At 37.1% G+C, this 72,089-nt stretch overlaps 2 protein-coding genes across 2 annotated transcripts; both read right to left on the reverse strand.

Moving 5' to 3' along the window:
- Nucleotides 1-20,732: 20,732 nt before the first annotated feature.
- Nucleotides 20,733-21,728, reverse strand: LOC149843094 (uncharacterized). Its single transcript, XM_090000830.1, has one exon. It carries the CDS (start codon nucleotides 21,726-21,728, stop codon nucleotides 20,733-20,735), a length of 996 nt encoding a protein of 331 aa, XP_089856956.1.
- Nucleotides 21,729-50,655: 28,927 nt separating this feature from the next.
- Nucleotides 50,656-51,898, reverse strand: LOC149843095 (uncharacterized). Its single transcript, XM_090000831.1, has 2 exons — nucleotides 51,824-51,898; nucleotides 50,656-51,393 (listed from the first exon to the last, which is right to left on the reverse strand). The coding sequence occupies exons 1-2, from the start codon at nucleotides 51,896-51,898 to the stop codon at nucleotides 50,656-50,658; spliced, it is 813 nt and encodes a 270-aa protein (XP_089856957.1).
- Nucleotides 51,899-72,089: the final 20,191 nt, after the last annotated feature.

The raw sequence follows: 72,089 nt of genomic DNA on the forward strand, positions 1-72,089 counted from the left end.
ACCATAAAGTACTTTTTGAAGGCGAAGCACCTTTCCTTTAAGAGTCTCCATTCCAGGAGGAGCATCCATATACACTTCTTCAGTTAGATCTCCGTTTAGAAAGACATTCTTAATATCCATTTGATAGATGTTTCATTTGTTGATTGAGACAATCGTTATAAGACATCAGACAGTAACCATCCGAGCTACTGGAGCAAAGGTCTCCTCATAATCAATCCCATATTCTTGATTATACCCCTTTGCAACCAGTCGAGCCTTATATCTTTCGAGGGATCCAACACTCTTAGTCTTAACCTTAAATACTCATCTACACCCTATTATTTTCTTACTTCTAGGAAGGTCTTGAAATTCCCATGTCTTAGCTCTTCTCAGAGCTCCGAGTTCATTATCCATGGCGGCTATCCATTCAAGACATTTTCGTGCTTCCTCGAAGTTTCTAGGTTCTATGTAAGAATAAATGGCGCTTAGACAGGCTCTATGTTTAGGTGAGAAGGATTCATATGAGATGAACCTAAAAGGAGTGTTTCTATGTCTTTCGGTCCTACGAAAGTTCTCCTCACTTTGAGGAGCAGTCCTACTAGCATCATCATATCTTTCAAGGGCACTTCTGAAGGTGTTTCTATCTCTATGAGTATAGGTGATGGGATCCCTAGGAGGTTCCTCATCGACATGTTGAGGAAATAGAGAGGACACAAGACTGGTTTCTCTGACTTCATTATCACTTGAGTTATTCTGATTTGACTCATCATCACTAGTATCATCACTTTCAGTTAACAGATCAAATAAAAAAGAATAATCTACGTTTTCGTCATTAGATTCAAGGTTTTTGAAACCACTAAGATTTTCCAAAAAACTTACATTTTTGGAAACATATAATTTGTCATTTTTAACATCATAATATCGAAAACCCTTTTGGATTTCAGAATAACCAAGAAAAGCACAAGTAATGGCCTTTGGGGAAAGTTTATCGTTTTTATCAGTAAGAACAAAACATTTACATCAAAAAACCCTTAACCTGCTATAATCAGGTTCTTTCTCATACAATTTTTCAAATGGAGAAATCTTGTTCAATTTTTTTGATGGAAGTCTATTTATGAGATAGACGGATGCGAGGGTTGCCTCAACCCAAAGTTTTTTTGGAATATTTTGCAAAATGAGCAAGACTCTAGTTGTTTCAATGATATGCCTATGCTTTTGTTCAACTAACCCATTTTGTTGTGGGGTTTTAGGACAGGATTTTTGATGGAGGATACCATAGCTTTCAAGATAACTCTTGAATTCATTTGAAAGGTATTCGCCACCAGAGTCAGATCTAAGAATTTTTAAACTTCCATTGAATTGGTTAACAACCATCATAAGAAAAGTTTTAAAAGTGGAAAACACTTCATGTTTATGTTTAAGAAAATATATCCAACAAAATCTAGTGTAATCGTCCACAAAAATCACATATTATGAGAATCCTTCTTTAGATATCACAGGAGTCAGACCCCATACATCAGAATGAACAATTTCAAAGGGTTTTGTTGTAAACATGGATCTTTGTGAGAAATGTATACTTTTCATTTTCCCAAGAATGCATTCATTACATACAAAATCCTTTTTACAATGATGTTTAATAAAAGGCAAATAAGAGATTTTAACAATGTTGGGATGTCCCAGTCTCTTATGCCATACATGAATATCTTTGTTTTGATGAACATTACAAAATTGATTTTGAGGAACTTAAAGAAAATCAACATAGTAGAGGTCTCCTCTCCTAGATCCTTCCTCAATCAATCTCTCAGACCAACGATCCTGTATCCAACATTTGTTAGAAGAAAATTTTATATCGCAACCATGGTCCGAGAGTTGAGAAATCGAAAGTAAATTTAAATTTAGTTTTGGTATAAGACGAATTTTTGGAATAAAGAAATCTTGTTTTTCAAAATTACCTATTCCATTAATTTCAAGAGGTGTTCCATCCGCCGTTGAGACAAAAGATGATAGAGAATTTTTAGAAAACTCGGAAAGAGAACAAGCACTCGGGGTCATGTGAAAGGATGCATCAGAATCTAGAAGCCAAGATGTCTTACTGGGTGGTGAGGAAGTAGACATAGCGGCTCCGAAAATCCCTCATTTGAGAAGGGATTGTAAAGCTTCTACAATTTGTTGAAGGGAAAGAGACCCATTTGACGATGAAGGTCGTTCCTCCGGTTGAGATGTCATAGCCGTTGCAAGCAATTTCTTCCATTTTGGTCAAATAGGTTTAATGTGCCCCATCTCTTTACAAAAATGACATGTAAGCTTGCTATAGTCCCTCTTTGCTCTTTGACCACTTGAGCTTTGATTCTTGAAGTGAGGGGGCTTGTAGGTCCTTAAATTGCTCCCCGGTCTTGAGACGACATTAACACCTTCATTTTCATCATTGTTGGAAGGTGTAACAAGAACACTTGGGTTGCTCTTGCTTATACCCATCCGAGTCTCTTCCCCACTAAGTTTAGTAATTGCATCTTCAAGAGAGGGGGAAGTGAAAGCGGATAAAAGAGAAGATCAGATTTGTTCAAATTCGGGCCTAAGCCCATTCAAAAAGTTGAAAAATCTATCTTCTTCCAATTGTTTATGGCGGAGCTCTATGACTTCACCACTCCACTTAGGTTCGAGCATAGCAAGCTCGTCCCAAATAGAAGAGAGCTTTGCAAAATACTCTCTTATAGTCATCTCCCCTTGTTGAAGCGTTAGCGCCCTTTTTTTGAGATAGTACTTATGAGACAAATCCTTAGAGGTGTACATCTTCTCAAGATATTCTCATGGTTGAGAAGCCTTTTTGAACTTGATGATATTTGCATTAATTCTCGTTTCTACGGACGAAAACATCCAAGAGAGGATTTTAAAATTCCCCATTTCCCATTCTTCATGCTTTTTCGTATATTCTTCAAGAGCCTTGGTCCTTTCATCACCTTCAAGAATTTTTCTCTCATTTTTCTAGCGAGGTTATCTTGGGTTCCGGTTCGGGAATCGATCCTTGGATTTAGGTTAATCACATATATTTTTCAGTTATTTCAGTTATGTAATCAGTTTCTTAGTATATTTTAACTTTTGTTGATTAATCTCATATATTTTCCAGTTATATAATCATTTTTTAGTTACTTTTATATGTTAATCTCATATATTTTAACTTTTGTAAGTTAATCTCATATATTTTTCAGTTATTTCATTTATGTAATTAGTTTCTTAGTATATTTTTACTTTTATTGGTTAATCTCATATATTTTCCAGTTATGTAATCAGTTTTTTAGTTACTTTTATATGTTAATCTCATATTTTTTAGAATAATCTCATATATTTTAACTTTTGTTGGTTAATCTCATATATTTTCCAGTTATGTAAATGGTTTCTTAGTATATTTTTTCTTTTATTGGTTAATCTCATATATTTTCCAGTTATGTAATCATTTTTTAGTTACTTTTATATGTTAATCTCATATTTTTTAAAATAATCTCATATATTTTAACTTTTGTAGATTAATCTCATATATTTTTCAGTTATTTCAGTTATGTAATAAGTTTCTTAATATATTTTAACTTTTTTTTGTTAATCTCATATATTTTCCAATTATATAATCAATTTTTAGTTACTTTTATATGTTAATCTCATATTTTTAGTACTTATTTGAGATTTTCTATTTCTTATTGGTTGTTATTTCATCAATAAAGCATTTCTTTATTTATTTGTATTTTTGGATATTTTTTTATAATTTTTTAAAAGTTTTTAATTTTTTTTTTGCAGCTTACGCTTTACGCCTCGAGGCTTACGCCTTGCCTCGTTTTTTGGTGGAGTGCCTCGCTATGCCTCAACGCTTTTCACAACACTGAGTGAAACTCATACACAAGTGAATTTAAATATGATGATTTTTGCCTGACTGGTTTAAAGGTATCAGGGCTTTCGTGCTTGATGGTTCAGAGGTACCAGAGCACTCTGGTTGGGTTTGCACAATTAAATGGTAAAGTTTTGGTTAACATACCTATTTAAGGTATGGATGGTTGTGGATCTACTACAGCAGTGGTATGATTCAAATTTTGGAGGAACCCCCGTGTCTTTTAGCTACTGAGTTCAGACCAGGGAAAACCCTGACAAAGCGGGTAATACAAATTAATAAGATAGAAATCCACTCAAATTCGAGCTTACCTTGGAATGGGTAATTGGTACACAACTTCGGGGACATGTGCTTTTTGCTTCGAGCGGCAATGACTTGTTGGTCCCCAGTCATCGGAGTTAAGGGACCCATATCAAATTTGCTTTTATATGTATCTGGTTCAGCTTCCACAAAAAACAAGGAGAGAGAGAGAGAGAGAGGAATGCACAATGGCTGGGGCGACACTCAATTGCTCGACCTCCAAAACCCTAAACATTATAAAGTAAAACATATACAATGATATTACAAGTATGCCATTAATGAGGGTATATGAGCATGTGTTTCATTTTAACATGCGTATGGATCTGGATCTAGATCCATACGCAAACTGTATTTTAAAACCCTCCCTCAAGTTGTACGTGATTTTGGAGCATGTACAACTTGCTCTTCAATAGCCAAAATTGACGTCTTGGTAAACAGGTCTGCCACTTGATCTTCTGTTCGAACATAACGTAGTTCTATCTCCTTCATCTCGACTTTCTACCGTATAAAATGTTGATAAATCTCAATGTGCTTCGTTCTGCAATGCTGGATAGGATTACATGCAATGTTTATTGCGCTTTGATTGTCACATAAAAGAAATGATCGAATAATTGTCTCCCCAAGATCACTCAATAAGTGTCTAATCCATGTGGCTTCTGCCGTGCCTGCAACCATCGATCTGTATTCAGCCTCTGTACTCGATCGTGCCACTGCCTTTTGTTTTCTGCTGCTCTAGGACACTAAATTGTGCCCAATATATACACAATATCCAGAGATAGATCGTCTCTCATCTGGATCCCCTACCCAATCTGCGTCTGTATAAGTGATGAGTTCATGTCCTCTATGCAGATTATCGTTCTTGCGATAAACAAGTCTGTCTCCTATAGTTCCTTTTAAATAGCATAGAATGCGCTTCACAGCTTCCATATGACCCGCCGCTGGAGCATGCATAAACTGGGATACTTGATTGACAACATAAACTATATCAGGTCTGGTAAAGGTCAAGTACTGTAACATCCCCACGAGACTTCTATACGTTGTAGGGTTGGCACAAAGATGACCATCTTCAGAGCTCAACCTTTGATGTAATACACTAGGAGTGTTGATTGGTTTGCAATTCGTTATCCCGGCTCTTTTCAGAAGGTCAAGAGTGTATTTTTGTTGCATGAGTGTCAATGTGTCTTGTTGTCTGTCAACTTCCACACCAAGAAAGTACCGCAACTCCCCTAAATCTTTCATCTTGAAAGTTTTCATTAAAAACCGTTTCACGTCTTGCACATGATTATCTGAGCTCCCAGTGATCACAATGTCATCAACATATATAAGAAGAAGTATAACAATGTCTGCCTTTTGGTAAATAAAGAGTGAGTGATCCAGAGAGCATCTTCTAAAACCATAACTCTGAATTTGCATAGAGAAACTTTCAAACCAGGAATGGGATGCCTGTTTCAACCCATACCGAGATTTCCTTAGTTTGCACACCCAGGCAGTAGGATCCTTCTCGGCATAACTAGGTGGTTGCTCCATATACACTTCTTCCTTTAAAGTTCCATGCAAAAATGCATTTTTAACATCCATCTGGCTAAGGCTCCAACCTTGATCGACTGCTAGGGATATGATGATACGAATAGTACCCATTTTGACTACCGGACTAAAAGTTTCATCATAGTCTTCACCATATTGTTGTGTGAATCCTCGAGCAACAAGTCGCGCCTTATATCTGTCAATACTTCATTCAGGCTTATACTTTATTTTATAAACCCATTTTGAGCCAACTACATTCTTTCCTTCTGGCCGAGGGACTATTTCCCAAGCCTGACATTCATGAAGAGCTTCCATTTCTTCATTCATAGCTTTAGTCCAATGACGGGATTGAAGGGCTTGATTAAAACAAGTGGGTTCATCTTGTTTTGTGAGCTGAGACATAAACAACTGGAAATTAAGGGAGAAGGTCTCATAACTCACCCATCGTTGAATATGATGCTTAATGCGTGACAACCTTTGAGCCGAATCATTGGCGATGCTTTCCACATTCCTCGGCTCTGTATTTTTGTCTCGTCTAGTGTACATCTGTCCAGAGAAACGTTCTACTAGGGGTGGCTCAACTGGAGATAATTCAACATGCATCTGTGAGTCATTCAACTCCCTACTCAAGCCGAAGGAAGGACAATTTATTTGACATGTTTCTCCTGTATTAGCAAAAAGATCTGCGCTCATCCATGGATCATATACTTCTAATTCTCGAGGTGGCAACGCTGCAGAGTCATTGGCCTGCAAATTTTGTTCGTCAAAAACATTTTTGGAGGTCCTAATACGTTTTGTAGTAGGGTCATAGCATCGATAACCTTTGTATTCATCTGCATACCCAACAAATCTGCACTTGATAGCCTTGTCCTGAAACTTATTTCGATATGTACATAACATACACAACCAAAAACACACAGCTTATCGTAAGAGGAATGTTGCCCAAATAAAGTATAATAGGGAGATTTCCGATCCAAAAGTGCCATAGGAAGACGATTTATGATATGAACAGATGTGTGAAAAACTTTTGTCCAGAGACTAACGGGCACATTGCTATCATATAACATGCTCATCGCGCTCTCGAAAATATGCCTGTGTTTCCTCTCCGCAACCCCATTTTGTTGAAGAGTATAAGGGCAAAAAACCTGTCGACTTATTCTTTTATCCCGAAGAAAGGCAATAAACTCGTTCGATGAATACTCTCCTCCACCATCACATTGTAAATGCACAATATCACAAGCAAACTTTGTTTTGACCATCAAATGGAATTCCTGAAATATTTGAAAAACTTCATGCTTGTGTTTTAAGAAATATATCCAAGTATAACGGGAATAGGAATCAATAAAGACAACATAGTAACGACTGCCATAAAGAGAAGGAATAGGTGCGGGTCCCCAAACATTGGAACAAATAATCTCAAATGGCTTTGAAGCTCTTTTATTTATAATATGAAAAGGAAGAACATGGCTTTTGCAGAGTTCGCATGAAGAACATTTATTATTATTATAAAAAAATGAACATAAACTAGACTCTGGAAGGAGACCATCAGATACAAGATTTTCAACGAAACCTCGACTACAATGACCCAAACGACTATGCCAAATATCTGGCTTATATATAAATAGTAATTTATAGTCCAAAATATTTCTATAAATGCAAATTATACCCTGATTGGCTTGAATAAACAAATGAATATGTAATAAATAAATAAATAAAATTCAAAAGCTAAAAACACATTTCTAATTTGGAGATAAAAAATATTTATTAATAATCCTTAAAAATTACGGGTTTTACACTTCGATGGGCCGCAGGCCCAGCTGAATCCATTCAGCTGACTCGACCTGTCATACTATTGGTGCCCAGCCGAGTGGCTCGGTTGGGCAGCAAAAGAAGAAAAAATTTATTTAATACTGGGTGCTGTTTTGAATTTGAAATTTTGCTTTGAAATCGTATGAAGATTTCCAGGTTTTGTTAAAAGCATGTGTTTTGATTCTGATATATGTTATGATTAGAATTTTTCTCACATGCCTTGACTTTATATCTATGTCACAGGGATTTGGCTAGCAGGGTGCCGCACCCGCGTCGACGCGACTCGATGCGGGTGCGGCACCGGGTGCGGTCAACCCGACCCTGGGTGCGTTGACCGCACCCAGGGTCATTTTTGTCCATTTTTTTGGATTTTTTTTTTTAAATTTTTTTGCCCTATGAAATGGGCTGCGGAATTTAAAAAAAATTCTTTTGGGGGGGGGGGGCGCTGCCCCCCTATAACCCCCCGCCAGGGGTGCCCCCCCTTGACCCCCGCCCGCTGACCGTGCAGCGGGACCCGCGCCGGGAGGAGCCCCCAAACCCCCCTTCCTGCAAGGGCAAAAATAATGAATCAGGCTCCACAACTCATCACTTTCATTTTTGGGGACTACCATATAAGATAAAAAATGGTAAAAAGTAAGTTGGGCATAAATGTCATGGACCTTAACAGCTACCATACATTCATACGTATACACTATACATGATATATATATATATATATATATATATATATATATATATATATATATATATATATATATATATATATATATATATATATATATATATATATGCCCCTGCCTCACCCCTGCACCCGTTTTTTTTGGAAGTGCTGAATCCCCACACCTGCACCTGCACCCGCACCTGCACCCGCACCCGCGCCCGCACCCGCACCCGCACCCATGTGACATAGCTTTATATGATATACTTGAGTAATACATTGTTTCAAGGCTGTTGCAAGTACACATGCATACATAAAATGAGTGTGCTCATTTATAGAGTATAATGTCCAGAATTGTTAATTGTTTATGATAATAACACTGGCCCTATGTGTTCTAAGCATGAAGTTTCTACTCAATAGACTTGATTATGCCATGCTTAATTCAAGGTGTAATTGCAAAGTTGTGTCAACCGCATGTGCATGCATGTAATGAATATGGTTTGCATATGAAAAATTGCATGCACGACCACATGTTTAATAAGAATGATCCATGAATGAGATAGTACACATGCCCTACTTAACAAAACTCACTTGCTCCTATTCTAAATGAGTTTGATTATCATATGCATATAGAAAATTATGTGTCTACAATTTGTGCTTACGTGAAAGTGTGTTTTCATGCTTGCTTGATAAATGAAAATATGTGAATGACATGAATCCGTAAACACATGCATATGAATATTGTAGTTCCTGCATATGGTTAGATTTGCATATATGAATATGCATTTGGAAAGCATGTGATTTATTTCATGTATGACATATTGTTATATTTTTTGCATATGGTGCATCGGTGATCAAAATGAATCATCATAGGCCTGGAGAGCCTTAAGCTTTGGTTTTGCTCCTTTACATATTTTAAATGCATCGCAAAAATCACATTAATATTGTTGCGCTGTATTACACTGTTCTATGATTTTCCATAGATGGTGGTCTCATGATGGTTTTCACAATGGAATATGCGAGTTTGTGCTTTTGTTTGCATGCTGAATTGCAAATTATAGAATTGGTTATTAATAAGCAAGTAAAGATAAAAGAATAGTGTAATATACGTTCTGAGATCTCCCATCGTTAGAATGAGAATCTTGAAGTTTCAATTTTGGGGGACCATGAGGATACAAAAATTCAGTGTGCATTATTGATTACCCCTGAACCCGATATTGAGGTTCTTTCTCATGTCCATGGTTTTAGGGAGAGTCCACCATTTTACCTGGGGGTGGTGTGTAGATACAGTTGTTGTTTTGGTATACCAAGAAAGTGACACTATTGGATGCGGAGGTCCTTAGTGTCTCGACATTAAATGTGAAGGTCTAATGTTTCGAAGGTGATTCGGTCGAGAACTAAGTTTAGAACCCAGTAATAAAATACAACTTGTATGTTAAGTTACCCTGGGAACCCTACTTGACCTCGAAAAATTTTACCCGTTTAGTGTATCCGCGGGCAACGATAATAAAAAGAAAAACTTTAATTGTGTGCATTCTAATAGGGGCATGTATTTAATAAGAGAACTTGATCCAAGATAAGAAAGTATTCATGCATGTGCACAAACATCGTGCATTTTCTTGTTATGCAGTAGATCATGCGTATTTACTTGCTTTTCTACTTGCCCTGTATGATTGAATGCATGATTTTATATCCTATTGTGTGCTGAATATTCTAATTGCTTATCTGAACCATGTTCTTATTGCAATAGTATTCCTCTAAATTATTGCATGAATTCTTATTTGTATTCTTTATGCTTATTTGTTTTGTTAGAGGGATTCGTACGCAGAATTTTTGACACCCCTACTTTTGTGTTTTTTCGCAGCCTCAGAGAATCAGTGAAGTGACTTACTTCTAGGAGAACTACGAGTGCTACACGTTTGCTAGACAACTTTACAGATGAACATCGCTCTACTTTTCTTTCCGTTTCTTTACATTAAATTGTTCAAGCACTCTGATTTTTCTTATGTAATTGTCTCGAGACTATTTCTTACCTAATTAATAAAATTTGACTTGCTATGGTGTGGATGATAAATGTAAGATCCCTGGTGGTTTGTTTGGTTATCCAATTGTGAGTGCAACTGTAAAGACCGCAAGTCTTTGGGAAGATTTTCGTAATTGATTTAAAAAAAAAAAATCATACTTTTTAAGGGGTATTAGTTGGGGTCGTTACAATATGGAACAATTGTAAAGTAAGAAAAAACAATTACTATCAAAATAGACCATAATTTAAGCATTAAAGACATTTTACGTGCATAAGAGAACAAACATCATTCTTTTATCAATATATCAAAATTAAGGGAACAAGTAAATATGCATGATCTAATGCATAAAAGGAATATGCATGATTTCAGTGCAATGCATGAATAAATTATTATCTTTTATCAAAGTTTTCTTTTCATATGTATCGCTATTAAATGCATACAATTTAAATTTATCTTTTTAATTACCATTGCCCGCAGATACTCCAAACGAGTAAAATCCCTGAGGTCAAATTAGGTTCTCAGGGTAACTTAGCACACAATTTGTATTTTATTACTAAGTTTCAAACTTAGCCCTCAACCCAAACAACCTTCAGAATATTAAACATCCAAATCTAATATTGGGGATACCTGAAACATCCAAATCCACAAGTAACACTTTCTTGGTATACCAAAACAATAATTGTGTCTACACACAACTCCCAGGCAAAGTGACAGATTCTCCATAAAACCGTGGCCACGAGAGGAACCTCAATATCGGGTTTACAGGCAACAACAACGCATACGGAGTTTTAGTATCCTCACGGCTCCCAAAAACCACAATGTCCAAGATTCCCATACTATAGAAGGGACATCAAAAAAATGTAGATTACACTGTTCTTTAATTTTTTTTATTTTGTTATTAATTCATCTTTTTTAATTTGCAATTCAACATGCCAAATTAATAACACAAACTTGAAAATCAACATTCGAAGCTCTTCACGGAACTACAACCCGTGGCAACATAAAACAGTGCAATTAAAACAATAATATCACATTTGATTTTTGCAAAGACCAATAGACACTCAAGGCTCGCACAACCCATGATGATTCATTTTGATCATCTATGCATTCATATGCAAAAATCATGAATAACATGCTACTATGCATTCCTTTTAAATACTTTTCAATGCACATTCATTTATTCCAATTTAAAGATGTGCATGAAACAATAAGATTCATATGCATGTGCATGAGTTCACACATTCATGTTAAATGCATGCTTTCATTCAATATACATATTCATGTCAAATGCACGCTTTCATTCATGAATCATCTCAATTAAGACATATGAACACTCATGCAATTATATATATGCAAAAACATATCAATTTTATGTATGCACATGCACATGAAAACAACTATGCAATTAATACTATGAACATGCATAACATGACAAGTCCAACCATGAAAAATATCATTCTTTTGCATGCATAAGTCAAAGCTTTTACAATAACAAATCTGGAAATTTTTGCATACCAAACTGAGTTCTATTTGAGCTCAATAAGCACAATCGATATGTATGGACTGAAAAATTTGATCATATATAATTCAGAGTCTCATTTAGACATAACTTGAAAATGTAATGAACCTGAATGCATGAACAACATAGGAAAATAAGGCATGACAGGCCAGCTGAATCTGATTCAGCTGAGCTGCCAGTCAACCTAGCAGGAAACAAAAAGGAAGGGAAACCTTAACGATACAGAAAACTGACGTCATTTTTATTTCTTGATTTCATTCAGATCTCCTTCAAAGGACAGCTATACATGGTTTCATAATTCCATAAACATGCATATGCACCCTTACCATTAAGATATGTATTTACAAACAGGTTGTTTACATGTATACACGCATATACTTAGTTTCATATTCAAATATCACATGATGACAACACAGACAACTCGCCATGGGACATACCTCAAGCATACCATCTTAGCAAAAAATAAAACCTCTATTTTCAAGACTTAACATGTACTAAATCTGGGCCTTTAAACTTGCACAAAAGTATTTTTTTTTTATAAAACAGTCTAGCACCCAGCCGACCCAGTCGACTGGGCCTGGCAGCCACTGCACAGGTCTAGATCGGACCTGTGGGCATCTTTTCAGGGCTTGGCAGCCAACCGAGTGCCAGCCGAGCCCAGCATTAACAAGAATTTAAACCCCCATTTTTCATCTTTTTTTTTTGAATCTTACCTGCCCAGGGCCGAGTGGCTGGCTTGGCAGGGATCTGCGAAGCCTGCTCCAGCCAAATGGCTGCTGTCCTGGCAGGTTTGTCAGGCTCGCGCCAGCCAGGCCAAGTGGTTGGGTCGGGCAGGACGCAGGTCAGCCCCTGCCGAACCACTCAAACCCAGAAAATTCTTAAAAAAAAATTGTCACATATGCCTATATGTATATAGGTTTTAAAGCTTTAATTATTTATGTGTATGCTCATATAAACTTAATCATGCATGCACTAACAGATTTGCCATACAATGAAAAGCATACTTATATGGATTCTTGCATTCAAAATTTCGTATAAATCCATAAGAGCAAATTCGACATGTAACATGTAACGATATATGCAGTTCCTACATGAGAAAGGACCAAAGCAAAATTTCTGTTTTTAACATGTAAATAGACTTGCAGAGTAATTATTTTGGAGCACTGACACATTAGATCACGACTCCTCCAATATATATATATATATATATATATATATATATATATATATATATATATATATATATATATATATATATATATATATATATATATATATATATATATATATATATATATATATATCCAAAAGAAATTTTGAAAATGATGCAAATACATTAATTTTAACCATGGATCTTAGAGTAAATTTTTAGATTTACTTTCTTCTCATGGTTTTCACTAAAACATTGCATGGAATAAAAATCCATGCTCTTTTTCTCACTCATAACAAAAGAGAAACCCGTACCTTACATTTAGATCGAAAATAAATATGGATTTAATGATGGAAACGACGGATGATTGAAGAAGGTAGCCTTCTTTTCCCTCTTTCTCTTTTTTCCTCTCATTTTCTCTCTTCCTCTTTTTTTTTTCTCTTTCTCTTTTTCTCTCTTTTCTTTTTTTAGGCTATTTATAGATAAAAAGAGGGTGACACCCCTTCTTATCCAGCAAACCCTTCTAGAGAGGGCTGGAGCTAAACTCTAATTGGAACTCTCTCACTTTCCAAAATTTTAAAACTCTTTAGGTTGACTTTCCAATTTTTTAATTCATTTGGACTCTAAGTCTCTCAAACCTTCTTGGATGCTTCTAGGTGTGTTTAAGGGCTCTACTAAGACTCATAAGCACTCTAAAAAAAATCTCGGAATTAATTAAAATTAATAATTATTTATTTATTATTTATTAATAAATAAATACCTAGAGCTTCCAAAAATTATATTATTGTACCAGAACACTTTTAAAGTGATTTTATATGGGTTTAAGGGCTCTACTTAGAGTCCTAAACATTTTTCAAATTAATTTTCCAGAATTAAATTAATTAATTAATATTAAATATTAAATAATAAATAATAAATAATAAATAATAAATAATAAATAATAAATAATAAATAAATTTTCAAAAGCTTCGAAAATTTTTTAAATTAACTTGGGAGGCTTCTTAACATTAATTAACTCCAATTTAAAGGTTTCTAATGAATTTAAAGTTGAAAAAATCGTTGGCATGGATTTAGATCCGGATCTGGATCCAGATCCAGATCCAAGATCCAAATTCATCTCAAAAATCTAAATGGGTCTTGAGCTGGATCCAATCCAGATTAATATGGGTCTTGGATAGAGTCCAAATCTATATTAAGTTGGATCAAATCCATCTGATCCGGTCCAATCCAAATCTGGATTCAAACTGACAAACTGCTCAATTTTTGAAAAATGCAATTTTCGGGCCAATCATAGACCGAATCAAGGAAAATAAAATATCGTTACGCTCAAAATTTTGAGACACATCCAACGATATATAACTCAAATTTTGCTTTTGAAATTCGCCTTAAAATAACCTAAATTTTGCTCGAATTTCATTTGAATTTAAAAGTAAAAACATTAAACTTTTTCTCACATTTTAAGTGGCTCATTTAAGACTTGACAATGAGACCTTGGCCAAGCCCAGACTCCAAAGCACCGACCTAAAATCAAGAACCTACTGATTTTTCTTCTATACTTAGCCAATTTTTCGAAAATCTCAAATTTAACTAAGTATAAAAATACGCGATATTACAATTATTTCCACGATAACAAAGTGCATCTCCAAGTGTGCCCTTTAAATATCGAAAGATCCTTTTAATTGCTTCAATATGACTAGTACGTGGTCGTGCATGAATTGTGAAACCTTATTCACTGCATAAACGATATCTGGCCAAATAAAGGTAAGATATTGAAGCATGTCTACGATGCTCCTGTACCTTGTGGGATCATAAAAATTTTCGCCTTCATCTCATCCTAGTTTCTATTGCAATACACTTGGAGTCAATGATGGTTTGCAATCTTTCATTCCAGCCTTGATAAGGAAGTCAACAATATACTTGAGTTAATTTCAAGGAATCTCCTTTTTTGTTTACTCCAATACCCAAGAAATACTTGAGATCTCCCAAGTCTTTTATTTTAAATTTCTGACTCAACACTTTCTTGACCTTATGAATATGCTACTTAGAATCTCCTTCAACTATGATGTCATCAACATAAATGAGCAAAATAGTTATTAAGTTTTGGCCTTTGTAAATAAAGAGAGAGTGATCTATAGATGGGATATGCAAAAACCATGCTTTTGAATTTTCAGGGAGAAGCTTTCAAACCATGGTCTAGATGCTTGTTTTAATCCATATATATGGCCCTGTTCAACTTACTTATATAATTAATTGGATCTTTTTCACCATACCCTTGAGGTTGTTCCATGTATACTTCTTCTTTTAGATCACCATGTAGAAACACATTTTTGATGTCTAGCTAACTTAAGAACCAACCATGATCCATAACCAAAGAGAAAATAATTCTAATAGTTCCAGTTTTTACCACAAGACTAAAAGTTTCTTCATAATCCATCCCTTGTTCTTGAGTGAATCCTTTTGCAACCAACCTTTTTTTATACCTTTAAATGTTGCCATCTAGTTTATATTTTATCTTGAAAACCCACTTAGAACCAACCATATTCTTCCCTGCAGGTCTTCTCACAATATCCCACATTGCCTCAATCCATTTATTAGATTTTGCAGCTTGACTATATGATTTTGATTTATCATTTTTCATGACAGCAGTTATGAATACTTGATGTTCAATACTAAAATTTTCATAACTTACCCAACGATTATTGAGATGTCGCACTCTTCCAGATCTTCTAACTGTTGAACACTTTGAATGTCTGATGCATCAATGTTCTCTTGTTCCAGATTGTTTCTTGTTGCTCTCCGATCCCTGCTTTCATATACGATACCTTTAAATCTTCTGTCCATCATATCTGAGCTGCTAGTTGGCTGATCTGTCATATTCTGCTCTTTTGTTTGGTCTTTTGAGTCATCAAGCTTATCTTCACCTTCATTATTTTCTGATGTCATCTCCATAGGAAATAAACTGTCATCTAACCAATTTTGATATGACTAATTGGATTGCAATCTAACACCGCCTTGAATGTTGTCTCCTTTTTTACTGGAATTTTTTTCATAAAAAATAACATTTCTTGAAATGCGAATGCACTTATTTTCAATATCATCGCATCGGTACCCCTTGTAATCATCAGCATACCCAACAAACTTGCAAATATACGCTTTCTTGTCAAACTTGGTTCTCAAAGATGCATCAATATAAACATAACAAATACATCCATACACCTTTAGAAAGCCATAGTCAGGATGCTATCCAAACAATTTCTAATATGGTGATTTATGGTGAAGAATTTTTATTGGTAGCATATTAATTATATGGACAGCTGTATGGAATGCTACAATCCATAAATATAAAGGGACACATCCCTCATGCATCATAGCGAGGGCACTTTGTGGTTCCTCTCAATAAGGCCATTTTGCTTTGGGGTTTTGGGAACAAGATACTCTTCGTTTAATTCCATTTTCCTTAAGGTATTCAATAAAATCATTTGAAGAGTACTCACCTCTAACATCACACTGGAAATTAAACATGAACAATGAAAATTGATTGTGAACAAAAGCATGAAAGTTCTTAAATATTTGGAGAACTTCATGCTTATATTTCATAAAGTATATTCAGGTATATCAGGAATAATTATCAATGAAGGTAACATAATAACGACTTCCAGAAGAAGAAACATTGGGAGCTGGTTGTCATACATCAGAATAAACAATATCAAATAATTTAGTTCTTTTATTAGAAAAAGTAAACGAAAGTATAAGACTCTTTGAAACTTGACAACTAGGACATATTTTATTCGACTCGTAACTCAAACTGGACAAAAGAACTAAACCATCAGAAACAAGTTTATGAACAAAAGCCTTATTACAATGTGCTAGGCGACTGTGCCAGACTCTTGGCTGTTTGAATTCTGACTCATTGACAAAACAAAAAGATAAAAAACTGCTAGATTTTTCTGCAGGTTTGCTAGAAACTTGAAGTAGAGGATTCTCCTTGAAGAGATACATATTCCCTCATCTCTCTCCTTTAGCAAATGTCCTCTTCATGTAAAGATCCTTCACATAAACAAGAGTAAAAAAGATGCAAGAATTTGTATTATCAACAAGTTTAAAAACAATCACAAGATTCTTTTTGATATTAGGAACTAAAAACACATTTGATAAACAAAGATTAGAATATGACATAGGAATGACAACTTTTCCTGTGCGAGTGATGGGGTGGCCAGTTCTCTCTCTAATAATGACTCTATCCCTACCAAAATAAAGATTCAAAACTTTAAATTTATATTCATCCTTGGTTATATGATTGGCTGCCCTGGAATCAACGTACCACAATCCCTGCTAATTCTGCTTTAAGTTTAGCCTTGCTATGACAGTCAAAAGAAGTTGTTTATCCACTGGTAACTGTACTTTAATCCTCTAGATGAACTTGATGTATTCTTTGGTTAAGAGTTTGCCTCTCTGGAATATCTTGGGTCATCTTTATACCAACAATTAGCTTTAATATGACCCAACTTCTTGCAGATTTCCTCCTTGTCCTCCTCCTTATCCTCTTCCAAATTGAGTATTTGACATAAGCACCTGATGATTATCTGCAGGACATGATGAACTTTCAGTTGTACTTGTCAAGCTCATTTCAAATTGAAGAAGCTTTGGTCACAAGGCTTTGAATGTAGGGAGAATACCAAAACAAAATAAAGTAATATAAAATACACGATATTCAGGTCCTAATCCATTTAGGGCCTACTTCACCTTGTCCTTATCAGGCAGGGACCTCATTGTATGAATTCGTCCACCAACGTTCGGTTGATGTAGAAGAAGGAGAAGATTGTGAGAGAGAGGGGCAGCTGCAACAGATGGTACGATCCCTCATGCTGGGATCATGCCCTATATGTCATATATATTGTGAACTGGATTGGGTCTGGATATTACACAATATTACATTCCAGACCCGATATAAAGAATACAAAGGAGTTAGGATTAATATATAGATTTCGGGTCCAGATCCAAACCCGTAAACAAACAAAATAAATAAACATGGGTAAAACAACCCAGTCTCAATACCCTCCCTCAAGTTGTGCATGGTCGTGCACCATGGACAACTTGCTCTTCAAGAACCAAAATCCTATGCTGGTAAGACCTTTAGTGAACAAATCCGCCACCTGATCAGCCGTCCGAATATAGGTTGGTTCAACTTCTTTGTCTTCTACCTTTTGCTGAATAAAGTGTTGATCAATCTCTATATGTTTTGTACGACTGTGATGAATGAGGTTGAAAGTAATCTGGATGGCACTCTATTATCACATAAAAGAGTAGTGGGTAGAATAGTTTCTCCTATTTCTATCAAAAGATGCCTCAGCCATGTAACCTCTATTGTAGCTGCTGCCATAGACCGATACTCGGTCTCAATACTAGATCGTGCAACTGCACGTTGTTTCTTGCTACTCCATGCTATTAAGTTTCCATTAATAAAAACACAATACCTTGAAATCGACCTTCTGTCATCTGGATCTCCAGCCCAATCAGCATTTGTATATACAACTAGTCGATGTTGCTCCCCTTTAGTCTTAGATTGATGATAAACTAAGTCATCCCTAAGAGTTCCCTTTAAGTATCGAAGGATTCTCTTAACAACATTCATATGCTCTGTGCGCGGATCATGCATGAATTGCGAGACTTGATTCACTGCATATACAATGTCCGGTCTAATGAAAGTGAGATATTGAAGCATACCCACAAGGCTGCGATATTGCCTGGGATCTCCATATACCTCCCTATCTTGAGCACTGAGTTTATGATTCAATATACTGGGAGTGGATAGAGGTTTGCAATCCTTCATACCTGCCTTATCCAATAAATCCAAGGTATATTTGTGTTGAGTTAATGAAAGAGATCTATCCCGCCGGTCTAACCTCAACCCCCAAGAAATAACGTAGAACCCCAAATCTTTCATCTTAAACTTTCGACTCAGGAGAGCTTTTATAGCTTCTATATGTTCATCAGAATTCCCAGTAATGATAATATCATCCACATATATAAGAAGTAAAATATTGACCTGACGATCTCGAAAGATAAATAGAGAGTGATCGAGGTGAGATCGAATGAACCCATGTCGTTGAACTTCGATAGAAGCTATCAAACCAAGAACGAGAAGCATGCTTTAGCCCATAGATGACTCTTCATAATTTACAGACATGGGTGTTGGGACTGTGTTCTGCATGACCAGGGGAGTGCTCCATATACATTTCTTCTTTCAGACTGCCATGCAAAAATGCATTTTTGACATCAAGCTGATTAAGAGTCCATCCATACTGAACCGACAAAGATAAAATTAATTGAATGGTTTCTATTTTGACCACAGGGCTAAACGTCTCATCATAGTCTTTCCTGTATTCTTGAGTAAAGCCTTTGGCTACAAGTCTCGCCTTGTAGCATTCAATGGATCCATCAGGTTTATACTTGATCTTATAGACTCATTTAGAACCTACAACATTTTTTTCTGAGGGTCTAGGAACAATCTCCCAAGTTCCACATTCATGCAAAGCTTCCATCTCCTCATTCATAGCCTCAACCCACTTGACTGACATGTATGCCTGCGAGAAACTGATGGGTTCATCCTGCTTTTTAATCTGAGAAACGAATAATTGTAGGTTCGTGAAGAAGTTGTTATAACTGACCCATCTCTCAATAGGGTAACGGATTCTTCGAGTCCTCTTGGGTTGCACATCGATTTGCTGAGCATTATTCTTGTTTCGTCGTACATAGATGACTCATTGAAATTTTGCGGCATCTGAAGTAGGCATGATAGGAGCCTGCGTATTTCTCAGCCCTTCCATCTGAGGCTCTGCATCAGTCTGACTTGGTTCAACGGGTGATGTGTGGCATGAGGGAACATCATGCGTCTCTACCTGGTTAAGTAACTCGGTAGCAAGCCATGGCTGATACCACTCAACGTCCCTGTTGTGCGCATCTATACTTCTTGAGTCCTCAACAGTGGTTTCATCAAACACAACATTTCGTGAGACTCTAATGCGATGAGTAGTGGGGTCATAGCATCGATACCCTTTGTATTGGTCAGCATATCCAACAAACTTGCACCTGCATGCCTTGTCCTGAAACTTGTCATATTGAGTGCTATCAATATGAACATAACATATGCAACCAAACACTCGTAATTCATTATAATCAGGTTGAATCCCGAAAAGTGCGAAATAAGGGGATTGGTTCTCTAGCAATCTCATGGGTAGACGATTTATGATATACACAACAAAGTGGAAGGCTTCCGTCCACAAACTCACAGGAATGTGAGTGTCATGCAACATACTCAAGGCACTTTCCACAATGTGCAGATGTTTTCTTTCCGCCATACCATTTTGTTGTGGTGTATGTGGGCAAGATATACGACGACTTATTCCATTATCTTGAAGAATTTCAGTAAATTCCTTTGATAAATACTCGCCCTCCCATCACATTGAAAATGTTGAATTTTAGAAGAGAATTGATTACAGATTAAAGCGTAAAATGAGCGAAAGAGCTTGAACACCTCAGATTTATGTTTTATAAAATAAATCCAAGTATATCTGGAATAACTATCAATAAAAGTAACGTAATAGCGACTACTAGATAAAGAAGATTGTGGGGCAGGTCCCCAGACATCAGAATAGACAATTTCAAATGGCACAAAAGCTCTCTGATTTATTAAATTAAAAGGAAGAACATGACTTACATAGTTGACAGCTGGAACAAAGTGAAGTATCAGACTCAACACTCAAACTAGACTGTGGAACAAGTCCACTCAACACAAGTTTCTTAATAAATTAACTATTACAATGACCCAAACGATGATGCCAAATCTCTGGCTTATTACACTGAGATAAACTAAAACAATCTTTGGACGACACTAGCTAGACTGGTTGAATGACCGACGAGTTTGATGAAGCACCATGAATAGAAGAAGAAGATTCCTTGAGGACATACATATTTCCCTGTTGTTCTCCTTCAACGACCGTCTTTTTCGTGAGAAGATCCTTGACACATACAAAAGGAGTAAATTCGACGAAAGAATTAGTATCGCCAACAAGTTTAGAGACAGAAACAATATTTTTGACAATACTGGGAGAATGATAGACATTAGATAAATTTAAGGAAGAATTAGGGAGTGGAAGATTAACATTTTCAGTATGAGATATAGAGTGAAGGGTACAATCTCCAGTTTTAATACAAAATTTTTCACGATAAGGAATAGGTTTCGAAATCTTACCGACATCACCTGTCACATGCGCTGCAGCCCCAGAATCAATGTACCAAGTTCCTTGCTTATTCTGCTTGAAGCTTAACCCTAAAAGAGCAGATATCAAAAGATTCTTCACATTATCCTTTTCATCATCCTTTGAGTCTTCTCGTATTCTTCCTCTGTGAGAGGATCCTGCACCATTCAATTTTCCTTTGTTCTGTGAGTTGTACCAGCAATTAGCTTTGATATGCTCCCTTTTATTGCATTGAAAACATGTCAGTATATTCCTGGAGCTCTGGTTCCCTTGGAAGGAGTTGGGTGACATGTTGGGCGTGGGCAATAATCTATGACCTCCTTGATTGTTCCTTCCCTGTCCACGTCCACCTCGAAAGCCTCCACGTTCTCTTCCTGACGTCATGCATGTAACCAATATATCATGGTTGATGGAGTTCAGAGCCATCTCCTTTCTTCTAATGGTAACTTCATACTGCAATAACTTCGTGCAAAGATCTTCAAAACTTGGCAATGAAGGAAGACATAGGAGGAAGGTGACCAACATGTGATAATTGGATCCAAGACCAATCAGTGCCTGTTGAACCTTTTCTTTGTCAAGAATTTCATAACCCACCATGGCCAATTGATCGGTGATGGTCTTGACTTTGTTCATGTACTCTGTAACTGACAAGTTTTCTTTATTCAAGAGCTAGATTTCTCTTTTTAAATGTAGGATTTTGGCCTCTGAAATCTGTGAATAAGTTTGCACCAACCTCTGCCATAACTTCATAGTCGAGCATTCGTCGGGAATGCCCACTAAGACCTCTTGAGAAAGGGTAGAGGTGATGTAAGCAACGACTGCTTGATCTTTTCTCCTCCATGTCCCAAATTCTGGATTGCGAATCAATTTGTTGAAAACCTCCCCTTTATCATCTCGCTCCTCTTGCATCACAAACTCTGGCGGTGTATAAACTGTCCCGTCGAGGTGTCCAGAGAGATCCAAGCTCCTGATAAAAGGCAAAACTTGCCTCTTCCAGGTCAAGTAATTCTAATTGTTCAGTTTTTCAGAGATGAGTTGACCAAGAAAACTAGACGATAGAGAAGGAGAATCCATGATGAAAGAATATGAAGAAAGATCAATAAAAAAAATGACAAGTGCAGCAATACCAGGAAACAATCGCAATATCAGATGGTACAACAAAAATTAGGTTTTAAACAAGAATCCAAAAGACTTGATTTGAAATCAGAGATCAAGACAGAGAAGAAAACAGAAAGAGGAATGGAGAAGAATCGACATTGAGAGATAGGAAAGAATCACAGTGACATGTTAAAGCATTGGATCTCGCAGGACACACCTTCTGGAACCGGTTTTGTGCACATCGGGCGGTGATCAGAATCGAGCCCACTCTGATACCATGTAAGAATTCGTCCACCAACGTTCAGTTGATGCAGAAGGAGAAGATTGTGTGAGAGAGAGAGGCGGCTGCAATAGATGGTACGATCCCTCATGCTGGGATCATGCCCTATATGTCATATATATAGATATATATTGTGAACTGGATTGGGTCTGGATATTACACAATATTACAATAGTTCCAAACCCGATATAACGAATACAAAGGAGTTAGGATTAATACATAGATTTCGGGTCCAGATCCAAACCCGTAAACAAACAAAATAAATAAACATGGGTAAAACAACCCAATCTCAATACTCATATCCGATCATTGCAAGTTGATATGTAATTTCTTTCAATCTTATTAAGGTACTCCATAATGGATATAGAGCCCTTCTTAAGATTCAAAAATTCCTTCTTTAAAAACATCACCCTTGCCTCTGAAACTTGGGAATATGTTTGCAAAAGCTTACCCCATAGTTCTATGGTTGTGCTGTAATATCGTGTATTTTCACACTTAGTTAAATTTGAGATTTTGCGAAAATTTGTCTAAGTATAGAAGAAAAATTGTTTGATTCTCGATTTTTGGCCGATGCTTTGGAATCTGGGCTCGGACCAGGTCTCATTTTCAAGGCCTAAACAAGCTAATCGAAACGTGAGAAAAAGTTTTATTTTTTACCTTTAAATTCAAGCAAAATTTAGGTTATTTTTGGGCGAATTTTGGAAGCAAAATTCGAGTTATATATCGATGGATGCGTCTCGAAATTCGGAGCGTAACGATATTTTATTTTCCTTGATTCGGGCTACGGTTGACCCAAAAATCACATTTTTTTAAAAATTGAGCAGTTTGTCGGTTCAGATCCGGACTTGGATCAGATCGGATCTGATGGATTTGATCCAAATTAATATGGATTGGACTCTATCCAAGATCTATATTAATCTCGATTTGATCCAGCCCAAGACCCATTTGGATTTTTGAGATGGATTTGGATCTTAGATCCAGATCTAGATCTAAATCCATGCCCAACGATTTTTCTAACTTTAAATTCATTAGAAACCTTTAAATTGGAGTTAATTAATGTTACGAAGCCTTCCAAGATAATTTGGTAATTTTTAGAAGCTTTTGGAAATATATTTATTATTTAACATTAAATAATTAAACAATTAATTTAATTTAATTTCGAAAATTTATTTTGAAAAGAAGAAGAAAGAGAGGAGGAGGAGGCGGAGAAGGAAGAATAAGAAAGATAGGAGGAGAAGGAAGAAGAAGAAAGCGAGGAGGATGAGGCAGAGGAAGAAAAAGAGAGAGACAAAGTAATATCGTGTATTTTTTCATGATTTTTAAAAATCGAAAAATATAATGTTTGAATTCTATATCTATAAAATTGATAAAATCATGGGAAAAAATACTTAAAATATAGGTGACGTCAGTAGGGTCTGGGCATGGGTCTGAGCCCACTGACAAGACCTAATTGTGTTAGTTATAGTTTGAGAAATTTTCAGTTTTTAACCTTTAAATTCGAGCAAAGTTCAAACAAAAATCAGGTATGACCACCGTTAGATCCGCCTCGGAATGTAGATCGCGTTGGCGATCAGTTTTTCCAAAATCGGATTACGGTTGGCTCAAAAAAATTATTTTTAAAAAATGACCGACCTCTATTTTTGACATTTTTCTGGATTGGATCGAATTGGATCCGTTTCGTTTGATTCAAGTTAATATGGATTTGGACCCAGTCCATGATCCATATTGACTAGGATCCGGTCCAGGTTGGACCCATGTGGATTTGGATCTTGCATCCAAATCTGGATCCGAAAACCATCCATGGTAGTTTTAAAACCACTTTGAATTTAAAGTTTTAAAATCAACTTTTAAATACAATAAGGATGAGGTAGAGTTCTACTTGGGGTAGAACAATACCCCATAGAGGAGTTCTAGAAGGGGTGTCCCACTTTGAAATATTCTCTAACTATATTAATTAAATAAAATTTAATAAAAAAAAATTAAAGGGATAAAATATCTAGAAAAATAGAGAAAGTAGAGTTATACATGTAGTAAAACTCTACACAAGTAAAGGGGCTTCTAGAGGGGACGTCACGCCCTCTCTAGAACATATTAAAATAATATAAAATAAGGTGGGTTAGAGCCTCTCTAGAATTCGTATTCTAGAGAGAGAGAGAGAGAGAGAGAGCAAAACTCGTGTGGAGAGAAAAAAAAGAGGAGAAGAAGAAAATATTTTTTTAAGTATCCATCAATTTTCTTTGTTCTTTTCGATATTCGAATCAAGGTACGGGTTTCTCTCTTAATTCGCTTGGGAAAAGAAATCATATAAATCGATTTAAGCATGAGTTTAGTGGGGAAAGGGGAAATTTGATTTCATGTATATATATATATATATATATATATATATATAGATTTATTTTTTTATGAATGACGATTTCTCTTATGCTCTAAATCTGAAAATATACATGTCAATTTCATGGTTCATGCATCGGAATACGTATATGCATATACATATTCAGATTTAACGACTTTTACATATGAGAATATGCATGTCAATTTTCGATTTTCATTGTTTATGCATATCAAATATACATATAAATGAATACATTCAGATTTATTGATTTTTATTGTTCATGCCATTGAATATATATGGATATGTATATGTTCAGATTTCTGATCATGCAAAGATACACATGGATTTAGGTTAACGATTTTCACCGCTTATGCATACTGAATATATATATATATATATATATATATTCAGTTTTATCAATTTTTTTTCTGTTTCTGCATAATGAATATATACATATTTATGCAGGTCAATTTTCGTTGAGTTTTCATGCTCACACAAATCTCTCTCTCTCTCTCTCTCTATATATATATATATATATTTCAAGTTGTCGGGTTCCATGCTTATGCAATAGGAATATTTATTCATGAATATATTTTCAGATCTGATCATTTCTCTCTTGATGCATCTAAATATACATATCTGGTTCAGATTTGTCTATTGTGCATGCATCATAACATATTGTTTTGATTTAGATGTTGTTTACATGTTCATGCATCTAAACCTATTGTTTTGATTTAGATGTTGTAGAGTTACATGTTCATGCTCCTGAATATATTGTTTTGATTCAGGTCTGTCTAGTTACATGTTTATGCATCCAAATATATATTATTTTAGTTTAGTTTTGTCGAGATCCATGCTCATGCATCTGAATATATTTTTATGTTTCACTTTTATCAAGTTCAGTGCTTTTATATATGCAGACCAACATGCTATAGTTCTGGTACACAGATCTGGCCGACCCATGTACATTATGATCATGTACATAGATCAGCCAGTGTGCTGTCCATGTGAGTACACAGGCTTGACCGGCCCATGTATATGATTACAGTCATGTATATGGATCAGCCAGTGTGCTGCCCATGTGAGCACACAGGTCTGTCCGACCCATGTACGTGATTACAATCATGTACATGGATCAACCAGTGTGCTGTCCAAGTGTGTACAGGTCTGGCCGACCCATGTACATGATTGTGAACATGTACATGGATAAGTCAGTGTGCCATATATAGGTGTGCTTTTGGTCTGGCCGACCCATGTACATGATTAAGATCATGTACATGGATCTGCCAGCAGGCTGGTATTTGTGTATTTTCGCTGGCTGACCCATGGACATGATTATGATCATGTACATGGATTAGCCAGCATGCTGTTAACACGTATTTTTCGGTTTGGCCGACCCATGTACATGGATAAGCCAACATGTTGTTAACACATATTTTTCAGCTTGACCGACTTATGTACATGATTTTGGTCATGTACATGGATCAACCCCAGCTATTGTTTGGATAATTTATGACCAGCTGTGATATGTTTACTTGTTGAGTGGCCGATCCATGTAGATAAAGATCAGTCTAGCTGGTACTAAATTTATCTATGTATTTGACCAACAATGGTAAATTTACTGCATAGTTGGTTTGAGCATATATAATTGGTCATGTACATACATCTGATTAGAGTATGTATTCTTTTAGAGATGATACATAAACCTGATCCTGATTTGATCAGTTTGCAATTGTGCATATCATACACATGAATCTGAAAATAAATTGATGTTTGCATGACTGTGATCATATGCATGCTTGGTTGTTATGCATGAAATTAATCATGAATAGTGTGTTTTGCAAGCATTGTATTCACATTGCATATGTGCTTGGCTTAATGTGAATTCATATTTTGTGTGTTGAATGTGTATTGTGAACATGTTTGGAAACATTGTGTGTTGCATGTTCATTAAAATTTTGTAATTTGCATAAATCACTTTTGAGATATATTGGTGGTCAGATGTGAACCACTACGGGTCGTGTAAGCCAGGAGCATGTGTTGCTCCAACTGTTGTTGATTTTATTTACGCATTGCAAAATTTATTTTTGGAAATTATTAGTTTTTCAAATTTAATTACATTGTTAAATTGTGAGGGTCAAGGCCCGAAATTGTTTATTTTGCATGTGGATTTGCAAAATGGTTCTTGTGTAAAGAACTTAAATTGTTTTGAAATGATAAAAGAGACCAAACAATGTAATTAATTTCTTCCTTGATGTCCCTTCCACAATGTGAGAATCTTGGATAGCGGTCATGGGAGACCGTGAGGATACTAAAATTCCATGTGCGATTGTGCCCTTGAACCTGATATGGTGGTTCACCTCCCGACCACGGTTTTAGGGAGATTAAACCACTTTGCCTAGAGGTGGTATTGTTGACTCAACTGTAGTTATTAGTATACCAAGAGAGTGATATCAATGGTTGATGATTTTCATGGATGTCCCGACATTAGGTGAGGATTCCTAATATTCTGATGAAAGGTGAGGATTCTTGATATTGGTCGAGGAACAAGTGTGAAACTCAATAATAAAATACAAATTGTATGTTAAGCTACAAATGAAAACCTAACTTGAACTTCGAGAATTTGTGCCCATTTTGAGTATCCGCGGGTTTAAGGAAAAATAAAAATTAAACTTGTGTGCATTTAATAGGGACATACATGAAAAAATAACTCTGATAAATAACTTAATAAGTTATTCATGCATGTGCATTGAATCATGCATATTTTACTGTTCAACATTAGTTCATGCATTTATGCATATTTGACTTTGCATAATATTTGGATTCTGCATGCTATTTGGTTAAATGACTGAATGGTAAAATGATTGTGGTAAGTTATTGCTTGTGTTATTCCTCTGAAATTTATGCATGAATTTGTTTATGATATTTTCTTTATTATTTGGATTTTTAGAAGAATTTGTGTGAGGACTTCGGTTCTTACCTGTTTTCTTAAAACTGTTTTATAGGCACAGATGCTTAGGAATGTCCTAGACTAGCTTGTTGGAGACTGCAAGAGTTGTGACTGGTGTTCTGGGTTCTGACAGGATGGCTTGGATTTGAGATAGACAATTTTTATGTATTTGATATTTGACATTTTTGATTAAATTAATAAAGTTGATTTATTACTTCAGTTGATTCAATACGCGGTATGATTTGCGGTTTGGTATATTAAATATGTGATGCACCTCAGATTCCATGGCTGTTTAAAAAAAATCACTATTTTTACGAGGGTCAGTTGGGGTTGAGAGAGAGAGAGAGAGAGAGAGAGAGAGACATACCTTCATTGTCAGTGAAAGAGGAGGAGGAGGTTGTCGCCATCACTGCTGTCAGAGGAGGAGTCAGGGTCGAGGGGGGGGAGGCGTCTGAGTTGGGGTCGGGGGGATGGGATGAGTCGTGCCCTACCCCCCCCCCCTCCCTTAATTTTTTTAATGGACCAAAATAGACTCGGTCAAAGTTGACCGAGTCCGGTTTGTAGAAAAATAACCTTGGGTGCAAATTAACTGCTAACTGCACCCACATCGCGTCGCGTCCACACAGGTGCAACAGCCTATTAGCCGAGTCCATGTGACATAGATTGACAACTATAGAGGCTCCAGGAAATGCATGCAGATTTTTTTAGTCTAGTTTAACTGTATCGCGATGATGACAGAATTTTCATATAAAGCTTTTCTTTCTGCATATATTCAGTTTTCAAAGTTGTAACCTTCACTATCTTGAATATGGAGCCGAAAAACAACTTGCAGTTCATGAAAATAACCATTTAAATTTTAAGTATCTAGAACAACCCTTTATCAATTGAACTCGCACCATCTTGTTTGCCAGATTGTCTCCTTTACATATTGAAGACATTAAGTAAGAAAGTAATAGTAATTCTCTCAATAATGTTACAAATTTTTTTTTATTCTGATGTATTACGTATTTTTCATACTGCAAATTTTGTAGCGTGATCTTAGGAGTACTATCCTATTATCATTGGGAAAACATGCAGAGAATATTATTTTCATAATTGTGGTTTTGAACTTTCAGTAGTTGAGCTTGAAAATTGATACAAGTATTTATGAACATGTAATACATTAGAGGGGTTGTCCACATATTTTGTTGTTTTGCCATTTATTGAGAAGCCACGATCTAGTATAAAACTTCAACAGAGATTTATTATTTTGTACAGATTAATTTTGCTGGAGCATCAGATTCCAAGTTGACTGAATATATCTTTATGAATCTATTCCGCTACCATATTTTGCAGGCCATTTTTGTAATGCTTTCAGCATCAATCCTTGGACACAGTGTTGTTCTGAAGCAGGAAAGCAATTCTTTTGTCAGTGAGTCTCTTCCAGCTTCTGTTTATTTTTGTGAGCACTTGTCCAAATTACATCTGTTGCAAGAGAAATCAATTAAATATTATGGCTTGGTTTTTACCTTATCTATTTGCAGAGGCTGCAATCTTGTCTCACAATGCTGTATCTCGTATGAATATTGTGTCTTGCTGTCTTGATCCAGCTAGGGTAAGTTCATAGACGATTTGTAATTGTCGAGTTATATATATATATATATATATATATATATATATATATATATATATATATATATATATATATATATATATATATAGTTTGAGATATTCTTTGCAGACTAAGCCGGAGCTTGCTTTGAAGATGAGGATAGCCAAGTCAATAACTGCAGGTTTCTGTTGCTCTTTGAAGCTTCGTGCATGAAGGATGTGAAATGCTCAAACTTTCAACATATTTTGACACAAATTCTGAAACTGTGCTGATCCTGTCCTTTTCCATATACTCAGACACTTATCAAAGTGTTTTTGATTTCTGTGCTGGAAGGTGCCACCATAATTCTAATAGTGGTAAATAGTTTTTCGCAGTAATCTTTTTCTTCTCTATATTTGTCTTGTTTTGATGCTCAAAGAGCAGTCTGCCTTGTTATAGGAACATCCACCATTCTATGTTCTATAAAATTATCTTAATCCTTTTTTTTGTTTTCTTGTATAATGAGTAAAATCTCTTTCATATACTTGGAATTCGACAACACCTCTTTTCTTCTTGTGGAATAGTTCTTTACCATACCAATAAACTATTCTCTTTTTTTCTTTTTGTTCCCATGGATATAAATCTTCCCAATCAAGAATAATATCATTTACTATGATTGATTCATAAAATTACTCTTTTCTTTCCTATCAAACAAACTTAAAAGAATGAACAAATAATAACAATGTATTCATTCTGCCACAGAGATGGTATATTCTGAACTCACATAGTAGAATGAAAGGGACCTAAAAGAACCCTGTTGATTCATTAGTAGATCCAATTGATATGCGATTGAATCCTATGTATCAGTCTAATGCATGGTATGTATTTATTTGCAATCCTTCGTGCACCAGGGATGTGATATAGAGGGAAACTGGCTGTAGCATCAGCAGATTCCAAATTGCTGATACATATGGATCCTTGGAATATTGAAATGACTTCATTATTGGTATCGATGTAATAGCGGTTCATACAAGCTAAATCTTCTAGCCAAAGGAACACTTTCTATTTTAGAGGTGTTTGTATCTACAAATGCTTATCTCTAACTACAAAACTGCTTGCCCCTTTGGCAAGCCAGAGCAGCACAGTACCTCTAAACAACAACAAACAACAACAACTACGCCTTCATCCCAAAACAATTGGGGTCGACGATATGAACCAACAAAGAAAATCATTCTGGGTCTTCCACATGAATCCTTCTCCTCCATTCATTTCTATCCAATGCCATGTCCTCGGTGAGGTTCAAAGCATTCATATCCTTTCCTATCACCTCCATCCATGTCTTCCTAGGCCTACCCCGACCTCTTTTAACTAATATATTTTCCCGAGTCATTGGTTAAAATTGAAATAAAGTTGCACGAGTCTTTGAATGTTGATTTGATTTTCTAGAGTTTATTTTAAAGATTGATAGCTTTATGACATGACATTTCAATCTTTCAAATCTAGTTCCACATTTTAGATAATCAATAACTTGCATGCTCGTTGTTCTTTTGTCCCAAATGCTATGAATTTGTAAATATCAGTAAGCTTATGACTGAAATAGAGATTGGTTGGAGGATTGCATCAGTCAATTCTGGATCATGATAGTAAAGCTTTTGTCAGTTACGTACGAATCATTCTGCTGAGTTTGGTTAATAACCAACTTCATCCAGTAAGGATGAACCAAGTGCAACATCTACCATTAGTTTCAAGATGGTATATGTTACTATTAGTTTTTCAATATCGAAAGTTTATCACTTTGAGTGTGGAAAAATTATTTATGATTTAGCCTCCAGTCAGTCTAAACCACGATTGCCAAAACTAGGAAGCAGAAGCTGGAAACAATACAGAGCGATGCATTTTAAAATATACAAGAAGCGGGAAGTGAGGAATAAAAAAAATCATTACAAGAATTGAATGGGAATCGAAATGTAACATAAATAAAAACTAAAATAAAAGTGACTTCTTAAATTTCATGATTTTTTAGTGTAAAAATTATTTTTTTAACAAAATCTAAAAATAATGGCTGCCAATTTAGAGAAAGCACATGGAAGTGAGAGAAGATTGAGACGAAACATGCAAAAAAATAAAAAGTAGATTGAGAGAACACATAAGAAGAATAGATGAAGCATGTGGAGTGCATAGGAGAAGCGTAAGAGAATCAAGATTCTCATCAAGTTTCGGAAAGGAGGAGTATCGCGCTTTCAAAGCTAGTTTCCAAGAGAATGCTATTCCTCCCTTCTCATCTCAATGTTTTCTTTCCCAAAAGTAAGTGAAAACACTAAAATAGAACAAATCTCTCACCAAGCTCAGATAGAGAGATGTTTGTGTTCATGTATCTTCTATGTCACGAGTATGGGTACAGTTGCGAGTGCATGTGCGGGTATGGGTATGGGTACGACACAAAAAATTTAAAAAATGTGGGTATGTTGACACAAGATATATATATATATATATATTTATTTATTTATATATAAAAAATATAATTTAACATAAAAGGGTAAAATATAATTTAAAGAAAAAATATATACATATATATCTCCCTCTCTCTTTCTTTCTCACTCTTTTGGTAACCCCACCCCACCTCCTCTCTCTCTGTAATATCGTGTGTTTTTCCATGGTTTTTAAATTCAAAAATTTTGAATTTTTGGTTAAGTACTTTATTGAATATGATAAATATCATGAAAAATATCCTCAAATATAGGTGACATCAGTTGGGTCTGGGCATGGCCCAGGGCCTACTTACAAGGCCTAGTTGAGATGATTAATATTTGTAAATTTTTTTATTTTGAATCTTTAAATTTGAGCAAAATTTAGGTTAAATTCAAGCAAAATTCAGAGGCAAAAATCAAGTAAGTATACCATTAGATGTGTCTCATAATTATGAGAATATTGATATTTTGTTTTTCTAAAATTAGGTTATGGTTGGCCCAAAAATTACGTTTTTAAAAAATGATCCACCTCTATTTTTATCATTTTTTAGATTGGATCGGATCATATCTAATTTGATCCATTTGATTCAAGTTGATATGGATCTGAACCAAGTCTAAGACCCATATTAGATAGGATCTGGTCCAAGTTGGGATCCATATGGATTTTGGATATAGATTTGGATCTTGGATATGTATCCTGATCTAAAATCCAAGTATAACCAACTTAAAACTTTAAAATCAATTTAAATGCTAAATTAAGAGAGAATTTTGCTATAAGAGGACTTCCAGAGGTGGGCAACACTCTCTGGAATATTTTAAAAATTAATTATTTAACAATTAAATATTAAATAATTAATAAAAATATTAATTAATTAAATTTCAAAATTTATATTTATTTGATAAGGTAGAGTTCTACATAGAGTTGAACTCTACTTAGATAGGTGTTCTAGATAGATCTCTAATTAATTAAAAATATATATATACAAGATAATAAGAGGATAAATATGAGAAGTTAGAAAGAGATAGAGTTCTACATTTGGTAAAACTCTATCCTCTAAAGGATAGAGGACTCTAGAGGGGACATCACCCTCTCTCTAGAAGACAAAAAAAATTATATAAGGGTCTAACTTGTCTCACTCTCAAAATTTCATTTTCTAGAGAGAGAGAGAGAGAGAAGGAAAAAGGGAAAACAAAAAAAAGAAAGAAATAGAGGAAAGGAGAAGGAAGAAGAAGGAGAGAAAAAATCCATCTTTCTCACCGATTGTCCATTGTTTTTCACTCTTTTTTCACATCCAATCTAAGGTACGGGTTTCTCTCTATGTTTTTATGGGAAGGAATAGGTAGAAATATGATTTATGTATGGGTTTGTAGAAAAAAGGAAAATCTGGTTGTGAAACAACATATATTTAGGTATATGTATTGTCGATTTTAGCCGATTAATGTATTCGTATTATTTTTTATACATAAATTGATTTCCTTATATGCGTAAATTTGGAAATATATGTAAATATATTTCAGATTTGTCGACACTCATGATTCTTGATAATTTTTCATTAGAAAAATAATAAAGATAGCATGAAGTTAGGCTTCTCTATATTTTGTTCATGTTCATATGAATATTTATGAGATTTGTCTTTTCTGAATGTATTTCTTGCTGCGTATATATATATATATATATGCCCTGCGGATTTTCATGCGGCTGTTATCACACTTACATTTTTTTTGGACTGATATTATTTTCTGCATAAATAAATTTGCTGTGAGTTCAAATCTACTGCATAAATAAATATGATTTTTCTTATCCTAATGCTGATTTCAAAACTACATATGAGTTCAAGCTTTTGACTGTCATCGATCATATGGACTTTATGTGTGGTTGTAACACCACTTTATGGACTGTCCTCAGCACAATTTCATTAAGTTCTGGTTGACTATCCTATACAACTGCCATTGTCTTACCTTAAAAAAGAAAAAAAAATTTGTTTTGACTCTTATATGGTGGACTGATATTCAAATTTCTTTTTGATTTGTATTCCACTAAATGCGGTTTTTATTTCCATAAAAGAAAAAAATGTAAAAGTAATTAAAAGTTCAACAATGAAATGTTAAAGGATTATTACAACCCAATGAACTGAAATAAAATTATTTATAAAGCTTTAATGTGGCCAAAAGGCTCTAATTAACTAGAAATGGAAATACTAAAAAATATAAAACTAGAGCTTTTTAGCCTTTTGCTTCTTCATTTGAGACCCAAATCCACTTCACTTTAGCATAATGAACTTATCAAGTGGTGCCCTTCTGCAAAAACACTTAACACAAATTGTAACGACCCCAACTCATGTTCCTTGAAAATGCGTATTTTTTTTTACAAGATGTAAAAATATTCCAAGAGATCTGGGGCCTTTACAGTTCCACTCACCGATGGATAACCACACACCACAATAGAGCTTACACTTATCTTCCATACCAAAATCAAACCATTATTCATTTATTGAAAAACTGATAAACATGTTTAGAGACATTTGCACAATGAATTATTTAGAGTGCAACATCCATTAAATGAACCAAAAGAAAATAAAAGTAGAGCCATGTTGTCCATCTGTGATTTATCTAGCAAGTGCGTGGCACCCGTGACTTTTCCAGACACCAGCCTCTTCACTAATTTCCTGCTCCTGAGAAAAACCATAAAAGAAGAGGGTCAGAAAATTGAAGAATTCTACGTACAAATCCCTCTAATGAAAATAATAGAGCATAAAGAACACAAGTACAATTTTATGCATTTTTTCTTGAGGAAAGCAATTATGACATTTACTCAATCCAACTTAAGCATTCATGCAACATCTATTAAGTATGCAAAAACTTTAATCAATAACAGGTATTCACTTTGAGTAAGCAAGGTATTCCACATACATTAAAGAGTAACCATCACCCATCCAACAACATATATCATTTAAGAGAAGTAAATTATGCATGTTCTAATGCATAACAAGATTTTGCATTATTTATATGCAATGTATGAATACTTTATTGTCTTTCATTTAAGTTCATGTTTTCACATGCATGCCCTATTAAATGCATACAATTTAAGTTCCTCTTTTTAATTTTCATCGCTCGCGGATACATCCAACGGGTAAAATCTCCAAGGTCAAGTTAGGTTCCCAGGGTAGCTTAACACACAATTTGTATTTTATTACTGGGTTCCAACTTAGTCCTCGACCAAATCATCTTTGAAACATTAGACCTTCACATCAAATTCCGGGGACACAAGGGACACCCCACGCCCACAAGTGTCACTTCCTTGGTATCATAACAATCACAGCTGTGACAAACACACCACCCCCAGGTAAAGTGGCAGACTCTCCCTAAAACCGTGGCCAGGAGAAGGGACCTCAATATCGGGTTCAGGGGACCAAATTTAAGCACACAGAGTTTTTGTATCCTCACAGTCTCCCCAAGACCGGATTTCTAAGATCTCTATTCTTCAGATGAAAGATCCTAGAACATATGTTACACTGTTCTTATTTCTTATATTTTTATTAAAGTCAATTCTTTAAGTTTGCAACACCATATGCAAAAATAAAGTGAAAACCCGCATCCTCCCTTGCGAGAACCCTTACGGGACTCCAGCTCGTGAGGACAACGAGAACAATGTAGTAGTGTGCCGTACCAACTTGTGTGGTTTAAGTGATGCAATTAAACATATAAGAAAACAGCCAAGTCCACGGCTCTCCAGGCCGGTGATGATCCATTAGGCCATCAATGCATCACACAACAAAACCAAAGTGATGTGTTATATAACATCAACCTATTGTGCCAAATGCATGTGCACCCATACAAAACAAGGTCAATCATAAGCATGAAATTTCCCACCTCCCATGCATTTTTGTCATGTGCATTTCCTACATCCATACACACGTATCCATGTCAAGACATACTCACATGTATTAATGTTGACAATTAGATTTATATCATCCCATAATCTTTGAACAGATTTTTTTTTCAAATATTAATTAACATTGTTGCTAGCCTCAAGCAACATTCATAAGGCAAAGCCTTTACATATTTTTTTTTCTACTTCTCTCCATACCCAGTCGACCACTCGGCTGGGCCTGTCAGCCTATGCACAAGCCTGATCTGGGCTTGTGTAAGCTGTCAAAACTGAACAACATTACAAGCATAAGTAGAGGAGAATATATATATATATATATAAATATATATATAAATTTTTATTCTTCTGTTTGTCATACAGCTCAGCCCAGTCGATTAGGCCTGCCACCCAGTCTAGCCGACTGGGTCTGTATGCTCCACTTTGAATTTTCTATATTGCCTTCAGAGTAAAAAAAACTACTTACATACACAGAGAAAATGAGAAGGGTATGTAACTTTATCATTTGAACGCATTAGTCACTTAATTCAATTTAACAGACATTTAACCTAAGCTAATGGTCAAAGGTAAGAGTATCAACTCTAGCTTTGTATTGGTTGTTCCAATGCTTTGCATTCACTGCAGATGACACATGTCTCTTATAATGGTTTGGCACATAGAGTGTTCAGACAACAGGGGATTCAAATGGTCATTCAAGCAACTTATATCCCAAAACAAACAATGTGTTTTGTAAAAGTAACCAGCATCACAAAGACCTTTGGTCACAACCCCCCCCACAAGGATGCATTTAAGGAATATCATACTCATTACAGGAAACACGATATGATGCTTGGAAGATACATGACATAATCATCTCATCTTGATATATGTTAACCAAGAGAAATAAATCTTGAACAATATTTGAAGCAAAACCATGTAGAACATTTGGGGGGTTTCCATATTGTCAGTAAACCATAAATTAAAAAAACCCAATACATTTGACCCTATCGGTTGGGCCTAACAACCCAGGTATAGACCCCAGTTTGGGCTTGTGTGCATTATCAATTCATAACAACGAATAACAAAAATTATTATCTTAATCCCTTATTTTATATAAATATTTTTTTTCTCACCCAGCCGACCACTCGGCTGAGGTTCTAGCAGGCCCAGTCGACTGGGGTTCTAATCAGACCCAGTCGACTAGGGTTCTAATCAGACCCAGTCGACTGGGGTATCCATCAAGCCTAGTCGATCCTAGTCGGTTGGGTTTGTGGTTTTCCTACCCTAGGGAAAACCATCCAAAACCCACAAAATCGAACCTGAGTTCGATTTCTCTCCCATTTTCACAAGAGGGGACCCGTACCTCTGTCCGACGTTAGATGGCTGCTGCAACCGCGTGAGGATGATCCTGCCGATCCCGATTGCCCACAGTGAGGAGTTGATATCGCCACCCCCCGAGGACCCTACTGTCAAACAAGGCTGTGTTCCCCCTTCACGCCGCGCGCACAAGAGAGAGAGAGAGAGAGAGAGAGAGAGAGAGAGAGAGAGAGAGAGAGAGAGAGAGAGAGAGAGAGAGATTTTGGGGAAACAAAGAGAGCGAGGGAGGGAACCAACTCGAGAACCCTCCTTTTGAAGGGGATAGCCTTGCAAGATCGGAGCCTATTTTCCCGCCGGCGGTTGCGCTTCAAGCCCCTCCCTTTTCTCCCAAGCGATTTCTGTTAGGGTTCTCTCTCAGAACCCTAACCCCTTCCTTGTTTTCCCCTGTTCAGAAATTATCGGACAACCCTTGTGGGGTTGCCCCTTATGTGCTCGTTACACAGGGCGCGACCCGGGTCCGAACCCGAGACCCGGTAACCGACCCCGAGTTGGGTCCACGCCTTACCCCTCTTATATGGATCCACAAGTTGGATCCAGATGGATCCAACCTTGGATCCTCATATTAAGTTTATATATTTGTATTTATTTGTTTTAAATATTTATTATTAATATTTCTATTATTATTATTAGTATCAACGTAGGTAGTATCATTTATAACTAGATATCCCTTTATGGGTCCTAGATCCGGAATGTGGTTCTTTGACCCAAATTTGCATATTTCGTAATATTTCATAATACAAACAAAATTTATTAGCGAAATTTTTTAGTTTTTACATCCTTACCCCCTTAAAAGAATTTCGTCCTTGAAATTAGAACGTACCAAATAAATGAGGGTAATGTTGACGCATAGTCGCCTCAGGTTCCCAAGTGCACTCATCCAGCCCGTGATGCTGCCAATGCACTTTCACGAACGAAATCGTCCTATTTCACAACGTCTTTTCTTGACGGTTAACAATCTCTACTGGCCTTTCCTCCGTAGTCAAGTCAGGCTGCACCTCGATCACCTCATAGTGAATCACATGTGAGGGGTCAGGTACATATTTTCTCAACATCGAGACATGAAATACATCGTAGATCTGCGAAAATTGAGGAGGGAGTGCTACTCGATATGTAGTTTCCCCAACGCGTCCGAGAACCTCAAAAGGTCCAACATATCGAGGACTCAGCTTCCACTTCTTTCCAAACCTGAAGACACTCTTTGTAGGCAAAATTTGAACAAACACATGATCGCCTACCTCAAACTTAAGCTCCCTGCGCCGCTGATCAACATAGCTTTTCTGCCTGCTCTGCGTTGCACGCAAACATTGTCAGATTAAACGTACCTGGTCTGCATAATGCTTGATGATTTCAGGAGACTCCACTGCTCTCACTCCAACCTCATCCCAGCACACCGAGGATCTACATGGTCGGCCGTATAAGGCTTCATACAGGGCCATGCCAATACTGCATTAAAACTGTTATTGTACGAAAACTCTGCCAGCTTCACATGTTTGTCCCAATAGCCAACCCAATCTAAAGCACATGCTCTCAGCATATCCTCGAGCGTCTGGATTGTACGTTCCGACTGTCCATCCGTTTGTGGATAGAACGCAGTGCTAAACTTCAACGTTGTGCCTAAAGCCTTCTGAAGCTGGTGCCAGAATTGAGATGTGAAACACGGATCTCAATATGACAATATCGAACACGGCACCCCATGAAGTCTAACTATCTCATCGACGTAAAGGTCAGCCAAACCCTCCACACTATGGCTGATTCTAATCAGAAGAAAATGGGCACTCTTTGTCAAACAATCCACTATTACCCAAATGACATCTCGTTGTCGTCGGGTCTTAGGTAACCCTACTATGAAGTCCATCGAGATGTCATCCCACTTCCACTCTAGAATCTCAAGTGGCTGTTGTAACACCCCAATTTTTATAACCCGAAATTGGTGGAATTTTTTTTTTTTATACATTTAAATCTTTTAGCAGTTAACAGCGGAAAAACACATTGGGCATAAAACTTGGCGTGCTACTTCAGATGAATGCTTGCAAACATATACTTGTGGAATTTAAACTTTAACAACTAATTAACTATGCATGAAATAAAATTCAAGTTTCACAATATCCAAAATTAATCACATTTGTCCTTGAATTGAATTAAATTAAAATCAGAGTTCAGAATTCATGAAGCAGAGGAAAGGTAGGCTCAGTCCCCGTCGCAACCTTCCGCCTTCGCACGTAAGTACCTACTCATTACCTGAAAATTTTTAAACCATATAGGGTCAGACAACATGTCTAAGTAGAGTAATTATGCTAAACTTGTAAGACAGAATAACAAGACAAGGATTTCAATAGAAATTTCATGGTTTAACATTTAATTTAACTTAAACAATCATACAACAAATCATGCATGTTTAAAATTTTCATATTTAACAGAAAGACATAAATTCATACATTCAAGATACAAAATGCATGAACCATTAAAATGCATGACTTACCATATGCAGAAGCTCTTTTAATGCATGCATATTTTCTTATCTTTAGTTATATTTTCTTAATTAGATGATGCATGTGATGCCAAATTAATGCACACACCATTTAAGTTATCACTTCTTAGCCCTGCTGATACGACACAGGCAGACATTCTCAGATCAAGACCATGACACAGGACGTGTTTTACATACAGGGGTGGCTTTAGTCTGGCCAGGTCCATTCACTAAGACGGGGTGAGGGACGTTAATACGAGAGAGATTCCCAACACCTTTCAACCTGATGCATCAGTTTTTCCTCATGAGTACAATAACCTCTACGCTGCAGTCTAATGCAGAGGTTTTTCCCCTAAAATCGTGAGAGGGGAGGAGCAACCTTCCGTGCCCGTAACAGAACTTGTCCCACGAAGTTTTGTATCACCTGCTACTCTCCAAGCAAGTATCTTGAGTTTAATGTCACATGATTACTTGATTTCAGTCATACTTTTGATGCAACATCAAACTTAAACCACTTTATGGTCATGAATGCATTCTTATAAAGCATTGGACAAGGACATATAATTAAACTTGTAACAGACATTTGAGCACATGCGCCTTATTCATTTTCACACATCATAATGCATATGCATGTACATGGCCAATGCAACAAGGAGAATATATATGAACATCCATATCAATGAAACAATCATATCATCACGATATCATGGACATACATATAGTCAACACATTTTTAGAATTTAAAACATAAACTTGTATTCATTGAACCTTTTGATCCTAAATCTTTCATGTGTAACCTTCCATTTATAATTCATGCCATAATCATATAAGATTGCATAAAATCAGACCTGCATAATCATTCATATAATGCATACTAATTCTATAAAGAAATTAAATAAAAACATAAATACTATGCACCCTTTGAGCCTTGATTTATGAATTTGCCCTAATTTTTCCAATTTCATAACTCTGTCCGACTGGTACAGAGCTCACAGAAAATTTTTGGCTTCATGAACAGAGCTGAAATTTTTACAGTATATAGGAATTGTTGTCAGCTATCCGTAGCCGCAAACCGTTTGTAAAAACTCTTCCGTATGAGGGAGTTATACATGTTTTACTACAGACCTATCAGTTTTTGTTTCGACTGTCACAGAGACGTGCTCGGTCTATGTACAGATCCCAAATTTCTACAGTAGATGCACAATGGAGTTAGCTTTCCAACACAAGAATCCGTTCATCAAAACTTATCCGGACGAGGGAGAAACGACCATTTTACTGAACGGAGGTCAAGTGGAAAACCTGGAATTCCGAGATTTGCATTTGGGTGAATCAAACCGAGTCACCCGAATCCCAAAAAAAATTAAAAGAAATAGGGAATACGCATGAAATAAAATTCCGAAAATTCTAAAATATACACAGTGGATGAAACACTTCATAATCTATCAATCCAAACTAATATTTGCATAAAAATCATGGAATAAATCAAATACAAATATATTTTACGAATCTATTTCTAAGAAACCGATTTTTATAATAAACCCGATTTCAAAAATGGTTTTCTTTAGGGAAAAATGTGTTTTTGCCATGGATCATTAGATCTGAGTCAAACCCACGGTTAGGAGGGTTTGATTATGATCTAAACTCATGAAAAAGCATCAAAATCCATGCCAAGAACTTCGTTCTTGCAAGAAAAGCATAGAAACCCTACCTTTTGTTGAAAAAAATGTATTTCTTGATGGATAAATAGCCCTTTTTGATCGATCCACCAATCAGCCCTTTCTTCCAGCAAGATGAGGACCTTAGATCTCCTCACCACACCCCTTGAGGTCTGGATCTTGCACTCAAGAACCAAAAGAAACCCTAAAAGAAGAGAATAGGGAAGGGAAAGAGAGGAGAGAGAGAAGAGGGTTTTTGGGGGAGAGAGAAGCTCTCCTTTTTTTTTCCAGCACAAATGAGGAGGGCAAGGGCTATGGGAGGGTTTTATAACCCTTCTTAAATTAGGTTATGTGCTGGAATTAATTCCAGCCCTTGATCTCATTAATGAAATTCATTTGGAGCCTTTGATCTCTACTTTGACTTTTCAAACTTTAAATAACCTTGAAAATCACTATACCTTTATTTTCAATTTGAATTTGAAGTAAAATGCCACATAGGATGGGATGGCCCACCTATGGGCTCCTACTAAACTAATAAAAAATGGATTTTAATGTATACAAAAGAAAACTATTATATTAAACTATTATTGATAAATCATAAAATTCCAATTAAAAACCGTTTTTGTTTTATATAACCACAACTCATGTGAAAATGTAAAGGAATTGAATATAAGTTAATTCCATCTTATTAAGCATATTAATATGTATATTTTTAAAATCTACTTTTGTTAATTTACTTTATTTAAATAATTTTACTTAAAAGAAAAATCAACATTTTCTTTTTAAGTAAGACGTTTTCAATTAGACATCACTTAGAATTTTCTCAGATATCCAAACCATGTAGGGTTTATATTTACTACAATTCAATATAATTAAACCCCTTAATCCTTACGAATATACTCAAACATTAATTTTTTTAAAGAAATTAGGGTTTTATATTGGCACAAAATTCAAGACATTTCACAATGCTATAGAAAAGAACTTAGAAATTTTCGGATATTACATCCAATCCCCCTAAAAAAAAATTTCGTCCTCGAAATTTGGTTATCATTACGTACCGAACAAGTATGGATATTTAGCTCTCATATCAGCCTCGGGCTCCCAAGAACACTCCTCAAGCCCGTGGTGCTGCCATCGTACTTTAATAAGTGGAATTGACTTATGTCGCAACACTTGTTCTCGTCGATCTACTATCTCTATCGGCCGTTCCTCAAACGTGAGATCTCTCTGAATCTCGACCTCGTCATATTGAATAACATGAGTAGGATCTGGTACATATTTCCTCAACATTGACACATGGAAAACATCGTGGATGTTGGAAAACTGAAGGGGAAGTGCCAATCTATACGCGGTGCCTCCTATCCTCTCAAGGATGAGGAACGGTCCTACATACCTCGGACTCAATTTCTCTTTCTTGCCGAACCGAAATACGCTCTTCGTTGGCGATACCCTGACAAACACATGATTACCAATCTCAAAAGAAACCTCAAATTGCTCGCCGTACAAATAATGTCGCCATACCTTTAGTGCAAAGACTACTGCAGCAAGCTCCAAGTCGTGAGTGGGGTAGTTTCGCTCATGCACCTTCAACTGACGTGATGCGTAGGCGATCACCTTGCCGTGCTGCATCAAAACGCATCCCAAACCAGTACCTGATGCATCACTATAAATCACAAAGCCTCCTTGCCCAGAAGGCAATGTGAGTATAGGGGCTGTAGTAAGCCTCTTCTTCAGCTCTTGAAAGCTTTCTTCGCATTGCTGGGTCCAGACAAACTTAATTCCTTTACGAAGTAGTTTCGTCATAGGTGAAGCGATCTTCGAAAAATCCTGAATGAAACGACGATAATAGCCTGCAAGCCTGAGAAAACTGCGTATATCTGAGACGCTCTTAGGTTGTCTCCAATCTATGACTGCTTCCACCTTGGCAGGGTCGACTGACACCCCATCTTTAGAGATTACGTGACCCAAGAACATAACTTGATTCAGCCAAAATTCACACTTTGAGAACTTAGCATATAGTTGATGTTGTCGAAGTGCTTCGAGGACAATCCTTAGATGCTCCCTATGATCTTCCTCGCTCTCGGAGTAAATTAGGATATCGTCTATAAATACGATCACGAAAAGGTCTAGGTAAGGCCGAAAGATCCGATTCATCAGGTCCATAAATGCCGCAGGGGCATTTGTTAACCCGAAGGGCATCACCAAAAACTCGTAATGACCGTATCGTGTCCTGAATGCTGTCTTATGCACGTCGGATTCTTTGATCTTCAGTTGATGGTACCCTGATCGAAGGTCAATCTTGGAGAAGACCTTGGCCTCCCGAAGTTGATCAAACAAATCATCTATCCTAGGAAGAGGATATTTGTTTTTGATTGTTACCAGATTCAACATTCTATAGTCAATGCACATACGCATTGACCCATCCTTCTTTTTGACGAACAATACTGGAGCTCCCCAAGGTGAAACACTAGGCCGAATAAAGCCTTTATCCATCAATTCTTGCAGCTGCTTCTTTAGCTCCTCTAACTCTGCTGGGGCCATACGATAGGGTGCTTTAGATATCAGGGCCGTTCCAGGCACCAACTCTATTGCAAAGTCCACCTCTCTGGTAGGCGGTATGCCTGGCAGGTCATCTGGAAAAACGTCTGAAAAATCTCGAACTACGTCCAAGTCTTCCAGTGGTGTAGTATTGGGGTCTATCAAAGAAACACTGGCCAAAAAGGCCTCACACCCCTTTTCTACACAACGATGTGCCTTTAATGCCGAGATAAGTCGTCCTTTGCTCTCCTTTTTACAGGCCTTGTACTCGAGTACAGGCTGATCAGGGCGAGCAAATTGAATGCGTCGCTCACGACAAAGCATACAAGCGTAATGCTCATACATCCAATCTATGCCAAGAATTACATCATAACCGACCATATTCAACAGGATAAGATTGGCAGGGAGGTTCTGCCCTGCAATCATAACCTCTACTCTAGATAGATAGGTACGAGCGATAGAGCTACCACTCGAAGGTGTGATAACTTCCAGAGTATATCCCAAAGAAGTCGCCGTGACACCAATCAAATTCGCAAAACGTACGGATACGAAGGAATGCGTAGCACCAGTGTCAAAAAGAACTTTAGCATCGAACTTTGCAATAGAGATTGTACCTTCAATGATGTTGGCATCTTCTTGCAACTCCTCTGCAGAAGTCGCATACACGCGTCCAATAGCTTTCTTCTGACCTTGCGGCTGGGACTGCTGGGGTCGCTGCAGCTATGGTCCTCTAAGAACAGGGGCAACTCCCTCCTGAACTAGCCTCATAGGGCAGTCTTTGATGAAGTGACCCTGTTTTCCACATCTCAGACATGCACCTGAGACTCTATAGCAGACTCCAGGGTGTCTCTTGTTGCAGTGCTTACATACTGCATAAGACTGCGGTGCTGGTGTGTCGCCCTGTTGTCCCTTGGCCTTCTTTGCGGGTGGCGCCTTACTACTCTCCGTTGTTGGTCGAGGGGCCTTATTCGCATTTCCCTTCGACTTGTCGAAACGGCTAGGCTGAGTCTTCTTAGAAGACTCCCAGTCATCTTGCGTCACAAAGACATCGTTACGATCTATCGAGATTGTTTTTGGAAAAAACCAAAAAGTTGGTTCTAGTTATCCCCACCTGAAGTACTGTGGCCATCTCGATGGCCTGGTTGAGGTTTTGAGGACGGCTGGTCAACACTCTCGTCCTCAGGCCATCACGTAAACCCTGCACATACTTCTTAGCTCGCACCTCGTCAGTGGTATAAGTATGCGGGCAGTACTTCTCTAAATGTCGGAAACGTGTAGTGTACTCTGCCACCTTCATGGACCCCTGTCGAAGATCTAAAAACTCTTGTTTCTTACGATTGCGCGCGTACTGGGGAAAGTAGGTGTCCATGAATACCGCTGTAAACTCCTCCCATGTGAGGGCGCGTCGTTCATCAGGCGTATAGCGTACTTCGCGTGTTGTCTCCCACCAGCTCTTGGCATCTCCTTGGAGCCGATAAGTGGCAAAAGAAACCTGCCTTTCAGCAGGAACCTCGAGAATCTCAAAAATCTCGCTTATGGCGCGAACCCATTCCTCCGCTGCATCCGGATCTTCCTTACCAGTGAAAGCAGGAGGGCTCAATTCCATGAAGCGCTTGTACGACGCCCCATTGGTTGCGACAGCTGGTGCCGCAATATGACCCTCATGCTGATGGCCTGCACCATTGCCATTACCTCCGTTGCCGGCATGGTTCTGACAATATGCCGTCAGATTCGCGAGGGCTTCGAAAATAAAGTCCCTCTGAGCAGTCCAACCTGGGGGCTGTCTTCCGGCCATCTAAAGACACACACATTGATTCGGATTACTTATAAGTTGGGTATAAATACAAAATTCTCATTCATGTGACCCTAGTAGATCTACGTTCTGATTCTTGCCCATATATCAACAGAAATAATTACAGACATACAATTTTCATAAGTCATCAAAACAAATAAAATGGAAGCATACTTACAGCGATGGTGGTCGGTTGGATGAGCTTTGAGCCATACTTTCCTTATGCTCTGATACCATGTTTGTAACACCCCAATTTTTATAACCCGAAATTGGTGGAATTTTTTTTTATATACATTTAAATCTTTTAGCAGTTAACAGCGGAAAAACACATTGGGCATAAAACTTGGCGTGCTACTTCAGATGAATGCTTGCAAACATATACTTATGGAATTTAAACTTTAACAACTAATTAACTATGCATGAAATAAAATTCAAGTTTCACAATATCCAAAATTAATCACATTTGTCCTTGAATTGAATTAAATTAAAATCAGAGTTCAGAATTCATGAAGCAGAGGAAAGGTAGGCTCAGTCCCCGTCGCAACCTTCCGCCTTCGCACGTAAGTACCTACTCATTACCTGAAAATTTTTAAACCATATAGGGTCAGACAACATGTCTAAGTAGAGTAATTATGCTAAACTTGTAAGACAGAATAACAAGACAAGGATTTCAATAGAAATTTCATGGTTTAACATTTAATTTAACTTAAACAATCATACAACAAATCATGCATGTTTAAAATTTTCATATTTAACAGAAAGACATAAATTCATACATTCAAGATACAAAATGCATGAACCATTAAAATGCATGACTTACCATGTGCAGAAGCTCTTTTAATGCATGCATATTTTCTTATCTTTAGTTATATTTTCTTAATTAGATGATGCATGTGATGCCAAATTAATGCACACACCATTTAAGTTATCACTTCTTAGCCCTGCTGATACGACACAGGCAGACATTCTCAGATCAAGACCATGACACAGGACGTGTTTTACATACAGGGGTGGCTTTAGCCTGGCCAGGTCCATTCACTAAGACGGGGTGAGGGACGTTAATACGAGAGAGATTCCCAACACCTTTCAACCCGATGCATCAGTTTTTCCTCATGAGTACAATAACCTCTACGCTGCAGTCTAATGCAGAGGTTTTTCCCCTAAAATCGTGGGAGGGGAGGAGCAACCTTCCGTGCCCGTAACAGAACTTGTCCCACGAAGTTTTGTATCACCTGCTACTCTCCAAGCAAGTATCTTGAGTTTAATGTCACATGATTACTTGATTTCAGTCATACTTTTGATGCAACATCAAACTTAAACCACTTTATGGTCATGAATGCATTCTTATAAAGCATTGGACAAGGACATATAATTAAACTTGTAACAGACATTTGAGCACATGCGTAGCATAAACATCTTATTCATTTTCACACATCATAATGCATATGCATGTACATGGCCAATGCAACAAGGAGAATATATATGAACATACATATCAATGAAACAATCATATCATCACGATATCATGGACATACATATAGTCAACACATTTTTAGAATTCAAAACATAAACTTGTATTCATTGGACCTTTTGATCCTAAATCTTTCATGTGTAACCTTCCATTTATAATTCATGCCATAATCATATAAGATTGCATAAAATCAGACCTGCATAATCATTCACATAATGCATACTAATTCTATAAAGAAATTAAATAAAAACATATATACTATGCACCCTTTGAGCCTTGATTTATGAATTTGCCCTAATTTTTCCAATTTCATAACTCTGTCCGACTGGTACAGAGCTCACAGAAAATTTTTGGCTCCATGAACAGAGCTGAAATTTTTACAGTATATAGGAATTGTTGTCAGCTATCCGTAGCCGCAAATCGTTTGTAAAAACTTTTCCGTATGAGGGAGTTATACATGTTTTACTACAGACCTATCAGTTTTTGTTTCGACTGTCACAGAGACGTGCTCGTTCTATGTACAGATCCCAAATTTCTACAGTAGATGCACAATGGAGTTAGCTTTCCAACGCAACAATCCGTTCATCAAAACTTATCCGGACGAGGGAGAAACGACCATTTTACTGAACGGAGGTCAAGTGGAAAACCTGGAATTCCGAGATTTGCATTTGGGTGAATCAAACCGAGTCACCCGAATCCCAAAAAAAATTAAAAGAAATAGGGAATACGCATGAAATAAAATTCCAAAAATTCTAAAATATACACAGTGGATGAAACACTTAATAATCTATCAATCCAAACTAATATTTGCATAAAAATCATGGAATAAATCGAATACAAATATATTTTACGAATCTATTTCTAAGAAACCGATTTTTATAATAAACCCGATTTCAAAAATGGTTTTCTTTAGGGAAAAATGTGTTTTTGCCATGGATCATTAGATCTGAGTCAAACCCACGGTTAGGAGGGTTTGATTATGATCTAAACTCATGAAAAAGCATCAAAATCCATGCCAAGAACTCCGTTCTTGCAAGAAAAGCATAGAAACCCTACCTTTTGTTGAAAAAAATGTATTTCTTGATGGATAAATAGCCCTTTTTGATCGATCCACCAATCAGCCCTTTCTTCCAGCAAGATGAGGACCTTAGATCTCCTCACCATACCCCTTGAGGTCTGGATCTTGCACTCAAGAACCAAAAGAAACCCTAAAAGAAGAGAATAGGGAAGGGAAAGAGAGGAGAGAGAGAAGAGGGTTTTTGGGGGAGAGAGAAGCTCTCCTTTTTTTTTCCAGCACAAATGAGGAGGGCAAGGGCTATGGGAGGGTTTTATAACCCTTCTTAAATTAGGTTATGTGCTGGAATTAATTCCAGCCCTTGATCTCATTAATGAAATTCATTTGGAGCCTTTGATCTCCACTTTGACTTTTCAAACTTTAAATAACCTTGAAAATCACTATACCTTTATTTTCAATTTGAATTTGAAGTAAGATGCCACATAGGATGGGATGGCCCACCTATGGGCTCCTACTAAACTAATAAAAAATGGATTTTAATGTATACAAAAGAAAACTATTATATTAAACTATTATTGATAAATCATAAAATTCCAATCAAAAACCGTTTTTGTTTTATATAACCACAACTCATATGAAAATGTAAAGGAATTGAATATAAGTTAATTCCATCTTATTAAGCATATTAATATGTATATTTTTAAAATCTACTTTTGTTAATTTACTTTATTTAAATAATTTTACTTAAAAGAAAAATCAACATTTTCTTTTTAAGTAAGACATTTTCAATTAGACATCACTTAAAATTTTCTCAGATATCCAAACCATGTAGGGTTTATATTTACTACAATTCAATATAATTAAACCCCTTAATCCTTACGAATATACTCAAACATTAATTTTTTTAAAGAAATTAGGGTTTTATATTGGCACAAAATTCAAGACAATTCACAATGATATAGAAAAGAACTTAGAAATTTTCGGATATTACAGCTGTAGAAGTCCACCAGGTCTCTAGTGTTCAATCTTCACCTGCTGACAGGTAAGACACCGGGACACGAACTCCGCGATGTCCCGTTTCATCCCATTCCACCAGTAAGTCCTCTGAAGATCTTTGAACATTTTAGTGGAACCAGGGTGAACGGAATATCTCGACCTGTGAGATTCACTCATCAGCTCCTCCCGTAACGCTTTTGGAACCCACCATTTGTCTCCGAACATGATGGTTCCGTCCTCCTCTCAACGAAACTGCGCTTCTGGATTTTGGGCACTCTCACATAGCTTCTCAAAATCCGGATCGGCTGACTGAAGCTCCTCGATCCGATCTATGATCTCTAGTCTTGCCTGCATCCCCGCACAAATGATGCATCTAGAATCACCCGCAAACGGCTGCCATCTGACCAGCTCCTCGATCAATTCCCAACTGCGTTCAATCAGGCTGGCAGCTGTGACCATCACCTTTCTGCTAAGCGCGTCTGCCACCACATTCGCCTTACCAAGATGGTAAGCGATGGAGAAGTCATAGTCTTTTAAGAACTCCAACCACCTACGCTGCCTCAAATTCAAATCCCGCTGAGTAAATATATACTTGAGGCTCTTGTGATCAAACATAACCTCAAATTGTTCCCCATAAAGGTAGTGATGCCAAATCTTCAACGCGAAGACTACTGCCGCCAACTCCAAATCATGTGTGGGGTAATTCTTCTCGTGTACCTTCAGCTGTCTAGAAGCATACGCTATGACCTTGCCGTGCTGCATGAGGACACAGCCCAGTCCGGTCCCGGAAGCATCATTGTACACGACAAAACCACCCGTCCCAGAAAGCAATGTCAAAACAGGTGCCGTGGTCAACCTATTCTTCAGCTCTTGAAAACTGTCCTCACATCCAGGTGACCACACGAACTTTACTCCTTTCTGCAACAGTCGAGTCATAGGGGCAGCTATACGCGAGAAGTCTTGAATAAATCGACGGTAGTAGTCCGCCAATCCCAAGAAACTTCTGATATCAGTCACCGTCTTTGGTTGCTCGCATGACAAAACAACCTCTACCTTGGCTGGGTCCACTTCCACGCCCCTCTCGGATATTACATGACCAAGAAACATCACTTTATCAATCCAAAACTCGCACTTTGAGAACTTAGCATAGAGTTGATGTTCTCTCAGTGTTTGTAATACGATTCATAGATATTCTCAGTGTTCTTCCACACTCTCCGAGTAAATTAGAATGTCATCTATGAACACAATGACAAACGAGGCCAACCATAAACTAAAAACCCGATTCATCAGATCCATAAACGTTGCAGGGACATTGGTGAGTCCAAAGGACATCACTAGAAACTCATAATGCCCATATTTGGATCTGAATGTTGTTTTTGGAATGTCCTCCATCTTGATCCTCAACTGATGGTACCCAGAACGAAGGTCGATCTTCGAGAACACCTTTGCCTTCCTCAGATGATCAAACAGATCATCAATCCTCAGCTGTGGGTACTTGTTCTTCACCGTCACTTGGTTTAGCATACAGTAATGGATACAAAGTCGCATTGAGCCATCCTTCTTCTTAACAAAGAGGACCGGTGCGCCCCAAGGGGACACACTCGGTCTAATAAATCCTTTGTCAAGAAGCTTTTGCAACTGCTTCTTCAATTCTACTAACTCCGCAGGTGCCATGCGATACAGAGCTCATGAAACTGGTGTCGTACCATGCACTAGCTCGATTGAGAACTCGATTTCCCGATGTGGTGGCAAGCCTCGCAAGTCCTCCGGAAAGACATCCAGGAACTCGTAGACAACATCTAACTGCTCCAAGGGTGTCGCCTGGATATCTTGAGCGGACACACTGGCCAAAAACACCATGCAACACTGCTTGTGGTACTTGAAGACCTTCAAAGCTGAGACGACCCTCACCCCGTCGATTGGTCTCGTTGAAAGATGCAACAACGCAGACAAATTGGGATGCTCCAAGATAACCTTCTTACCCTGACATTGGAGGGTCACATTATGCTTGGACAACCAGTCCATACCCAAAATGACATCATAAAATATCATATCTAAAATGACCAAATCGATAGACAAATCATGGCCTTCTATCACCACGCATACTGGTGAGAAAAATTTCCCACAGGAGGAGGATGCACCCATAGGTGACATCACATCAAGAGCCCTTTCGAGGCTAGAAGGAACCAAATCAAGCAACTTTGCAAACGAAGAAGAAATAAAGTTGTGTGTTGCACCTGAATCAAACATCACACGTGCAAATTGTTCGGCAACTAAGAATATACCTTCGATCAGATCAGACTGATGGTCCTGAGTAGCTGTTGTAGCCGCGTAGACTCGCCCATTGGTCCTGCGCTGACATTGTTGTTGTTGAGGCCTCTGTTGTTGCTGCTGTGGTGGTTGTTGTCCTCCCAGAACCGCAGGCTTGTTTGGACAGAAAGGAGCGATGTGCCCAGGTTATTGACACTGAAAACATACCCCCTTAAACATAGGGCAAAAGTCAGGTTGATGGCTCTTGCCGCACTTGTGACACACTGGCAGGGCCCTTCCCTGCTGCTGGAATCGATTGTGTTGTCGCTCATTATGGGTCCGTTGTTTCTTGCCACCTTAAGCCCTTCCGCCTGCTGGTGGATTCTTCCTCGTCACGCCCGAAGAACCATCTCCAATGCCACCCCCTTTCTTAATTGTAGCCTTGGACTTCTCCCAATCTTTGGTCAGAACGGTAGCCGACTCAATCGCATCAGCCAGAGTAGTAGGCCGACTTGTCAAGACGCGAGTCTCCAACCCATCCTTCAATCCTTGAACATACTTCCCCGCCCTCGCCTTCTCACTTTTGAAGAGGTTCGGACAGTACCTCTCGAGGTTTCAGAACCTTGTAGTGTAGTCCACTAGACTCATGGTCCCTTAAGTCAAATCGAGGCACTCTCATTGCATCTGTTCCTCGATGTAGGAGGGAAAATATGCATCTAGAAACTCCTCTCTGAACGTCTTCCAGGGAATCTCGTCCCAGTCAGTGAACTTCACCCTTTGCAGGGTGTCCCACCACTTCTTGGCATCGCCCTTCAAACGGTACATGCCAAAAGATGTCTTTCTGTCCTCAGGGAAAGATAGGACGTCGAACGCCCGCTCCATCTCCTCAACCCAGCTCTCTGCTGCCTATGGGTCTGCCTTTCCTGAAAAAGTTGGTGGATCCAACTTCAGGAACCTTTCGAAGGAAGCACCGCCCGCGTTTGAAACAACATTGACAGGAGGGTCACGAGCTGCTGCTTGTGTGTCTGCCTGTGCAGCTGCTTGAGCGGCCTGTGCCGCTGCCTGAGCAGCCTATGCCGCTGCCTGAGCGGCCTGTGTCGCTTGCGTAGCTTGTGCTGCTTGCCTGCACCGCCTGTGTTGTCTGTGCAGCCTGAGTCATCAAGGTTTCGGTCAGGGTATGAATGACTTCCATCATAAAATCCCTTTGCTCCTGCCAGTTTGCGGGAGCAGCAGTAGAGGATGAAGCACCTCTGCGAGTATATGACATCTACAACGCACATGCATTTCACAAAATTAGACCCTCTCTGATCCTAACCCTCTTGGGGTTGATCTCGTACAACTACCTTTAACGATAACATACGATTACTAGTGTATTCTATAATGAAGTTTACTCCTACATACAATCAAGCATACTAAATGTCTGCTTAGATAAAAGTACTTAAATAACCTTACTAGTGAAGACGACTGATCTGGAGTTCGAGGCACGTCTTGCTGAGACTTCAGGACATGACTCACTTACCAAAATTAAAACTTATTGCAAAAATGATGATAAAAAGTGTAAGATATTATGGTGGCTCTGATACCAAACCTGTAACGACCCCAACTCATGTTCCTTGAAAATGCAGATTTTCTTTTTACAAGATGTGAAAATATTCTCAGAGATCTGGGGCCTTTACAGTTCCACTCACCGCTGGATAACCACACACCACAATAGAGCTTACACTTATCTTCCATACCAAAATCAAACCATTATTCATTTATTGAAAAACTGATAAACATGTCTAGAGACACTTGCATAATGAATTATTTAGAGTGCAACATCCATTAAATGAACCAAAAGGAAACAAAAGTAGAGCCATGTTGTCCATCTGTGATTTATCTAGCAAGTGCGTGGCACCCGTGACTTTACCAGACACCAGCCTCTTCACTGATTTCCTGCTCCTAAGAAAAACCATAAAAGAAGAGGGTCAGCTGAAGAATTCTGCGTACAAATCCCTCTAATGAAAATAAGAGAGCATAAAGAACACAAATACAATTTTATGCAATTTTTCTTGAGGAAAGCAATTATGACATTTACTCAATCTAACTTAAGCATTCATGCAACATCTATTAAGTATGCAAAAACTTTAATCAATAACAGGTATTCACTTTGAGTAAGCATGGTATTCCACATACATCAAAGAGTAATCATCGCCCATCCAACAACATATATCATTTAAGAGAAGTAAATTATGCATGTTCTAATGCATAGCAAGATTTTGCATGATTTATATGCAATGTATGAATACTTTATTGTCTTTAATTTAAGTTCATGTTTCCACATGCATGCCCTATTAAATGCATACAATTTAAGTTCCTCTTTTTAATTTCCATCGCCTACGGATACACCCAACGGGTAAAATTCTCGAGGTCAAGTTAGGTTCCCAGGGTGGCTTAGCACACAATTTGTATTTTATTACTGGATTCCAACTTAGCCCTTGACCGAATCATCTTCCGAACATTAGACCTTCACATCTAATGCCGGGGACACAAGGGACACCCCATGCCCACAAGTGTCACTTTCTTGGTACCATAACAATCACAGCTGTGACAAATACACCACCCCCAGGTAAAGTGACAGACTCTTCTTAAAACCGTGGTCAGAAGAAGGAACCTCAATATCGGGTTCAGGGGACCAAATTTAAGCATACAGAGGTTTTGTATCCTCACAGTCTCCCCAAGACCGGATTTCTAAGATCTCCATTCTCCAGATGAAAGATCCTAGAACATATGTTACACTGTTCTTATTTCTTATATTTTTATTAAAATAAATTCTTTAAGTTTGCAACACCATATGCAAAAGTAAAGTGAAAACCCGCATCCTCCCTTGCGAGAACCCTTACGGGACTCCAGCCCGTGAGGACAACGGGAACAGTGTAATAGTGTGCCCTACCAACTTGTGTGGTTAAAGTGATGCAATTAAACATATAAGAAAACAACCAAGTCCACGGCTCTCTAGGCCGGTGATGATCCATTAAACTATCTATGCATCACACAACAAAGCCAAAGTTATGTGTTATATAACATCAAACTATTGTGCCAAATGCATGTGCACCCATACAAAACAAGGTCAATCATAAGCATGAAATTTCCCACCTCCCATGCATTTTTGTCATGTGCATTTCCTACATCCATACACACGTATCCATGTCAAGACATACTCACATGCATTAATGTTGACAGTTAGATTTATATCATCCCATAATCTTTGAACAATTTTTTTTTTTCAAATATTAATTAACATTGTTGCCAGCCTCAAGCAACATTCATAAGGCAAAGCCTTTACATATTTTTTTTTCTACTTCTCTCCATACCCAACCGACCACTCGGCTAGGCCTATGAGCCTATGCACAGGCCCAATCTTGGCCTGTGTAAGCTGTCAAAACTGAACAACATTACAAGCATAAGTAGAGGAGAATATATATATATTTTCTTTTGTTTGTCATACAGATCAGCCCAGTCGACTAGGTCTGCCACCCAGTCTAGCCGACTGGGTCTGTATGCTCTTTGAATTTTCTATATTGCCTTCGAAGTAAAAAAAACTACTTACATACACGGAGAAAATGAGAAGGGTATGTAACTTTATCATTTGAATGCATTAGTCACTTAATTCAATTTAACAAACATTTAACCTAAGCTAATGGTCAATGGTAAGAGTATCAACTCTAGCTTTGTATTGGTTGTTCCAATGCTTTGCATTCACTGCAGATGACACATGTCTCTTATAATGGTTTGGCACATAGAGTGTTCAGACAACAGGGGATTCAAATGGTCATTCAAGCAACTTATATCCCAAAACAAACAATGTTTTTTGTAAAGGTAACCAGCATCACAAAGACCTTTGGTCACAACCCCCCCACAAGGATGCATTTAAGGAATATCATACTCATTACAGGAAACACGATATGATGCTTGGAAGATACATGACATAATCATCTCATCTTGATATATGTTAACCAAGAGAAGTAAATCTTGAACAATATTTGAAGCAAAACCATGTAGAACATCTGGGGGGTTTCCATATTGTCAATAAACCATAAATTAAAAAAAAACCCATACATTTGACCCTATCGGTTGGGCCTAATAGCCCAGGTATAGACCCCAGTTTGGGCCTGTGTGCTTTGTCAATTCATAACAACGAATAACAAAAATTATTATCTTAACCCCTTATTTTATATAAATATTTTTTTTTTGCACCCAGCCGACCACTCAGCTGAGGTTCTAGCAGGCCCAGTCAACTGGGGTTCCAATCAGACCCAGTCGACTGGGGTATCCATCAAGCCCAGTCGATCCTAGTCGATTGGGTTTGTGGTTTTCCTACCCTAGGGGAAACCATCCAAAACCCATAAAATCGAACCTGAGTTCGATTTTTCACCCATTTTCACAAGAGGGGACCCGTACCTCTGTCCGACGTTAGATGGCTATTGCAACCGCATGAGGATGATCCTGCCGACCTATGAACACCCCAAAATTTTCAAAATGTTGTAAATATTCCCTTTTTGCCCCTGATCCCATCTTATGAGTAATTGAGTCAGTTTTAAATCTAAATTCCAGTTTATTTCTCAGATTTTGCTGAAATTAAATTCATTTTATATATCTGACTCGATTTTGGATCCGGGTCCAATATCAAAATCCAAATCTGAGCTTCGTTATCCAATTTTTAAACCAAATTTTCAAAATTTCCAAACAACTTTTTGAAAGGCTCAGACATTTGATCCGATATCCATTTGGATCCATTTGCTCTATATTTCTCGATTCAAGGTTATAAACTCAAAAATCTTCTCAAATTTTGAGTCAAAAACCCATTTTTTTTGAAGAATTTTCTAAAGAATGGTCTTGAATTCTAAAAAATTCCTCTTTTCATAAATATTTCTTAAAAAAATATACAAAAAAATAGTTTTTGTCCCTCATATTTCTTAGGTTTTAGAGTTTTATTTCCAAAATCATAAAAAATAGAAAATAACCAAAAAGATTCAACATATATACACATATATATATATATAGAAAAAAAATCATCATAGTAAAATTGCAGAAAAATGACTTTAAAAACCCATTTTTAGAAAAGTTTTCTTTAAAAGACCTTTTTTGGAAAATTTGGGAAAAGCTCCTTTACAACCCTCAAAAAGTCGAGTTAGGGTTTTCGAACTCTCTCTCCTCTCTCTCCATCGCACTCTCTCCTTCCAGAACCATCTTCCCCATCGAGCCCCTCCATGGCCACGCTCCAAACCGTCGATCGCCAACCGATCCGTCATCACCATTCATCTCTAACGGCTTTTCCCCTTCTCGATTTTTCTTTCCCCTCCATAAAAATGGATCAGATCTCAAACATCTCATTTCCTCTCGCCCTTCTTCAGACTTCAGTCTTCATCGGTCTTCCGACTGCCAGGATCGGCTATTCACCTCATCCACTTCACATCGGATATCCATCATCCGCCAAAGAACGATCTCCACCACCAGCCAAGCCCACCGAACATCACTCGACTAATCTTCAATCTCATCTCTCGACGCCTCTTCCGCCTCTGGATTTCTGCAAGATTCATGGTGAATCTCTTTCTTTCTTTCATTTTCTATGAATTTCCCAGTAATTTCTTTCTTTCTCTTTCATTTTTGCCTCCATGAACGCACCATAGGTGACATTGGATTGCATATAGAAAACCCAATCCACCTTGTGCAAGAGTAATGGAATGCTGGTATTCCAACATCGTCTTTTACCTTATACATTTTTTTTCTCCTGTATTTAGTCTGGTCATTTATTTTATGTTTTCTTTTTTTCTTCTCGGTTTGCCTCAATAACGCCTAATTACCTATCATTTTTTTATTAGTTAATTTTAATGGCATCTGAGCCTTATTGTATACTGCATCTGCTATTTTTTTTTTCTCATCTGATCTATTGGAATGCTCTGATTCCCTGCATTTTATGTTCTCATTCTTTTCTTCTTTCTATTTTTCATTGATTTCTTATGCACTGCGTTTTTGCTCGCATCACATATATCGTCTACTAGCAGCTACCCCTGTTCGTCTGAAATTTTCTCGCTCCCACCTTGCGGCCTACAATCCTTCATTGACCCTTAGTCGGCTAGTAAAGCCAGCGCAGAAGGCCTAATAGGATTTCCTTTTAACAATCCTTTAGAGCAGCAGAGTTTCTATTACTCACCTAATTCTTCGTTGATGGTTGTTAAAGTGAAGAGTCCAAAGTCAGCACTGGATTTTATTCATTCCCCTTTGATCTATAAAATTACCTTGAAGTCTTATCCAAAGCTGAGAGCAGCAGCTTTTGATGCTCTTATTAAAAAAAATTCCCTGCATTTCATGTGTAAGTTTAGATTGATTTTACCTCTGCAACAACATCTCTGCTTACCAAAAGCTGCGATGCATCAAAATTTACCCTCTGTTTCATTATGTATCATTCCTCTTGTTGTTTCTTTTCCAGTTTGTTGATTAAATATATTACGTTGCCTCTTATTCTTGGTTTTGATATTTCGCTCATCTAGTTAACGCTCTCATGTTTACCATAGTATCATCGATTTTCTGCTTATTTGTTTCCTTCCATTTCTTTAAATATATTGTTGCACTTTCATGTCATCTGAGTTGATGTATAATACTCCCCTTATTAAATTGTTGTATTTAGATTTTCCTCTTTGATGCTTACTGTAATATATGACTCTACTGTCCATCTAAGTAATGAGCGAATATATCTTTGCGTGCCCTTGTGATCATCGCAAAATTTTTCCTCTCTGGTGGTTTCTCTCTCTTCCTTCTTTTTTCCTTTTCTAACCTCTATTTTCCTCCTTTTTGAAGGGAGAAAAAATAAAAGAAAGAAAAGAGAGAGAGAAGAGAAAAGAAAGAAAGAGAGAAGAGGAACTCTTTTGCGGGTTTTCACTTGTCCTATATTTGAAAATATTTAGAAAATTACTCGCCTCCGTTTTGAAATATATTGCGGGAAAATGGAGAGACGGGATTCGCTCGTCGGTACGAGGTTTGACCGTTCCTAGCGCCTTTACCAGGGGTGATCGAACCAAGGATCGAATCTATGCTTTTTGCTTTGCCTAAATATAATCTAAGAATTTATCCTAAGTCTAAATGCACAAAGAATCATGCTTGTGCAATGCAAGGATGTATGCTCTTGTGAAAGATGTTTTAAAAATTTCCAAGTGTTCTGAGATGAACTTGGTAAGAGAGTGAAGAAAATGATTTGAATCTAACTTTAGAACTTGAGATAGATCAAAGAATTTCTAAGCCTTTGGAGTAAATCAGAGTTGGAAGAATAAATCTTGATTTTGAGAAAGAATGATCTTGAAGTTTTGAAATGAAAGGAAATGAAATTTCAAAGCCAGAAATGGACTTTGAATTTAATCATGGATTTAGGAGAAGAAGATGAAATTTTGAAGTGATATTGAATTCGAAATTTAGAATTTGAAGTCAAGATGGGTATGAGGAAATCAAATGATATTTAAGGATAGAAATGGATTTAGGAGATTTCAGATTAGTCCGAGAATGGAATAGGATTTGAAATCTAGACTGGGGAATGTAATTGGATTTTGGATCCTAAAATGGAGTTGGATCTGAAGCCTGAGATCCAATGTGGAATTGGGTTCTGGACCTTAAGATGGATTTTGGATCTGAAATCTGAGATCCAAAGTAGAATTGGGTTCTGGATCCTAAGATGGAATTTGGATATGAAGTCTGAGATCCAAGATGGAAGTTGAGTTCTGGATCCTAAAATGGAATTTGGATCTGAAGTCTGAGATCCAAAATGTGGAATTGGATCTGAAGTCTGAGATTCAATGTAGAGTTGGACTCTGGATCCTAAAATGGATTGTGAATCTTGAAATCTGAGATCCAATGTAGACTTAGGTTCTGGATCTTAAAGGGGAATTGGAGTTGTTAAATTCAAAAGATGAATTAAGAACTTCCAAGTTAAATTGAACTTGGAAACTGAAATTTAGAATTTTGAATATACAAATGAATTTCAAAGTCAAATTGGACTTTGAATTTGGGGCTTGAATTTGGAATTTTAGAAAATGAATCAAGAATCTCAAAGTTAAATTGAACTTCGAGTTTGTTTGGAGTTTTGAATATAAAATGAATTTGGAACTTCCAAGCCAATTTGAACTTTGAAATCTGATTTGAATTTGAATATAAAATGAATTTGAAATCTCAAAGTTTAAATTGAACTTTGAGATTGAAAATAAAATAGAATTTTGAAAAATGAAAGGATGAATTGGATTTGAATAAGATTTGATCTGAGAAATGAAGAAGAAGAATCACTTGGAATTTTGAAAAAAGAAATTTTGAAAATATGATGCAATTCTATCCTATATGATGAATGAATTAAAAGAATCTTTGAAATTGGATTTTGAAAAACTATTCCATTCTTTAAATGAATTAAAATAAGATTGAAGATACAATACATCCTTGACTATGGTCATTGAATGTATTATATAATAATCTTTATTCAAATTCAAGTGAAGAATGAAACATATTTTTGTGCTTTTATAGAGTTTAAAATGGAATTAACTCTCAATATACCCTGACTATGGCCATTGGTATATATTTTGAATCAATTTTAAGTTAAACTCTAATAAAAGAAGGAAATATTTGAAAATATAATGATTTTTGAAGAGGATCCGTTGTGGATCCAGTGTTATTTTATAAAAGATAAAAATCCTAAGTTCTGTTTACATCCTGACTATGGCCATTGATGTAAATCATCAACTTAGGATTAATTACCTATTTATGAAATGGTGCGCGTGCCATTCGTGTTGCCATTTGTGAAAATTTGAGAAATAAAGGCAAAAATGCATGAAAACAGGCAATTTATTTACTATACTCATTCATTCTATCTAAAACAAGAAAATGTAATTAAGATCTAATTACGTGAAATCGAATTTACAACTCCAAATGATGATCTTCTCCACATATTCCCTAAAAAAAAGTGGGTTAGTACAATTACAAGGAAAGATGACTATGTCATATGAGATCAGGAAAGCAAATAGTAAAATGAATTTTAAAATATATATGAGAATCTACATGTATATATAAAAGGAACAAAAAAAGACAAGAATTTAGATCCAATGATCATGCTTACTCCATGATGGAGATGCCTGCATTAATGATGACGCCCAAATCCTAAGACTCATTGTAAAGACTGAACTCACACACATCTACCTAAATATGACACCTAAATTTGATAGAGGGATATACATATGCAACACAATGGAGATATGCAGTAGTGTGATGTGTATGACAAGGGAAGGTGCTGAATGAGATGGAGTGTTATGAAAGGGGTAAATATATAAAAAAAAAATGTGTTATATGAGGTGGCGACAAAGGGGAAATTCTAATGAGTGGTGTTATTGTGGGTGATATGGCATGTGCACTTTGTGAATGTACAGGTGCCATTTGTAGTATATAGGGATGGATGTAGTGACATATGCTATTCAGCTGGTGATACTAAGTGAACATGAGATGGGTTGGAAGGAGATATTAAGTAATGAACAGGGGATAGTATAGCATGGGCTGTGCAAGAGTAAATGAAGAAGGGTATGAAGATATCATGAATGGAGGGATTGTAAAGTATATAGGGAAAAAGAGACAAATGCCTAATGGATGCTGAAGGCGTGAAATGATGTTGGAAGCAGATAAGCATGACAGCAACCAATATAGGATGTTGCTATTGGAATCAGGCAGGGTTGGAACATAATGAATCGTAATGGACACAGGGGTATGCAGGGATGATAGCCAGTATATGACATATCATGGGCAGAGGCTATGCTGCAAATGCTAAGCACCATTGTAGCAGGATGCTATGCAGAAATACAGCAACAGCTGTATAGATAGCATAGCTATCAGAAGGTGAATGTAGTTTAAACCACACAGCAGAGTGAATAGATGGTGAATGTTGTATATTTACTGAAGTATGGGAAGTATTGTCAGGGAAGGGATTACAACCGATGGAGCTGGTGATGTTTCTGTGTGATATCTGTGAAAAGGGGGGGGAAGCAGGGAAATTACAACAGCCTTTTGGGGAATTCATGTCGTGAGAATGCAGTAATAAGCCATTGCAAGTCATATCAAAATCTGATTGTGTAAACAAAAAAAAAATGTGATGATTGACCCAAAAACTAGAACTGAGTGAGCAAGGGAGGAAATCAGAGGTGACGACAGGTGAGTTTCATCGATCAAATTTTGGGGCCTACTTTTAACACGAATTCCGATATTCATGAAGATATGAATGCACTGAGATTGGGGTTCCTATGCTTCACACAGCTGGGGAAAGTTGCCAGGGATGAATCAGGGCGTCGTCATCTTTTGCCATGATTATTTTGGACAGAAGCATGCCTTGTACAGCCACTATGCATCCTAAAAGCCTGTTGAAATCCTCTTCAAATGTTCATGAGGATTGAGCACTATGAAACAAGGGGTTTTGGATCTTCCACTGACATTGCAGCATACATAAATGTCATTGTTTCCCCAGAGGTTGCAGCTATGCTCAATCGAGACGAACAGAACCATGAAAATGTGAATCCAGCATGAGATTGTAAATTCTGATATTAAATCAATTCATTAAACCAGATGCATCTCAAAATTTAGAGAGAGAAGAAAGCAATAGTGATAATATTGCATTTAAAAATGGGAAACCAATCCTGCAAAACACAGAGAAAACAAATGTTAAAATAAATTTCTCATCAAAGGGATAAGGAATGACAAACATAAAGTAATGGCAGTGTATCCAAAACAAGGAGTTGATCCTGTAGATACAAAAGCAGAACTGATAAAATGAATTATCTACCTAATATAACAAACTATAGAAAAGAAAAGAAAAAAAAAATGGTGACAATGTGTTGCAGAAAATACACCGTGAAATGATGGTTTCAAATGAGTGATAAGCCAAAGTAAATGGCTACGGAGGTGCTGGAATGCAGCTGCTATGGAGATAATGGCAAATAATGGGTGACCATGTTGCTGCAGAAACAGCAACTGTGTCGTGAGTTGCGGCAGTTACTGGAAGAGTTAGCAGGAAGTCTCTGGACTGAGCGAATTTTTCAATGATAGGTAAACCTGATTCAGCAAGCTCGATAGCAACATGATATATAAATATGAATGTAACTGATCAAAACAAATTTTGAGATAGGTATTCCACCTTTGCAGTTATTTAGATAAACACTAAAGAAGACGTAATAAGTTATGCTTCAAATTTTAGCCTATGGTCAATCAGATGTTAAGGCTAAACAAATTAAAATAACAAAGAAAATGTGTTGCCGAGGAAAGTATGAAGCAGAGACACTTTACAGAGCATAACCCCCAATCTTAATGTCACTTACCTTTGGGCTACACAGCGATCAATGTTATTAGGAAAATGAAGTGCCCTTGAATGAGGCTTACCTTATCCAGTGCAATGTTGATCCCACTTTTTTTTTATACCGATATTCGATTTTGCAGAGATTCCAGGTAATTAACTAGGTCAAGTCTCAGCAGGACTCCAATCTGATCGAAATCGATCCCAAGATCAAGTTAACGCCAAGAATCTCTTGAGAATCAGCCGAATTACAATGACAACTCGGTGAGTTTCTTGACAGAAACTTGGTGCTATTTGCCAGAGATTGAACGTCACTTGTTTAAAATTTCAAATACCTTACTCCGAAATTTCCAACACCCTTCCAACCATGTCCGACCTCTTACAACATTAATACAGAAGAGGACCACACTATCATCTGATTCTAAAGCTCTCATCAACCGAATTTGAAGTAGACAGAAGAGGCTAAATGGGTGAAACATTATCCTACTATTGAACCTCACATAAAAAAAAAAGAAAAAAAAAATGAGAAGATAAATGCGTTATACACAATCTATATGAAATGAGAAAATTTACAGATCCAAGAGAATGTTGGGATATTACTCCCCTGTCAATGTAGCACAGGGATATCTTGACATTGCTATAGGAAACTCAACCTTATCCCTGGTGCATCAATGGGATTTAAAAGCATGGAAAGAAAGATAGAGGGGAAATTTAACAAACAATACAAGAATGCGTCTTACTGTGGCTCACCTGAGGAAGGAGATGCAGAATCAATGAAGTGTCTCGATGTTGGCTGATGGCGGATATTTGATGGAATCCCTTCAGAAGAGCTCCTTCCCCTTTTTTTTTTTTGGTAGGCTCGATCAAGCTCTTGCTTTACAGGAATTCTGAAGGATGAAGGAGGAAATCTTGGAAGACGAATGGTGGATTGATAATGGCTCGAAGGATGTGCAATGGATGTTTAAAAGGGGAAGTAGAAGACGGATGGCCGTGGAGAGGCAGGAGACCGGAGGTGTGGTGGAGATGGCTCATGAAGGGGGAAATGGAGAGGTAGGGGACGAATGTAGCCTTGAGAAGATGAGCAGTGAAGGGATAGAAGCGTGGGTCCGTGAAGGAGAAGAAGGTGGAGGGGTATATAATGGATGGTCCTTTGGTTTCAGGATGGTGGTTTATGTAGAGGGTGGAGGATCCTTCTGGAAAGGGGGAGCCTGCGGCTGATGGAGGTATGAAGGAGAATCGGTGGTTGAAGATGGAAGGTGAAGAAGGAAGAGTTTGTTTGAGATCGGACGATGGAGAGAGGAGGGAAGAACGCGCGGGAGATGGTTGTTGGAGATTTTCCAAATTTCCAAAAGAAGGATTCCCTCTTTTTAAGATTTTTGTAAAATGGCTGAAAATGAGGTTTTTGGCAAAAATTTCACATTTTCAAGTTTTAAAACCATTTGCTTTTTCCTCAATTTTTGATTTTGATATTGCTTTTCCTTTTTTTTGTATTTTTTGTAGTAGAAAACTAAGATTTTAAAAGAAAACTAAGTTTTAAACACTAATAATTTTTTTTTGTATTTTTCTGAGAAATATTTACAAAAGTATTTTTTTGAGAATTTCTGACCATTTCGAGGAAATTTCTTCAAAAGAATGGGTTTGGACCCAGGTTTTGAGAAAATGTTCGAGTTTTGACACTGGAATCGAGAAATACAATGTGATGGACCCAAACGGATGTCGAATGGACTATCCGAGCTATTTAAAGGCTATTTTTGGTATTTTCTATAATTTGTAATTTAAAATTTGAACACGGAGACTCAGATTTTGATCTGACAATGGATCCAGATCCAAAATCAATTTAAACATATGAAATGAATTTAATTTCAATAAAACTAGAGCAATGGACTGGAATTTAAATTTGAAATGACCCATTTGCTCAGAAAATGAATTTATGGGCAGAAAGAGAATATTTAAAAGATTTTGAAAAATTTGGGGTGTTCACAGATTCCCCTTTTTGCTACTAAGCCGGTTGAAAGCCGAGCTTAGTGGTAAAGAAAACACTCCAAATTTTGAAAAATGCCCCAGTCAGCAGATCTGAACTGGGTGTGGAAGAATTTGATTTAAAAGACATGCTTTTCAGATTTAAAACTTTATCCTTGAATGGCTTGGGGGAGACGAAATCCTCAGAAATGATATGACTGAATAATAGAGATGAGGAAATCATGATGGGACTTTGGGTGAAGATCCCGAAATGATGAAAGATAAGAATTTTGATCAAGTCTCATGGGTGAGACAAGATCAGCTTTTCAGAATGACTCAGGTTTAGCCCTTTACCTGGATGGGACGAATATATCTCAAAATAACCTGAATGGGGAAAGGAATATGTGAGGACTTTGATGGGACATTTATGAGAGAAGGCTTTGTGAGATGGAGATCAAATAGGATCCTGTCCTGAATGGATATACAAAAGCATGAATTCCTTGATGGGAAGAACCATGATGGGACTGGAGGAAGAAAACACCTCGTCGAAACGAGACTCAGGTTTAACCCAAACCTGAAAAAGGAAGATACCTCGAGGTACGAGGTTCAGGCTTAACCCTTAACCTGAAGGGGACGACCATACGGAATGCTCGAGTAAAGAGACCATGATGGGACCTTCGGAGTTTGGACGAACAAATCCGAAAGGGGTTTGCGAAAGGAGTAAGGAAATGGGGTTCCCTAAAGTTTGAAAAAGGGATGAACTTGGGCGTCTCATTGCTGAGACTGAAACCGACTTTTGAATTTAATGACCTCTCGTAGGAAGTACAGGTTTTGACCCTTAACCTGAGTGGGAACAACCATACAAATTTCTCGAAACTGTGATGGGACAGGAGAGATACTTCAACTGAATGGGGTAACTCTTCTGGAAGATATAAACAACGCTAGGTTGCACCAAAAATGGATATCGAATATTTATTTCATTCTTTAGAATATCTAGAAAATTTTGCCAATAAGATAAATTTATAGTTGACTTCAACGCTTGAAAAATGTGTACATGTGTGCAAAGATATCTCCTTTTTTACCTAGAGTATTTCCTCCAACGAGGTTAACTTCTCGGTCTTAAGAGTCAAATTCAAAATTTTAGCGCTGATGATTTTCTTCAAGGAAGCTATCCATTTCCTTGATATAAGAAGAGAAGAAATATTCTCAATTTCATAAAAGCAAGTAGTGAAAAGACATTGATAAAAGATATTTTGCATAAGAAAAGATGATTTCTGGCAATTTAGGCAGTTTGATATCTGGGTGTTTTTCCCATGATGATCTTCTTGCACTCTTTTTGAGTCATTGAGCTTTTTCGGGCTTTTACATCATCCTTCATTTTGGATGTTCCTGACTTTTCTCTCTTTTCCAGGGAAGGGTACTTCACGAACTCCTTCATCTTGGAGATGTTCCGATCATTCATTTTCTCAGGGATTATATATGATGGTATTGGCTCAAAGGTCTTTTAGATGATAGCAGAAATCAAATATCATTTAGGGTTTGTCGGTAGGTCCATCACATCCGCCTTCATCTCGACGGTGATCCGAACTTTCCCTGGAAGGATCCGTCACAAACTACGTCATTTTGGAGATGTTTCAAATCTTTCTTTGGCCCCGGGGGTCTACTCGCTTAATTCGCCTTCATCTTGACGACAATTGAGAGATCCCTTTTGCAGATATTTGATTGCAGTTTTAAAATGGATAAGGAGATATGGATTGAGTGGATTCTTTTTATCGCTCAGGATATTTCCACTGTCTGATTGCCAGAAAATCATCTTTAAACATGCATCAAAGCTATGATCAATATCAATTCGTTTCTGGCTTTTCAACATCATTGAATATTTATTTCACTAATCATACCGAGGATATTTCTTTCATCCTTTTGGTTGATCAAACAGGGAAAAAATTTGAATTTTACCTCTTTTTCGCAAAAAGTTTCACCTTTTTGGAAAGAAATACTAGAGGTAATCTAAGGTAATTCTTTTGTGCAATAAGAATATTGAAATCCACAAATACTTTTAGCAAATTGGCGAATTTTTCATGACTTCTATGTGAAATATTTACTCAATACAGATTTTGATGTGACCTTTAGTTGCAATTTATGATTTTGGATATTCTGACCAGTAAAACTGAGATATTTTATTTAACGACCAGCGAAGTAGCTGGAACCTTTCATTTAATGACCAGTAAAAACTGGGACCTTTTATTTAACGACCAGCGAAGTAGCTGGAACCTTTCATTTAATGACCAGTAAAAACTGGGACCTTTTTATTTAACGACCAGCGAAGGAGCTAGAACATTTTATTTAGCGACCAACGAAGTAGCTGGGACATTTCATTTAACGACCAGCGAAATAGCTGGGACATTTCATTTAATCATTTAACGACCAGCGAAGTAACTGGGACATTTCATTTAATCATTTAACGACCAGCGAAGTAGCTGGGACATTTCATTTAATCATTTAACGACCAACGAAGTAGCTGGGACATTTCATTTAATCATTTAACGACCAGCGAAGTAGCTGGGACATTTCATTTAATCATTTAACGACCAGCGAAGTAGCTGGGACATTTCATTTAATCATTTAACGACCAGCGAAGTAGCTAGGACATTTTATTTAATCATTTAACGACCAGCGAAGTAGCTGGGACATTTCATTTAATCATTTAACGGCCAGCGAAGTAGCTGCGACATTTCATTTAATCATTTAACGACCAGCGAAGTAGCTGGGACATTTCATTTAATCATTTAACGACCAGCGAAGTAGCTGGGATATTTTATTTAATCATTTAACAACCAGCGAAGTAGCTGAGATATTTTATTTAACGACCAACGAAGGAGTTAGAACGATTTATTTAACGACCAACAAAGGAGTTGGAACATTTCATTTAACGACCAACGAAGTAGCTGGGACATTTCATTTAATGACTTGATTTAAGATTGAGACTTTCTAAGAGGCGAACAACACGAGGACTGATGAACTTGATCTTTAGATTTGAAAACTTAGCAAAATAACCAATGCGAACACTAGGTTTTTCAACTGAGAGTCGGGAAGGAGATCGGCCTATTTAAGATATTTAGAGATTGAAGCAAGAGGAAATGGCCGGGGTTTCAGGATTATCCCTTATCCTGAAGGGGAAATAGAATAGATATTTTAAAGAGAATTTAGAAAAAGAATGATTCAGGTTTATCCCTTAACCTGAAGGGGAAATGGAATAGACATTTGATGAAAATTTAGGAAAAGAATGATTCAGGTTTATCCCTTAACCTGAAGGGGAAAATAGAAGATTTTATCAAGAGATAACCTGAGATTTGAATTTAGAAGGGATATGACAAGATTTAGAATTTATGATCTATGATTTAGATGAACCAGGTATGTGACGGGGAATATAGAAAGAATAAACTTTGAGAAGATAGAAGGATATAGAACTTTGAAAAAAAAAATGTACAACATTTGAGAAAAATTGATTTATTTTTGTAAAAAGAATTCTCACAGGTAGCATGGTTGCCCCTATGAGTGATCTCAAGATTATCCCTTATCCTGAGAAAAGAATAGAATTTAAGAAGGTGAAGAGAAATTGATATAAATTTATAAAATCACTAAAGGTTGACAAAACTTGTATCTACAAAAGAATTCTCGTAGGTAGCATTATTGCTCCTACGAGGGGTTTCAGGATTTTCCCTTATCCTGAATGGGAAAAAGAATGGAATTTAAAGAGATTTAATAAAGGGAGATTGATATAAATCTAGAAAATCAATAAAGATTGGCAAAACTTGTATTTACAAAAGAATCCTCATAGGTAGCATTATGGCTCCTACGAGGGATCTCAGGATTATCCCTTATCCTGGATGCGAACAAGAATAGAATTTAAGAAAATTTAGCAAAGGCAAATTGATATAAATCTAGAAAATCAATAAAGACTAACAAAACTTGTATTTACAAAAGAATCCTCATAGGTAGCGTTGTTGCTCCTACAAGGGGTCTCAGGATTTTCTCTTATCCTGAATGGGAGCACCTCAAACAACGAGGATCAGGTTTATCCCTTAACCTGAGCGGGAACACCTCAGACAACGAGGGTCAGGTTTATCCCTTAACCTGAAAGGGGTCAAAAAGAATATTTAGAAAATACCTCATGGGAAAGAGGCACCAAGTTTATCCCTTAACCTGAAAGGGAAATAGAATTGAATAAAATTTTTAATAGAATTGAGGAAATATTGATAAATTTGATAAAACTTGATAAAATTGATGTAAACTTGATAAAAATATGAATAAAATGAATGAAACTGATAAAGATATCAAAATTAACTGAAGATTTACAAGATTTGAGAAAAAGGAGTTTTTCTGATCCTGCCTGCATATGGGATTTTGAAAGGAAAATGTTTATTTAGAAGATAAATGAGAAATCATTTTGGGGGAAGAAAATCCACCATAAGAAGAATAATCAACGCGAGATCTGATCCTTTAAATCAAACATGAGAGATCATCATGAGGGTCAAATTTTGAAGGCAATGGTTTGGAAAACCTATTTTTGAAGAAGAAGATCAACACTGGATCTGATTTCTAAAAATGACAGTTCGAAATTGATAATAAGATCAATACAAGGGTTGATCTTTGAAGGTAATGCTTAAAAACCAGTCTTGGAAGATAAGACCAACACAGGGTCGATCTTTGAATATAATGATTTAAAACCCATTTTTGGAAGATAAGACCAATGCAATGATTGATCTTTGAATATGATGATTTATAACCCATAAGAACAATGCCAGGGTTGATCTTTGAAAAGTTTTGAGATCAATTTTGGAGGATAAGACCAACGCAAGGGTTGATCTTTTAAAAAAAAAGATTTGAAATCCATTTTGGAAGATAAGATCAATACAAGGATTGATCTTTGAATATAAAGGTTTTGAAATCCACTTTGAAAGATAAGGGTTGATCTATAAAGATTTGAAATCCATTTTGAAAGATAAGACCAACACAAAGGTTGATCTTTGAATATAAAGATTAAAAATCCATTTTGAAAGATAAGATCAACACAAGGATTGATCTTTGAATATAAAAGTTTAAAATTCATTTTGGAAGATAAGACCAACACAAGGGTTGATCTTTCAATACAACATTTTGAAACCGATCTTTTGAAAGATAGGGTCAATACGAGTTTTGAAAATTTAATGCAATGGTTCGAACACTTTATTATTATTATTATTAATATTAATTTTTTATTTTTTTTTGAAAATATGATCAACACGAGAGTTGATTTTTGATAAAGGTTAGACCAAAGAATATTTGAACTCTTTGGTCATGATGAAGACTTTTTGAAGTTTCATGATTTTTGAAAAGCCCTCATAGGTAATATCATTTCCTTCATGAATGATATCAGGATTGTCTCGCATTCTGAAAAGAACAGGAGTTTAAATGTCCCAGTATGACAAAAAGAAGGAAGTATTTGAATATCAAAGATATAAAGAAAAATTGGCATTTCATTGATAAGCAAAGGTTTGATAACAACTGAATATTTACAAGAACTTTTAAAAGGAAAAGATTCATAAAAGACTGGGCTGACTAGCCCCTACAAGACAACTGACAAAAGGAGACGAAAGCAAACAAAAACTTTGGCTTTATCAATTCTTCGAGTGGTCTGGGAATGGTTCTGTTAGGACTGCTGGCTGCTTTTCTTCCTCGTCCTCTATCAGCTCACTTCTGTCTATGCAGTCTTGTATCATGTGCTTGAGGACGAAACAGTGCTCTGTGTCGTGCCCCGTTGCCCTATGGTATTTGCAAAATTGGTCCTTGAATTTTCCCAACATTACGGGAGGATGTGCGATCTTAGGGAGTTTGATCATCCCGTGCTTCAAAAGGTAATTCATAATCACTTCTAGACTCTCAGATAACGGAGTGAAGACTCGATCTTTCTCCCACTTAATGTACTTGGGCTTCTCTTAAAGATCACCCTTTTGCTGAAGGCCGATTGGAAGCGGTTTATTATTGTTTTTAAAGGATCCCTCTTTTTGCCCCTTGTTCTGATCTACTCTCGGACCACTGCCACTGTTGTTCTTGTTTCCTTTGCTGCTGCTGCCAAGGTTATTGCAGGAGGTATCAACTGAATGAGCAAACTGCGCCTTCTTCTTCTGGTCTTGGACATTCTTGACCAGAAGCGTGCCCTCGTAAAGTCCGCTTTCTGATCCTGCTTCGAGCCATTCAGCTCGCTCAATCAACTTGATGAGGGATTTTGCCGGGGAAGTGGTGATGAGGCTCCTTATGGGCTGAGAGAAATTGTTGAGGATCATCTGCAATGCGTGTTCCTCAGGAATGGGTACCTTCATCTTATTACAGGTGCTTCTCCACCTGTGAATGAAATCACCTGCTCTTTCAATCTCTCCTTGCTTCAGGTTGTAAAGATGATTTAATGTAGGTGAGGCTTCAGTGTTGAATAAGAAGCGCTCGATGAACAAATTTACTACCTTATCGAACTCTCGTAGTTCGATAGGATTCACATGATCAACATACCATCTGGCTGCTACACCTTCCAGACTGCGAGGAAAACAGATGAACAGAGCCCTGTTATCTTTCCTGAAACGGCTACACTCTGCATAAAATGTGGCTAAGTGGGCTTTTGGGTTGCCAGTCTCGTCAAATTTGAGAAACTTGCGAGGAAGATTCTCCAGGTTATCATCCCCATCTAGACCATCATAAAAATCTTCGCCGGTGTAGGTTTGCTTGCCCTTACCCTTGGCTTGAATATCCTTAATAGCTCGATTCATCTCCTTCATCTGCTTGCTCATCAGGTCCTCTGCTGGAGCCCCAGACTTGGGCTTGTTGACGGATTCAGGTTCTTCTGCAGCTATTTTTACGGACTGCCTTAGAGGATTCTGCTTGTAGACAATCTGCTCTTCTTCTTCTGATTCTTCCTTGACTGACTCAGATTCCTCAGAAGTAGTGTCTGGCTGTAACTTCTTTCTAATGATTCTGAGTTGCTTCTTTACAGGCTTCTTCCTCAGCTTGCTTTTAGGAACTGCCTCTTTCAGCTTGGCCTCGGCTTGCTCTGACATCATCCTTGCCATCATCTTTTAGAACACATCATACATAGCGGGGTCGATGTCGTCTTTCCTGTTCTGACTCTGTCCTCTGACTGATTTAGGAGAGCTTATCTCCTCCGCCTCACTGTCGCTAAGTTGAGGAACTGTTTCTTTTCCCGCTCTTGTCGTAACCATTTTTGAATATCAATGCTCTCTCTGTAGAGGAAAGGGGAGGTTTTTAGATCAAAGAAACTTTATGGAGAAGTTTTGACAAGCGGGAGGATTTAGTTTGAAATTTAAAAAATTGTATCCCATTACTAGGGATTGAGTCGTCACAAAATTTATGACAATTGCGTTGTTTACTCCACGAGGGAGAGTAACCAACTAAAATATGAAAGAAAATACCATTTTGAAAAGGATATCTCTTGACGGAAAGAGATTTTTATGAAAATATAAACAAGAATATAAAAATAGAAGAAAATAGGAAAAATGAAATTTGAGAATAAATGGTAAGGATTTAA

Source organism: Nuphar pumila, chromosome 3, assembly GCF_984573655.1.
Source record: "Nuphar pumila chromosome 3, dmNupPumi1.hap1.1, whole genome shotgun sequence".
In the NCBI taxonomy this organism is placed as follows: Eukaryota; Viridiplantae; Streptophyta; class Magnoliopsida; order Nymphaeales; family Nymphaeaceae; genus Nuphar; species Nuphar pumila.

Coding starts and splice junctions, on each gene's coding strand:
- LOC149843094 (XM_090000830.1), bottom strand. CDS start 21,728: ATGAACAAAGTCAAGACCATCACCGATCAATTGGCCATGGTGGGTTAT.
- LOC149843095 (XM_090000831.1), bottom strand. CDS start 51,898: ATGAGAGTGCCTCGATTTGACTTAAGGGACCATGAGTCTAGTGGACTA. Junction 51,394..51,823: donor AGGTTCTGAAACCTCGAGAG/GTACTGTCCGAA, acceptor TGTCCAAACAAG/CCTGCGGTTCTGGGAGGACA.